The following is a 72,089-nucleotide window of genomic DNA, read 5'->3' as shown; positions in this document are numbered from 1 at the left end:
TCTTCATTTATTTGGATAAAAAAAAAGTTTGACTTGATTAAATGTACTACTCTACTGAACACACAAACTGAGATTTTTAATAAACCGTGTTAAAAAATGAAAAATTTCCCATAGTGTCAATATTTATTAGTGTTATAAGAATTTAGAAGTCCTAATATATAAATATTTTGAAAATTAGATAATTTAAATTTAATAAACCACATCTATAATGAGATATTTTTTGAGATTTGGGAGATTGACATAATTAAGAATAGTTTTATTTCAATGCTATTGGAAGACAATAAATATTTGGATCAATAAATGTTTATCAGCCTCAGGAAGTTCTTTCATATGTTGTGAGGACAGAAAAGAGCCCTAGAATATGAAGTTACTTGATTGTAGCAGTTTTACAGAAGAGCTGTTAATAATAATTGTAAGGGGACTTTCTAGAGATGTAGGAGGGATCAGTTGGGAGTATGTACTTTGCTGTGAATAGAAGTTCAAAAGAAATCTACAGATTTCAACCAAGTAACACAAATTCTATTTCTTCCCCCAGGCATGGGTAAAGGAGGAAATGCGTGACGGTGATTTAGTCACCAAGTCATGTCAGACTCTTTTGTGACCCCATGGGGGAGTTCCTGCCAGGCTGAGGAACTATAAGATAAATAACTGAAACTTAACTGAGTAGCAAGAATACTGAAGTGGTTTGCCATTCTCTTCTCCAATGGACCATGTTTTGTCAGAACTCTCCACCATGACACGTCCAATAGCACTCACTTCACACTGTAGCAAAGTAATGCTCAAAATTCTCCAAGCTAGGCTTCAACAGTATACGAACTGAGAACTTGCAGATGTTCAAGCTAGATTTAGAAAAGGCAGAGGAACCAGAGATCAAATTGCCAACATCCACTGGATCATAGAAAAAGAAAGAGAATTCCAGAAAAACATCGACTTCTGCTTCATTGACTATGCTAAATTCTTGGACTGTGTGGATTACAACAAACTGTGGAAAATTCTTCAAGAAATGGGAATACCAGACCACCTGACCTGCCTCCTGAGAAACCTGTATGCAAGTCAAGAAGCAACAGTGGGAACCAGACATGGAACAACAGATGGATTCCAAATTTTGAAAGGAGTATGTCAAGGCAGTATATTGTCACCCTGTTTATTTAACTTATATGCAGAGTACATCATGCAAAATGCTGGGCTGAATGATGCACAAGCTGGAATCAAGATTGCTGGGAGAAATGGAGGAACTAAAGAGCCTCTTGAAAGTGAAAGAGGAGAGTGAAAAAGCTGGCTTAAAACTCAACATTCAAAAAATGAAGATCATTGCATCTGGTGAATCACTTCATGGCAAACAGATGAGGAAACTGTGGAAACAGTGACAGACTTTATTTTCTTGGGCTCCAAAATCACTGCAGATGGTGATTACAGCCATGAAATTAAGATGCTTGCTCCTGGGAAGAAAAGCTATGACCAACCTAGACAGTGTATTAAAAAACAGAGACATTACTTTGCCGACGAAGGTCCATCTAGTCAAAGCTTTGGTTTTTCCAATAGTCATGTATGGATGTGAGAGTTGGGCCATAAAGAAACCTGATGCTTTTGAACTGTGGTGTTGGAGAAGACTCTTGGGTGTCCCTTGGACTGCAAGGAGATCCATTCTGTCAATCCTTAAAGGAAACCAGTCCTCAATATTCATTGAAAGGACTGATGCTGAAGCTGAAGCACCAATACTTTGGCCATCTGATGCAAAGAATTGACTCATTGGAGAAGACCCTGATGCTGAGAAAGATTGAAGGTAGGAGGAGAAGGGGACGACAGAGGATGGGATGGTTGGATGGCATCACCAACTCGATGGACCTGAATTTGAGCAAGCTCCAAGAATTGGTGTTGGACAGGGAAGCCTGGCATGCTGCAGTCCATGGAGTTGCAAACAGTCGGACAAGACTGAGCAACTGAACTGATACTGAACTGAATAGCCACTTTCTGTGAAAGGCTTCAGAGGTAATTTACACATATTGACTTATTTAAAATTTAAGTGTTGCTTAAATTGCTTTTTGAACTTGTAATCAAATCAAATGTTTGCATTCTCAAATGATTGTATCAGCAGAAACCCAATTTCTGTTTCTTGAGTTGAATAGCCCTTCTGTTAATAAAGAGTTGAGATCTTCAACTGCTTTGCTCCCTCTTACACAGCACATATAACCTTGTGCTTGGTGGCCTTTCATGTCAGCAGATTTGTCTAGAATCAACACAAAACATCAGTGAGTTTTTAATAAAGTTTGACCTCCAAAGGGGTGTTGCAAGAATTTCAGTCCTTTCCTCCTATGTGACTCATTGGCTCTCAGGCACATTTATCCATCTCCTCTCAGGAAACATGATCTGCAACCAAGGGATATTAAGAGGGGCCTTTGATGCTAGGGTAATTATACTACATCTTCCAAGGCTACAGGTGCCTCCTTTCTTCATATTTGCATAATTAAAATGGGACATGAAGAAAAAAAGGAAGGTAAAGAATGGGACAACAGAGGTCCATCTAGTCAGGACTATGGTTTTTCCTGTGGTCATGTATGGATGTGAGAGTTGGACTGTAAAGAAGGCTGAGTGCCAAAGAATTGATGCTTTTGAACTGTGATGTTGGAGAAGACTCTTGTGAGTCCCTTGGATGGCAAGGAGATCCAACCAGTCCATTCTAAAGGAGATCAGGGTCCTGGGTGTTCTTTGGAAGGACTGATGCTAAAGCTGAAACTCCAATACTTTGGTCACTTCATGCAAAGAGTTGACTCATTGGAAAAGACTCTGATACTGAGAGGTATTGGGGGCAGGAGGAGAAGGGGACGACAGAGGATAAGATGGCTGGATGGCATCACTGACCTGAGGGGCATGAGTTTGGGTGAGCCCCGGGAGTTGGTGATGGACAGGGAGGCCTGGAGTGCTGCAATTCATGAAGTCACAAAGAGTCGGACACAACGGAGCGACTGAACTGAACTGAACTAAAAGAATGGGAAGGTGAAGGAAAGAGATGAAGAAGGAAAAGAAGGACAAAGAACTCAAAGATGAATTGCTATATAGAAGAACTTTGCAGTTTTTTCTTTAAAAATACTCAGGTACACTTTAAATGTAACACAGCCCAGCAGGGTGGATCAAGTTCTGTCAGTTCCCAATATTCTTAAGGCTACATATAAGGGTATACAGTGAAGAAAAGTATTATGTTCCCTGACATTAGGCACTATGCACTTTTAGTAACAATAAAAGTGATATTTAGTGAATTCTTCTCAGAATCACTCAAATCACTACTCAGAATCACTATTTTCTCTACCTCTAAAAAATATGCTATTTTTTGTTTATATGCTATTGATTTAAAAATAGATGGCATGTGATGAACAAGAGAAAGATAAAGGAAATGGAAAAAAAAATTTTTTCTGTATCAATGGAAATACACGGAACCTATAAACATTTAAAAGGCAAAGATAAATGCTACAAGGAAACATGTATCAGTAATGATCACAAAACCAAAATACCTTCTATTCAAGTGAAAGTGAAAGTTGCTCAGTCTTGTTCGACTCTTTTTGACAACATGGACTATACAGTCAATGGAATTCTCCAGGCCAGAATACTGGAGTAGGTAGCCTTTCCCTTCTCCAGGGGATCTTCCCAACCCAGGGATCGAACCCACGTCTCCCACACTGCAGGCAGATTCTTTACCAGCTGAGCCACAAGGGAAGGCCTATTCAAGAGATAGAGGCTAATACAACCAATTGGAATGACTGATACAGTAAAGATGAAGAGGCAAAAATTTAGAGTTACTACCCCTGGAGTATAAATTGCAGAGAACACAGTCACTTATGCTATGCTCAATTGATTGATTTCAAGAGAAGAGTCAAATGATTTGGGACTATTTGACATGTCTGAGTGAACTCCGGGAGTTGGTGATGGACAGAGAGGCCTGGTGTGCTGCGATTCATGGGGTTGCAAAGAGTCGGACACAACTAAGCGACTGAACTGAACTGAACTGACATCTGCAAAATCTCTTCACTCCAACACCTAGATTAGTATTTTATTGAGAAACTTGGAGAAAGTGTGAATATGCCAGGGGATGAGAACCATGGAAAGATATCTTAGTATTCTATCACAATGCCTTTAGTCTATAGGTCAATAATTTTTCTCCTGGAGGAACTCTTACAAATATTCCAAAAAACCCATGTAGAAAATGTTCATAAAATGGACAAAATGGAAACAACCTTACTGTATATAATTATTAACAAGGTAATGGGTATAAGGAATGTGTTATTTTCATAAAATGTAAAAGGTAGAATTAAGCCAAATACTGAATCTCAGAAATACATTGAAGAAATTTGCCAGTTATAGCAGAATTTATGAAGTAGGATATCATGTACAACAGATACTGCATGCAAAACATATATATGTTAGGGGTATCAAAGCAAGTAACTCTTACAAATAGTTAACAAAAACCTAATACAAGTAAGGACACAGGCAGGAATTTCACAGAATAAGAAACTTGAATTTAATATAAAAATATATTCTTACTAGAAATTTGGAAAACACAAATTGATATAATTAGATACCATTTCACTCCCCTCTGAAGGCCCAAGACTATAAAGTGTGGAAGGCCTAGTATTGGTTGAGAACATTAATGGGCATGCATATTGATGCAACTACTTTGGTTCAACAGTTGAAAAATGAATGTAATCCATAGTTCAACAGGTTAAAGAATAAATATCATATCATGATATCAGTCAACACCTAAGGCATGTGACAAAATCCAACATCTATTCATGATGAAAAGTTTCAGCAGACTGAGAATAGAGTGGAACTTCTTCAATTAAAGAACATCTACAAAAAATCTAAGCTAAAATCACCTTTAATGGTGATAGACAGTATTTCCCCCTAATATGAAGAACCAGATAAGGATGCCCACTCTTACCATTCTTAATTGACATAGACCTGGGTATTCTGACCACTGACACAAGGCATCATAATGATGATGATAAGTAAGTAAGAAATAAAAGGCATATAGATTGGTTGGAAAGGAAGAAATAAAGTTTTCACTATTTGAAGATGACATTCTTGTCCATATGGCAAATACCAATGGATCTACAAGGAAATAAAAACTTAGAACTAATGAGTGAGATTAGCAATCTTATAGAATACAAAATTAACGCATGAAAATCAATTGCATATGTATATATTAGCTATCAACATGTAGAAAATTAAAATTTAAAAACAGTATCATTTACAGTTACAAAGTAAATGCAGTATTTAGATATAAATCTAGGAAATCACATACAGAATATGTATGCTGAAAATTTCTGTGAGAAGTCTGCATCTATCCTGATCAACAGCCCCAGAATGCCTGGGCAGATAAAATGCCAGTCTTTTTGTTACCGCTGTGATTCCTCCTTGTTAGGGTCTCCTTTGCTGAGTGAATGGAAGAGTATTTGTGTGTTTCATAATAGCCATGATCCCCTTGATAGGTGTTTGCATATTTCTTAGTGTAGCACGTGTGTGTGTGTGCGTGTGTATGAAGCTTAATGAAACATGTTATCTTTTTGAAGCTTAGCAACAGCCAACTATAGGTGCTGCTTCAGTTTTTAGTTAGCGTGGTGATTGCAGAGTGACCAGCATACCAGACATTAAGGTTGTTTAGATGAGACAGAGTGGAGAAATGCTCAATGTCTTCACAAAATAGTTACAATATCTTACTAATAAAACAAACCAAAGAAGACTTAAATAAATGGAGATACATACTGTCTTCAAGGATTAGAGGACTCAAATAGTGAAGATGTCAGTTCTCCCCAAATTGATCTACATGTTCAGTGTATTTTTTGTAGATATAGAAAAGCTTATGTTAAAATTTATGTGGAAAGGCATAAGCCTTTGAATAAGTAGAATAATTAAAAAGAATAAAATGAGATAAATCTTTCTACCCCAAATTAGTGCCTATCATATAACTACAGTAATCAAGACAGTGTTGTATTATCAGAGGGATAGAATAGAGAACCCAGGGGTAGTTCACATAATATACCCAACCAATTTTTTTTTCAAAGGTGCAAAATCAATTTCATGGAGGAAATATAACCTTTTCAGCAAACAGTGCTGTAGTAGATGGACATCCCAGGGCAAAAAAAAAAAAAAAACAACAAAGTATCTTGACGTAAACCTCACACCTTACAAAAAAATTTAACTTAAACACTGATACTGAAATGTTAAAGGAAAACTATAAAACTTTTTTAAATAGGGGAAAAAATCTTCAGAATCTAAGGCTATATAAGTGTTAGTTTAGACCAAAACCATGGTCCATAAAAGAAGACTGATAAATTGGATCTCATCAAAATTAAAAACTTTTGCTCTGTGAAAGATCCTATTCAGAGAATGAAAAGACAAGCTATCCAACAAAGGACTAATATCGAGAATACTATACATACTATATAAAGAGCTCGCAAAACTCAAGAGCAAAGAATCAGCAGATCCAATCAGAAAATGGGCAAAAAGATAACAAGTGACGTTTCACTGAGGAGGATATATGGATGGCACATAGTTACATGAAAAAACGTTCACCTCATTAACCATTAGGGGAATGCAAATCAAAACCACAATGAGCTATCACTACACAACTGTCAGAATGGCTAAAATAAAAAATAATGACAATATCAAATGCTGGTGAGGTTGTGGAGAAGCTACTGCTACTGCTAAGTCACTTCAGTCGTGTCCGACTCTGTGCGACCCCATAGACGGCAGCCCACCAGGCTCCCCCGTCCCTGGGATTCTCCAGGCAAGAACACTGGAGTGGGTTGCCATTTCCTTCTCCAAAGTGAAAGGGAAGTCGCTCAGTTGTATCTGACTCTTAGCAACCCCATGGTCTGCAGCCTACCAGGCTCCTTCGTTCATAGGATTTTCCAGGCAAGAGTACTGGAGTGGGGTGCCATTGCCTTCTCCATGTGGAGAAGCTAGATCACTCATAAATTGTTGGGTGGGGATGTGAAATTGGTACAGCTATTTTGAAAAACAGTTTGATAGTTCCTTACAAAATTAAACATGTGATTACTGTACAACCCAGCAGTATATCTCCCAGAGCAGTGAAAACATGTTTACATGAAAACCTGCGCACTGATTGACTGTCCATAGCAGCTTTATTTGTGATGGCCAAAAGTAGAAACAACCCAGATGTCCCTCAATGTTAAACAAACTGTGGTAATCCATATCATGGAACACTGCTACTGCTGCTGCTGCTAAGTCATCTCAGTCGTGTCCAACTCTGTGCGACCCCATAAACAGCAGCCTACCAGGCTCCGCCATCCCTGGGATTCTCCAGGCAAGAACACTGGAGTGGGTTGCCATTTCCTTCTCCAATGCATGAAAGTGAAAAATGAAAGTGCAAAGTGAAAGTGAAGTCGCTCAGTCGTGTCTGACTCTTAGCGACCCCATGGACTGTGGCCCACCAGGCTCCTCCGTCCATGGGATTTTCCAGGCAAGAGTACTGGAGTGGGGTGCCACTGCCTTCTCTGAGTGAAAAATAATGAAATATTGATATACAAAACAACTCCAGAGAATTATGCTGATTAACAAAAATCAATCCCCTAAAGATTACAAACTGTTTTATTCTATTTATGTAACATTCTGGAAATTGCCAAGTTATAGAAATGAGGATGACTAGACAGGCAGGTGGTAGCTATAAAAGTCATCATGAGGGATCCCTATGGTGATAAAATTATTCTAGACTGTATTAATTTCAGTATTTTGTTTGATAGAGCAGCAATGTTTCACAAGTTTTACCATTGAGGAAAACTGGGTAAAAAGTACACAGGATCTCTCTGTATTGTTTCTTATAGCTACAGATGAACCTATAATTATCTCAAAATAAAAATTTTAATGTAAAAAAATAAGTGTAATTAATAGTTAAAGTTTCATGCTCTAGATGCAGACTTATCTGGTTCAAATCTGGAAACTACATCCTATCATCTTGGGTAAGTTCATGTATCCTCTCTGTATCTTAATTTTCTCATGTTTAAAATAGAAATAATGGTGGTGAATTAGTTGAAGGGGATTAAGAAATATGAACTTCCAGTTATAAAATAAGTCATGAGAATGTAATGTACAGTATAGGGAATATAGTCAGTAACATGATATTTTGTGTGGTGACAGATAGGAACTAGACTCATAGTAGTGAACATTTTTTGGGGTGGTGTACATTTTGTAATGCATTAAAATATCAAATTACTATGTTGTACACCTGAAACTAATATAATACTGCAAGTTAATTATACTTCATTAAAAAAAAATAGGAAAAAAATTTCTTTTTGATGGAGCAAAGGTGTTTTATTCGACATTGTGTAGGTATTTATATTGTCTTACAAGATAGCTATTTTCAGCAGAGATAAAATCAAAACTTACAATTATCAAGGAAACATGAGGTCATCCATGTGAAAGAGAGAGGGTTTTAAATAATCACTTTTACCATATGGTTCATAAAAAGGAAGAGGGTGCTTATCACAGTGTAGATAAACTAACGAAGGAAATGCCTGGATTCTTCAGCCCCCAGGAGAGGCTTGGCTCAGGAATTAATAAGGAACAGAGAATTCCTGACAGATACAAAATAGCACACAGGAAGCCTCCTGTTAAATGCTTCCTGACAATTCCCCCTATTTTATTATATTTGTAAAAACAGGTTCTGACCAAATGAGTCTGGTTAGTATTAACCAACCTTACAGAAAGGTGACGGTATACAACACATATGTATGTATGTTCATGCTTATGAAAAATTTGAAAACTTGCATGGCTATTATAAACAGTGCTGTGATGAACATTGGGGTACATGTGTCTCTTTCTATTCTGGTTTCCTCGATGTGTATGCCCAGCAGTGGGATTGCTGGGTCTTATGGCAGTTTTATTTCCAGTCTTTTAAGGAATCTCCACACTGTTCTCCATAGTGGCTGTACTAGTTTGCACTGTTTATAATAGCCAGGACATGGAAACAACCTAGATGTCCATCAGCAGATGAATGGATAAGAAAGCTGTGGTACATATACACAATGGAGTATTACTCAGCCATTAAAAAGAACACATTTGAATCAGTTCTAATGAGATGGATGAAACTGGAGCCGATTATACAGAGTGAAGTAAGCCAGAAAGAAAAACACCAATACAGTATACTAACACATATATATGGAATTTAGAAAGATGGTAATGATGACCCTGTATGCAAGACAGCAAAAGAGACACAGATGTGTAGAGCAGACTTTTGGACTTTGAGGGAGAGGGAGAGGGAGAGGGTGGGATGATTTGGGAGAATGGCATTGAAACATGTATACTATGATGTAAGAAATGAATCGCCAGTCTATGTTTGATGCAGGATTCAGGATGCTTGGGGCTGGTGCATGGGGATGATCCAGAGAGATGATATGGGGTGGGAGGTGGGAGGGGGGTTCATGTTTGGGAACTCATGTACACCCATGGTGGATTCATGTCATTGTATGGCAAAACCAATACAGTATTGTAAAGTAAAATAAAGTAAAAAAAAAAAAACTTGCATGGGATGGATATATACCAACTGCAATATGAGGGCTACTGTTGGAGGTAAAAATGGTAAGGAGATGAAAGGTAAAACTTTAGTTGTGCATATTTTATGTCTTTAGAAAATAAAGCAGGTAAATATATTTTATCTTTGTCATATGTTTTATATCTATTTTAAACTATTCTATATTATACTTGTTTTAGAAGGACATTCTATTGTATAATTTAGAAATAACACATTTGGTGAGTTCATTACATAATTAAGTCTGCAACATTTTCTAGAAATAAACTCTTTTCAGTGCATTCTCTTGATTTTAAATTACTTTATAACAGGGTATACTAAACTAATTTTGCTTTTTATTAATGACTGAAGAAAATATTATGAAATTGATTTATTTTATTGTGCTAAAAGTTAATAATATTCCCTGGTATTATTAAATTTTTCAGAGTTTAAATTATTCTCTGAATTCTCCCAATTGTAATGTTTTGACACAGTTGTTGATATTTCTGGTTTCTTTATTCTTGTCAACTGTCACTCTCGATAAGAGTCTTCTCTCATTTCCCTTTCATCTACAGATATAATGTTCTCACTATCAGAGCAAGATATTAAAGTTGATAGGAAATGAGCAGATCAACAATCCTACTTAAGATTTTAGACATCATTCTAAGTTAATAACCTCATTACAACTGCATATATCTTTCATTTGCCCACCTTCACACCCCAGCGAAAAGTGTTGCATAGGATGAGTTACACTTACTCTCTCACTTCTTAGACACTGATGTCACTAACTACTATGTTTGTGACTCTGATCAATATTATTAAAATTTGTTCCAAGTCTAGCTAAGTTACAGTGTACCATTTATTAAAATATGTTTTAGTCTTTAGTGTTTGTTTTTTCAGATAATTGGATAAGAACTCAGGCCTTAAATAAATGATAATCTAGTCATATTAGCCCATATATAATGTGCTAATATATTAATGATATTATTGTCCTTTTTGACCCAATTCACTCTTGCATAAATGATATTTATGGAGCCTCTGATATAGGCTAGGCATTATCTAGTTATTGAATGTGCAAAAATGATTGACATAATCCCTGATATTCAGATGTTTCCCATTTTGGACATTAAGTATTATAAACTTTTTATTTTAAACTGATAATTTAAAAATGGAAAATTACAATTATGTTTATTGTTTGACTTAAAATGCTGAAATTGGTACAACATATCTCATAAGGACGTAAATCTTAGATGACAAATTCTGATTAACTCAGAATACTGTAAAAAGAAAGGACTATGTAAGAAAAATCTATTTAAGATCAAGCTATGCCTAATCTATTGTCTGAGGTACAAGAACCTCTCCTTATGCATAATAAGTAGTAAAAAGAAGAAAGATTTGTAAATATAACAGCTTATCCATGCAATCTTGTAAGTCATGTTTGTTACAGGAAATATTATTTACTTATTAAATATTTCTTTGAGAAATGTAAATTCATCCCTTAGGACTGACCTTATATTAATTTGATCCACCACTGTTTCTATTTAAATCTGTCTATTCTCTCTCTGTCTCTCATATAGCTCCTTCTAGAAAACCTCAGTATCCTGAGTCTCTTTGTTCCACTTGCAGACTTGCAAACCATAAGTAAATAAAGCATGCAACCAATAAACTTTTGCTCAAAACCAGTGTGAAGATGCATTCTTCCACACTGTCTTATTCAGTTTGTTCTGCTGTAACAAAAAATACCTTAAATTGGATGTCTTAAACAACACACATTTCTTTCTTACACTCTTGGAGGATGGAAGTCTGAGATCATGGTACCAGTATGGTTGGGTTCTGGGGAGCCTGACTTCTTTTTTTCTCACATGGTGGAAAGAGAGCTTAAAGAGTTCACTGGGGTCTCCATTATAAAAGTACACTAATCTCACTCATGAGAGCTCCACTCTCAAAACCTAATTACCTCCCAAAGGTCCCACAATGTAATACCATTACCTTGGGGGTTAGGACTTCAGCATATGAATTTTAGGAAGACACAGGCATTCAGTTCACTGCACATGTATACTAGTAGAAGAAACAGAAGAGGCTTGAAAAATTTTATTATAATGTGGTAAGTGCTATGCTAGAGGGATTTTTGTGTTTGAAGTAGTCCTATGGTGGCTCAGATGGTAAATAATCTGCTTGCAGTGCAAGAGACATGGGTTCAATCGCTGAGTTGGGAAGATCCCCTGGAGAAGAGAATGGCTACCCTCTCCAGAATTCTTGCATGGAGAATTCCATGGACAGAGGAGCCTGGTGGGCTATAGTCCATGGTGTCGCAAAGAGTTAGACACGACTGAGCAATAAAAAAGTTAGGTTAACAAAAGGAGTGTATTTAATCAGACCTCCAGGAGTCTTAGAAGTTTATCTGGAAGAAATGATTTTTGAGTTGGGTCTCAAAAGTTGATATAATGAATTAGTCAGGAAAAAGATTACAGAAAGGTTTGTAAGAAGAGGAAACATAGGAGAAATGACAGAGTTATGTAGCTGCTGCATATCAAGATCTAAAGCAGTCCAGTATTTATTTCTGTGGTACAAACTGAGTTCTGAAAAATAGTGAGAAATAAAGCTGGAGAGGTTACCTAAGACTTTTAGGTTACCTAAGACTTTTTAACATCTTGGCAAATGCTTTAATATCAGTGAAGAAGAACCACTGGAGACTTTTAAGCATAAAAGTGGATTGGCTAAGTTGAATTCTCTGTAAGTCACTTAGAAAGTAGAATGGGAAATGGATTTGAAAAGTATCAAGCTAGAAGAAGAGATCATTTTGTGAGCTAAATCCAATCTAGAGTTAATGAAGGTCTGACTAAGACAATAGCATTTGAAGATGAGAGGGTGGATTCAAAATATTTTTGTAATGATATTGACAGAATTTGGCAATTAGTAAGAAATAAGAGGGTACTTCCCAGGTGGTACAAGTGGTAAAGAACCTGCCAGCCTTTGCAAGAGAGATGCAAGAGATCCGGTTTGATCCCTGGGTCAGGAAGATCCCCTGGAGAAAGGCGTGGCAACCCACTCCAGTATGCTTGCCTGAATCCCATGGACAGAGGAGCCTGAAGGGCTATGGTTCATAGGATTGCAAAGGGTCAGACACAACTGAAGTGAGCTAGCATGCATGCACTCACTCATGGAGTAAGAGAGACAGAATAGTTGTATTGGTTATTCAGTGCCACACAACAAATTACACCCAAACCTAGCAGCTAGAAAGAATAATAACATTTATTATTTCACATAGTTCCTGTGGGTGAGGATTCTAGAGCTGCTTTACCTACATGGTTCTGGCTTGGGTCTTCTCATGTGGTTACCGTCATGATGTCAGCTAGTGCTGCGAATCAGCTGGCCTGTCCAAGATATCTCACTCAGATGTTGATGGCAGGAAGCCTGTGCCTTGCTGGCTCCTGGCGGGAGGACTAATTTCTTTGCCAATGAACATCTCCATAGGGTTACCTGAGTATCCTCATGAAATGGCAGTTGGCTTTCCCTAACAGCCAGTTATCCAAGAAAAGGGAAAACATATAAGCTGAAAGCCTTTTGTGTTTGAAGTCAAGCACAGTCATTTGTGCAATATCCTTTTGGTTGCATAGGTGCAAAATGACTACACATGGGCATGAATAACATGAGGCACGACTCATTGTAGACACAGCGGTCAGTTATAGACCCCACCTTTTTGTCTTCCATGTTTAGTTGGATTATAGTGACATCTACAAGAAAAACAATAGAAGAGGAGCAGAGTTATTGCGGTTGGTTGTTTTGTTTGGTGTGTGTGTGTATGTGTGTGTTTCCAGAGAGTTAAAAGGTAACAGGTTCATTTTTGGAAATTATCAGTAATGCTAGATAATATGCTTCTGAAGTACATTAATATGCTACTGATGGAGAAATAGATTTGAGAACCATCATCATTTATTTTTTACACTTTTTTTTTATATTGGAGCATACCCAATTAACAATGTTTTGGTAGTTTCAGGTGGACAGCAAAAGGACTCAGCCATAAATATACATGTATCCATTCTCCTGCAAACTACCCTCCCATCCAAGCTGCCACATAACATTGAACAAAGTTCCCTGTGCTGTACAAGAGGTTCTTGTTGGTTATCGATTTTAAATATAGCAATGTGTACATGTCCATCCCAAACTCCCTAACTATCTCTTCCCTCCATTCTGTCCTCCCTGCACCCGTAAGTTCAGAGAACAATCAGCATTTAAATGGCACTTTATATTTTGAGATTAGGAAAGTTCGTCCAAGCAGAGGATAAAAATGAGATGAAAGGAAGTAACTTCATTTTTAAATGAGCAAAGGAGTAGAAGGTCATGAAAGGGATTAAACAAGGTGATCAGAGAGGTAGAAATAATAAAGATTCGCACTGTAGAAATAAAGGAAACTAAGAAAGTGAATAGTCAGAAATGTCAAACAAAGCAGAAATATCCAGTGAACTAAAATATGCCCATTGTATTTAACAACATTTTTGCCACTCATTATGTTACCAGAGCAATTTCCTGTGGGAGCATGGAAGCAGAAAACATGTAACAGAGGGTTGTGCTGTGCTTAGTCACTCAGTAGTGTGTGACTCTTTGCAACCGCGTAGACTGTAGCCCGCCAAACTCCTCTGTTCATGGGGATTCTCCAGGCAAGAATATTGGAGTGGGTTGCCATGCCTTTCTCCAGGAGATTTTCCCAACCCTGGGACTGAACCCAGATCTCCCGCATTGCAGGTGGATTCTTTACTGCTGAGCCACTGGGGAAGCTCATAACAGTGTAAATTAAATTCTCTTTAATTATGTACAAGTTATATTCCATTCTGGTGGCTCAGAGGTTAAAGCGTCTGCCTGCAATGCTGGAGACCCGGGTTCGATCCCTGGGTGGGGAAGATCCCCTGGAGAAGGAAATGGCAACCCACTCCAGTATTCTTGCCTGGAGAATCCCATGGACGGAGGAGCCTGGTGGGCTACAGTCTTTGGAGTAGCAAAGAGTCGGACACGACTGAGCGACTTCACTTTCATTTTCACTTATATTCCATTCTGGAAACAGAAACCCTTCAAAATATTTAAGACAGAGGGAATTTAATATTGGAAGAGATTATGTAAGTGATGGAATCGCTGAAAAATCTAACAAGAGATGATGAGGCAACTCAGGGATTAGCAGTCTCAAAAGTTGTGGCAACGCCTTTGCTGAAGGAACAAAGGGAGGAGAAGCCTGAAACCAGGGGCTCCTGGTGAAAGTTGTAAACAATTCTTGTAAGAATGGGAGTCACAGAGAACGAGCAGCTGAGGCCAAAAATGCCCCATTGGCAAGCAGAGAGAGTGAGAAATATCCTTTTTTCTCCCTCCTTCTGATAATGCCTCCCATTGGCAGAGTACAGGTGACGTTAGCCGACCCAGGAAACTAGGAGAAATATTTTTCCTGGGGTTAGTTCAAATGATATAAAATGCAAAAAGGGAGAGGAATGTATTTAAGAACAAACAGAGGAAAAACTGACATTAAGAAAAACCTGCCAGCCTCATAAAGATAAATCAAATTTAAAGCTCCACCTAAGAAACTTTGGAGAACTTTAATGCATGCTTAAAAATCAACTTCACTTAAAATGTTTCAAAGACTGAGACCCATGCTATAAGTAAAATAGCCATGAATTGAAGAACTTTTGTCTCAGCACTTTTAATGCAGAAAGATTTAACCTGATCTGAAATAATTGAGCTTGATATTATCTCTCATAATTCAGGAAATCATCAAGAACTCCCTGCACAGAATGCAATCATGAAAGATTCAGAATACATTTTATTTCTATTTAAATATTTCCTTTTTTGAGGCAGAGAGCTTTTCAGTTCTTAAAAATGTGAAATAGTAATAGAATGAGATATGTTTAGAAACACCACTGCCATAAGACAAAATAACAAGTAAAACAATTTGATCATGCTATAGATACTCATCCATTAAAATGTTAAATATGATTGATCTGGTAAAAAATGCAGTAGTATACAGTTGTAGTGGGCATTGCTGAAACCTCCGCAACACACTTTACCTTCTTTTATGAATCCTAACAGTATCTTGATGTAGGTCAAACATTTAGTACTGTCATTTCGTGTACCTCAGAGGAATCTGACCCCACAAATCTCGTTGGTATGAGAGTCTGCTTGGCTTAAGCTAATTAGCACATCCTACCTCCTAGAAACTGGAAAGAAGTGGGCAAATTACATAAATGGGTAGTGAGGGAGTGATAAAAACATCTCTTGGAGTGCTGAAACACAAGAATTCTTTCTTCTTAAATTTTATTTGTGTTTAGCTGCACTGGCTGTTCATTGCTACACAGGCTTTCTCTAGTTGCAGTGAGCAGGAGCTCCTCTTCACTACGGTGCAAGCTTCTCATTGCCGTGGCTTCTCTGGTTACAGAGCGTGGGCTCCAGGGTGCACAGGCTTCAGTAGTTGTGGCACACAGGCTCGGTTGCCCTGCAGCACGTAGGATCTTCCTGGACCAGGGATCAAACCCATTTCCACTGCATTGGCATGTGGATTCTTAACCACTCGACCACTAGGGAAGTCCCCAGAGTTCTTTCTTATCCTCTGCAAATTGTTATATGCTGTTGTGGAGCCCAGAACTGCTATAGCTATCTTGTTAACAGACTAAAGAGGGAGAAGGGGGTTGGCTAGTGTCAAGATTATTTCAAGAAAATGAAGCAAAAGGTATTGGCATAAGCCAAACCTAAGCCTGACTTACAGTTTCACTGCCAGTTATATGGGCAAATAAAAGTCTTTATTATTTAGGTCAGTTTAAATTGTGTTTTCTTTCAGTGGCTGCCAGAAACATCTTAAATCAATGTACAAAGCATTGAGTGTATGTAAATATGCATATATACATATATATAGAGAGAGTAAGTTCCTAACTTTACTATATTTATACTTCATTCTTATATATATATTCTGTTCACTTACACATAATTTTAAACTTTTGAAATACTAATAAAAAATCCTCACATAATCTGTATGCTATGTCTATTTATCAGCTCAAGTAAAAATAATATCTGATGTTATTATTTTTTGAAATTAATAATTTTAACTCAATAAGAGTATTTGCCTTCTTTCACTTAATATTTTAATATCAAAAATCAAATGTTTCTTTACGCTTAACCCTTTCTGCCTCTTTATCAATTGTCCTAACTATATACAAATGTCAACTTCTGCTTACAGAGCCATTAACAAAGTAAAATTAATACATTTTAGAGTTTAACTTAAAATTCCAGTAGTATGAAAGCTACTAGAAAAGAAGTTCTCAACTATCTTGGAACCACTGACTCTTTTTAAAAAATAATGAAAGGCACTGAATTCCTCCCATGGAGGAACACTGTATAGTACATCAATATCTACAAAAACTTGCATACACTCTACTGGATTCTCCAACTGAATGATATCCATTCCTGCAATAGGGTATCATTTATTTAATAGCAAGATACAGTTTAAGGGGGAAAAAACCCACTAGTGTTAATAAGGAAAACAATACTAGTGTTAATGCACATGATTTACAAAATTTTAAATAGGTCTAACAGATATCCTTACTTCAGTGAGGGAGAATCTCTTTTCAGGTTCATGGTTTGAAAAATGTGATATACACATAAAATGCTATATTATTCAGGGTTTTTCAAAGATTTCTTTATTTATTTTCCTTTTTGTCCCTGGTGTCTCCTTGTTGCTATGCATGGGCTTCCTCTAGTTGCGGCAAGTGGGGGCTACTCTTTGCGGTGGTGTTCGGGCTTCTCATTGTGGTTTCCTCTCGTTGCAGAGCACGGGCTCTATGTGCGCAAGCTTCAGTAATGCACTGTGTGGGCTCAGTATTTGTGGCTCCTGGGCTCTAGAGCAGAGGCTTAATTGTCGTGGCACACAGGCTTAGTTGCTCTGCAGCATGTGGGATCTTCCCAGGCCAGGGATCAAACGTATGTCCACTGCATTGGCAGGTGGATTCTTTACCACTGAGCCACCAGGGAAGCCCCTATTCGGGTTTTCAAAAGAAGGAAATTCTACCATTTGTGACAACATGGATGGATCTGGGGGACATTATGCTAAGTTAAATAAGCCGGATATAGAAGACAAATACTACATGATACTGCTTATAAGAGGAATCTAATATAGTCAAACTCACTGCTGCTGCTGCTGCTAAGTCACTTCAGTCGTGTCCGACTCTGTGCGACCCCATAGACGGCAGCCCACCAGGCTCCCTGGTCCCTGGGATTCTCCAGGCAAGAACACTGGAGTGGGTTGCCATTTCCTTCTCCAATGCATGAAAGTGAAAAGTGAAAGTGAAGTCGCTCAGTCGTGTCCTACTCTTAGCGACCGCATGGACTGCAGCCTACCAGGCTCCTCTGTCCATGGGATTCTTCAGGCAAGAGTACTGGAATGGGGTGCCATTGTCTTCTCTGAGTCAAACTCACAGAAGCAGAGAAAAGAATGATGGCTGCCAGGGCCTGGAGGGAGAAGGAAACTGGGAGCTATTAGTCAGAGGGCACAAAGTTTTCTTTATATAAGATGAAAAGGACCTAGAGATCTGCTGTAAAGCATAGTTAAAAATATTGTATACTTGTAAATTTGCTAAAGGGTAAATCTTATGTTAACTGTTTTATCACAATAATTATTATAAATAAAAGGGCAGTAGGAAACTTTTGGAGGTGATGGATAGCTTTATGGCATAAATTGTGGTAATGGTTTCATGGATATATACTTATCTCTACACTTATTAAGCTTCCCTGGTAGCTCAGATGGTAAAGAATCCACCTGCAATGAGGGAGACCTGGGGTCAATCCCTGGGTTGGGAAGATCCCCTGGAGAAAGGAACAGCTACCCACTCCAATATTCTGGCCTGGAGAATTATACCCTTATTAAGTTGTATATATGAAGCATACACAGGTTTTTGTATGTCAGCCATACCACAATAAAATGCTTTAAAAAATTCCAGTTCTTGGTTTGAAACATAGGCTTGGAGAAATGAAATATTGGATCAGAGCTGAATATAAGTTCATTTATTCTACTTATCTTTGATAATGTGACTTGAATGTGTTTTGTTACTGGTCTTAATAACCATGAGTTGGACTATAAAGAAAGCTGAGTGCCAAAGAATTGATGCTTTTGAACTGTGGTGTTGGAGAAGATTCTTGAGAGTCCCTTGGACTGCAAGGAGATCCAACAAGTCCATCCTAAAGGAAATCAGTCCTGAATATTCATTGGAAGGACTGATGCTAAAGCTGAAACTCCAATACTTTGGCCACCTGATGTGAAGAACTGATTCATTGGAAAAGACCCTGATGCTGGGAAAGATTGAAGGCAGGAGGAGAAGGGGACGACAGAGGATGAGATGGTTGGATGGCATCACCAGCATGATAGACATGAGTTTGAGTAAACACCAGGAGTTGGTGATGGACAGGGAAGCCTGGTGTGCTGCAGTCCATGGGGTCGCAAAGAGTCAGACATGACTGAGCGACTGAACTGAACTCAACTGAACTGGTCTTAATGCTGGATTTATTTGGGGGATTTTCTTGGCAGGCCAGTGGTTAAAATTCTGTATTCCCACTGCAGGGGGCATGAATTTGGCATCTGGTCAGGAAATTAAGATCCCACATGCTACATGTGGTATGGCCAAAAAAAAAAAAATTTTGCTTTTGTTTATTTGAGGTTAGAACTTTTTAAGACTTTTGTCTGTATATTTTAATATGTAATTTATATAAAAGAATATGCATTTAGATACTGAGAGGGAGGGGAGAATGAATTTCTATTCATCATACCTACAATAAGTAGTTTGGGTTACTTTTGGAAATACGATATCATATATTTGTTTGTTTGATAATAAACCAACATATGGTATTCAACTGCCTCTTCAGAGGGAATGGAAAAGGGAGGATTTAACTCTTCCTGGGAAAGGCTGTATGAATAAAGATGTCAGTATTTTTTAGCACATGGAAACATTTAAAGGTGAATATGTACTTTAAAGAAGAACACATCAATTTTGCTATACATATTAAAATTCCTTATAGTTTTGCTGTTTATAATATAGTTAAACATATGCATCATATTGTCTCTTGACGGATAGAGCAAGATTAATCTCTAACTTTTAATAAATCTAAGTCATGAAGATAAATCTAAAAGCATGAATTTTCTACATTTCCATGTTATATGAAAAAATTAATTCTTATTTATATAAAGGGATTAAATGTCAGATGAGAGTTTAAGTCTGTAATTTTTTTTGGAAAGAATCACTGTGGAGTATTAAGAAGATATGTTTTGAAAGAGCTTAGTAACTGTGCTTCCATGGGCCTCCATTTTTAAAGGCTATTTTTCACAGATACTGTTTCACCATCTGATACTTTTTTGACATTCATGTAGCAAATATTTCAAATGGGAAATTAAATCTTGAGAGGATAGATAGCTTAAAAAAGAGTATGCAATCCTCTTCTCTTCTTTTCACAATAATCACAACTTGGCCTTTGATCTGACTTGAGACTCTTTATCCTTCTCTACAACACAGTGGGTGGAGGCTTATTCTGCTGGAATTAAGTAGGGCAAGATGCTGTGTGATAGTAATAACTACTTCTATCTCTCCTAATATGAAGTTTTAAGATACCAACTATTTGGTATAGACAGATGTGTAGTACATTTTCTGGATTTTATCTCCATTTCTTTTTCCTGCCAGTTAACATACTATTTTTTTCTTTAAAAGCTCTAAAAGTTTCATGTTAGTGAACAGAAACAGAATATTTTGCAGAAAATTTTCAGAGAGGTTTTATTTTTTTTTTTTCAGTAAAGATGCTCCCCTAGTGATGAAGTGTTTGCGCTGGGAATGATAAGGGTAGTTTCCCTATTGTTCACACAGCAGGCTGTCATCTTTTTCTTCTTAATAGGGAAAGGTCTTATCCTCAGCAATGCTGCCTGAGTTTTTCAGTTACTTGGCAACAGTAATAAAAAAAGACACAAGCGATAAAGGACCCGTTATCAATATCATGACAAGTAGTAGTTCCTCAGTTGGTTTTAATGGCCATATAGAGACATTAAATTTCTTGCTTTTAAGAATTAAGCCCAGTGCAGAAGATCAGGTTGAGTCCTGATATGTGCAGCAGTGTAAAATATTTTAACTGTTGTATGTGAATTAGTATGTGGAAAAAAAATGAATAAATATGAGGCATTTACCTGAATAAACCAAGTATCCCTGGAATGCACAAGACAAAGAGATTTTTCTAATTTAAATATTGGAATGAATATTTTTGGCACATCCTTATGATCATGGCCAGCTGATATGGATATTATGAAGCCATTGACTGTATGTGTGATTATATCTTTTGGTAAAGAATTAATAAATAGCAATAAATGCTTGGTTAAGAAATGCTGCCATTAATAAATGGATATTTAAAACCAATCAGGATGTGGGGGAAACGCAACATGATATACAAACACTAACAAATAAAACTACCTATGATAAAAATCAAAAACACAACTATACAGAAGGTAAGGGGAAAAGAATGAACCCAGGTAGCTTTAGAAAACAGTAACTTGACTGAATGCTAAAAGGATAAAAACAAAAAGAACTGTGCACAAATGTTATGTAGTCCGTAAATGTGTTTATCATAGAGGCATTGATAAGACATTCTGCAACTAATTTGTGTGAATAATAGACTTGAACAGATAAATAAGTTTTTAAAGATAAAACCAAGATTTATTACAATTGGAGAAAGAAATTATAGTTAAACTGGGGAGATTAAAATGATCCCTATGGTATTAAATTGGAATTTAAAGTATTAGTATAAACTCATTAAATAGACACAGGTATAGAGATAGATATGTATATATACATGAGTTAATGCACAAATATTCCCCAGTCCTGGCTGCTGAGAAGACCTACAGACAATGGCATTCCAGTAGTAATTAGCATACTTAGTGACAAGAATTTTTTTTTAAGCATCATTCTTCTATAAAAGGAACTAAGGATCCTTGGAGAGGTAGTTCTTTCAGGGCTGAGATGGAAAAAATCAAAATTAGCTTGGAATACCTTGTGGAAACAGGAAAACAAAGAAAATGTTCTCAAAAGATATGAGGAAACAATGAACTATTAGGAAAAGGACCTCTTAATGCCCAAATCTTTGAGCAACAAAATAAATAATTATAGTACTGGATTATAACCCAAAGAATAGAAAAAAATCCTGAGCCCATAACGATATAAGTAATTAAACAGATAAGTGGAAGAAACATGACTGCTCCTCCTCATAGTAGAGTTGCAATTAATAAGCATTTAAAAAAGGGAATGGAAGACACTATTAGCCATATATCACAGTTTTGATTATTTCATACTTAATGCCATGAACAGAGGTGTGGGCTACAGTCCATGGGGTCACAAGAGTCAGATAGGACTTAGTGACTAAACAACAACAATAAATCTACTAACGGGTGCTAGAATCAGTCCGTTGGAGAAGAGAACGTATTTGCACTGTCTCAAAGCATCTCCCTCCAACATATTTGTTGACTACAAGAGATATCATAGTAACTTTACAGTGGAAATGCCCAGCAAAGACCACCTTGACCAAGTGATCAAGGTCAGTGTCACCAGCAATAATATATATTGAAATCAGGAACCCTGTGATACGGTGTATTGTTGAAAGTAACGGCAGCATTTCTGTGGTTCTCTTTCCAAGGAATTATGACCTCAGTCTAGTAATGAGAAGATATCAAATAGGCCTAAAGTGATGGACATTCCATAAAATACTCTTCAGGGCTGACAGTGTCATGAAAAACTAGGAAAGACTGAAGAACTATTGCAGATTGTAGCAGTCTAGGGAGAAATAACAACTAAATGCAATATGGAACACTGATTAGGATTTTTAAAAGGATAATAGTGGAAAAATTATGAAGTTTAAACAGGGTAGTTAATTTGGTTCATGCTGTTAACACAATGTTAATTTTCTTGTTCTAGCACATGTATGATGTTCAGTTCAGTTCAGTTCAGTTGCTCAGTCGTGTCTGACTCTTTGCGACCCCATGAATCGCAGCACACCAGGCCTCCCTGTCCATCACCAACTCCCGGAGTTCACTCAGACTCACGACCATCGAGTCAGTGATGCCATCCAGCCATCTCATCCTCTGTCATCCCCTTCTCCTGCCCCCAATCCCTCCCAGCATCAGAGTCTTTTCCAATGAGTCAGCTCTTCGCATGAGGTGGCCAAAGTACTGGAGTTTCAGCTTTGGCATCATTCCTTCCAAAGAAATCGCAGGGTTGATCTCCTTCAGAATGGACTGGTTGGACCTCCTTGCAGTCCAAGGGACTCTCAAGAGTCTTCTCCAACACCACAGTTCAAAAGCATCAATTCGGTGCTCAGCCTTCTTCACAGTCCAACTCTCACATCCATACATGACCACAGGAAAAACCATAGCCTTGACTAGACGGACCTTAGTTGGCAAAGTAATGTCTCTGCTTTTGAATATACTATCTAGGTTGGTCATAACTTTTCTTCCAAGGAGTAAGCGTCTTTTAATTTCATGGCTGCAGTCACCATCTGCAGTGATTTTGGAGCCCCCAAAAATGAAGTCTGACACTGTTTCCACTGTTTCCCCATCTATTTCCCATGAAGTGATGGGACCAGATGCCATGATCTTTGTTTTCTGAATGTTGAGGGTTTTTTTTTTTAATTTCAATTTATTTATTTTAATTGGAGGCTAATTACTTTACAATACTGTATTGGTTTAAGCCAACTTTTTCACTCTTCTCTTTCACTTTCATCAAGAGGCTCTTTTAAAACATTTTTCAAAGTTGCCATTATAAAAACATTCAGGAGGACTTCCACATTAGTTGCTATAAACAACTTTTAAAATAGGCAGAATATATGAGGTAACTGTAAAACAGCACAGGATTATGATCCCCAAAAGTAGGAAAAGAGATGAGAAAGGCTCTCCAAATGACTTTGTATTTTGGCAGTGTCTAGACTGTAATACGAAGAGGATAAGCCACAACAGAGCACAGTGGACTGAACTAAGGACAGAGTGAGCAGAGTTTGGAAATAGGAAAACCGCTGAAATTTGCAGGGCAAGTTGTTGGAGAGAGAGAGTTGGGTGGAGTTAATGCTCCAGAAATCTGTAGAAGGTCCCCTTGGGTCTTTCACTGAACATTAATCTGCTCATGAAAAGGGAAGTACTCCATGTGGCTGGTCAAAGTGCAACTACCAGGGGAGTTAAAAAAAAAAAAAAATCCTGGAAAGCAGTGAGCTGAACAGCTACTGGAAGGCAAACATGGCTGGGAGACTCTTAAATCTTGAATAGCCAGAAGGGACAGTCCTCTCTGAACACACAAAGTGATTCAGTAGGGTTTCGGACAGGTCTAAGCTGTAGAAAGTGCATGAATGTAGTCCCATAATAATGGCTACCATATAACATTCTAACTGCCATCAAATCACGGACTGGATTTCTGAGGAAAGCTTAAGTTGGAACAAGAGGCCCCTTGTCTAAAATATTTACAGGCACTGTAGACAAGTTAAATACAGTTTGTGTCATGAAATCCTGGCCTCTTTGAACTTCATATTCCCTCTCATGGACTCTGATCACTGTTCTTTCTCTGGTTCTTTCTAATGTTCCTTACTAGCTGGAAGTGTTCTGTCCGAACTCATTCCCTGACACCTGGTCATTCCGATCCAATCCTTCTTTCTCAAAGTGAAGAGAAAAACTGTATTGACATTTCAGAATTCTAAAGCGTGCCCAGAGGAATTCTGGTAGTCAAGGCATCACTGAAGAAATCCCAGTTTCTATGGATGAGAGATTAAGTTAATTTTCTGCTCAACCTACTTAGAAAACAGGGAAATTAAAATAACTGTGAGACAATATATTTTCACCCAAAAGTTTGACCAAAATTTAAAGGTTGATAAAATAAAATTCCCATGAGAGTGCACACTGCATATATTAATATGTGAGAATATGAATCAGTATAGCTCTATTTGAACAGAGTATCAGGAATATTAATAAAAATTTACAATCATCATCTTCCTTCCAATTCAGTCTAGCTTGCACTTGGCTATGTATTTTCTATAAGAGAACATACATATTTGCCCAAGAATTCATGCAAGTTTTTTTAATCATAGCAACAAATGGGAAACGATTTTTGTGTCCATCAGGAGGAGAATGTCTAATGGCACATACAGACTTAAGAATAGTTGTGAGGAGTTAATAGGGTGAGATGGATCTGTATGTATAGGGAAAGGTCCCACATTCATTTTAGTAAGTGACAAGGGCAAGAGGCAGAACAATATGTATACTATTATCCATGTACATCAAATAACTTACAGTGTATTTTTATAACACATATGTAAGAAAAAGTCCAGTCAATTTTGAAGTAACACAAAATGTTTATTGTAGTTGCTTCTGAGGATAGGGGTGAATTTTAGGGGCATGTGATAAGGAAGGGGAATTGTGACTTATCCATACTTTTAGAATTTGGGGGCAATAAGAGCATTTGCACTATTACTTAAAACCAGAGTTTTCCTCTGGGCCAAGCAGAGACAAGAGGCAGTGCAAGAATATTTTCTTATCAAAGATGGCACCTCTGCCACAGAAGAATTTTCTACCTCCTAGAAGGACACCTGAGTTTTTAAAAATTCTATGTAAATATTTATTTACACCGTGATTATTGTCATCTTTTCTCATCTGCTTCTTATGGAGGAAGGTTTGGTTTTGACCACCAAGGTAAACTTACTTATTGGTGTGTGTGGTCAGCGGCCAATTTCAAATAATTCAGCCCATTAAAATTCTCCTGAAAATTCCAGGGTGGTTTCGAAAATCTCCTCTCTAACCTCAGGGTTATTACGCTAACGACCAGTAGCCTGCCTGACTGTTCAGTTGCTACAGTACTGTCCGACTCTTTGCGACCCAGTGGACCGTAGCCCACCAGGCTCCTCTGTCCATGGGATTCTCCAGGCAAGAATACTGGAGTGGGTTGCAATGCCCTCCTCCAGGGGATCTTCTGGACCCGGGGATAGAACCTCGTGTTTCCCACATTGCAGGCAGATTCTTTACTGCTGAGCCACCGAGGAAGCCCAAAGACCAATAGTTTCTGTGCCAAATCAGACTCTAGTCACCAGCAGATTTGAAAACACTGAGAACGTGGTGGGGGCAGCCAGTGGGGATGAGGAGGTGTCCGAACCTCCCTGCCGGAAGTGACCCCTCATGGAGAAAGGGCAGCTGCGGTCCTGGTGTCTCGGGTGAGGCACCTGCAGAAAGTCGGGATGCTCTGAGTCAGGCAGGGCGGGGTATCTGACTGGTCCATTCCTCTGCGTTCAGGCCCAGCGTTCAGGGGAGGATGCAGAGAACAGCTGGCTGGAAGTCAGGTTCCAGTCTGGAGACAAGGGCACAGGGCTCGCCGGAGAAGACCCAGGGAAGGGCGCTGTCACTGGGAAAGTTCTGGGACCGGACACCCATTCTGGGACCCAGGCAGTCAGCTCTCTAGGAACTCTGGGGCGAGGGGTGGGAGGATTCCAGGGAAACAAGCCCCCAGACAACCCCTAAATTGGGTTTCATTCTCATTTTCACCTTCTTTCTTCAGACTGCTTTTAGTACTTTGGCCATAGGGTCATTCTTTTCACTGCCAGAAAGATATTATGGAGAAATGTGAAAAGAAATGAGTTAATAGACACAAGGTCAGCCTCAGACTGGGGAGGAGTGGAACAATGTGAGCTCTGGAGGAATTCAGACCAGAGCTCCGGTTTCGCCCTGTCACTAGCAATGTGAACTAAATACATTACCAAATTCTGTGAGCCTCAGATTCTTCAGTGAAGTGCATTTGATAAGCTCTGTCTTTTAGGACTGTTGGAATGACTATAATGTATATAAACACCTGGCATAGTGACTAGTGTGCATTGGAACTGTAAAGAGTGACAATTTTTGCCATGATTTTTTTTGAGCCCAGATAATACCAACCCTCCTGATGAGATTTTCGTTTTGTTTTGCTGTTGTTTTAATCCAGGAGATGTCTGAAAATATGCAGTACTATGGGATGCTTATCACGTCAGTCAATAATTCTGCTCAATAAGAAAACATACCTTAGTAGATCATGCCCCATAGAGGTTCTATTATTTAATTTGGCTATTGGGGACTCTTCCCTATCTGGATGGAACTCAAAGCTCCTAAAATGTGTGTCAAGAACTAACTCTTTCTCTCCCTCCCATTGCCTTAGATCCAGATCACCCCATTTTCATTCATCTGCTGCTGCTGCTAAGTCGCTTCAGTCATGTCCAACTCTGTGCGACCCCATAGACGGCAGCCCACCAGGCTCCCCCGTCCCTGGGATTCTCCAGGCAAGAACACTGGAGTGGGTTGCCATTTCCTTCTCCAATGCATGAAAGTGAAAAGTGAAAAGTGAAAGTGAAGTCACTCGTCATGCCCAGCTCATAGAGACCCCATGGACTACAGCCCACCAGGCTCCTCCGTCCATGGGATTTTCCAGGCAAGAGTATTGGAGTGGGTTGCCATTGCCTTCTCCATTCATTCATCTAACCCCTACCAAAATCAAGCCTTGCTATGTACTAAATCGCGTCCTACTCTGCGACCCTATGGTCGCACCACCAGGCTCCTCTGTCCATGGGGATTCTCCAGGCAAGAATACTGGAATGGGTTGCCATTTCCTACTCCAGGGGATCTTTCTGACTCAGAGATTGAACCCGAATTTCTTACATCTCCTGCATTGGCAGGTGGGTTCTTTACCAGTAGTGCTACCTGGGAAACCCTCCCTTAGGGCTTGCCAAATTTTACTCAAATTAACCCAGTCAAAATACCTTATTAATGAGGCAGGCTCTGTTTCTTCCAGTCCAGGGCAGGAAGTGTGACATGGGCAGAGTGACTTCTTGGCATCCTACCTCAAGGAAGAATCACCCTGATTTATCAGAAACTCCTTGGTCATGATGTGGCTAAAACACCTAGTTTGTGCACTGTATTCTCCAGCACTGGAACAGGAGCACAGGATACCTTCCATTCCCTCCCTAGGTGGAGATTTCTCTCTAGTTAATCCATGATCCCAAAGTAACTGCTGAAAGCAGTTCCTCTTTGGAGGCTTAACTGCTCAACTCTGAGACACATGACCTAAGGGTCTGGTCTTTGCTCACCACCCTCACACACCCCCTCTGGCCCACCTCCACTTAAAATCACCTCCCATTGAAGAACTTGAGGTTTTTCCAAGGCTCCAGGTTGTATTGTCTCAGGACATTTACCCTTGAGTGCTCTCATCTGGCCCTCCCCTCAAACCTTCTTTTCACTTGTTTTTTTTTTTTTTTTTTGTCTTAGAGGCATCCCACCTCACGGTCTTTCTTATATGATAGTGGCTGCTAGACTCTAATCAAATGGGAAAAGGCTCAGCCTTCTTTTTCTTAACCCCCTCCCTCCATACATACTAACATGAAGCCTTCCAAAGAGCAACTGCTCAATTAATGTTTAAAGGGAAAAAACAGTGAACAATTTAGTATGATTTTATTTCTCTTACATTACTGAATAAACAAAGCAAGTTCAGGTATATAACTTTTATTTTACAGAACAAGAAAATATAAGGAATAAGGGAAAACAAGAATTCACCATCTTTTACTTGTTTCTTTTTTTTTTTTTTTTGATCCCAACTATTTTACCTCTAATTTCTTTTACATTTCTAAGGAAATGCCTATTCCAATGCTATCTTTTCTTATTCCAGATCACTAAAAAAGATGGAAGGTTGTTTGTTTAATTTGTTTAACAAAATAGCAAAACTATTACTCTTAAATTTCATAAACAACATTAAGTATGTAAGCAATATCATTCATACATTTAGATTCTGAACTAAAGTTTTTTTTTTTAAACAACATTTGAAACATTTTTTAAGCAACATTTAAAAACTTTCAACAACAAAACATAAACCTGTAAGTTATTCAAATATGCTATGCAGTGTGATCCCTTTAAGTGCCCACACTACTTAAGGACAATGCTTCAGATTTCACTACAGGTGAGGGAAGCTGCCTTGGCCACTGGCCCCAGAATGCACACTGGCCAGGGCACTGGTGCGAAGCATGGCTGCAAATCTGGCTCGGGCTCTCTCTTCTTCATCCCTCAAAGCCTCTTCATACCAGGATGGGAAGGCACTGGGGACCGTATCATGAATGTTGGCCAAGAATTCAAGAACTTTCATTTTGCTGGTTTCAGCATGGGCTCTCGGGCCCCACAGGAACTCATAGCGTGGAGGATCACTGTTGGGCACCTGGCGGTATTCCAGATACCTTTCCTGCACCAGATCTTTGGTGATGAGCTTCTTGGGTTCCCCATGGATGAAGTGCTTCCTTCCAGCATATATCCCCATCACATTGAGCACCTCCCAGACATCCTCCTCGGTGGCACAGTTGCCCTTCATGAAGATCACACAGAGGATGGTCATAAGGAGGCCGGTCTTGGGCATGATCTCCTCACCCCACAGTCTGCCATCACTGGTGCACTGAAATTTGCTGACAAGGGCATAGCAATGAGTGGTGGGGTTAACTTCCTTCACCTCAATGCCAAAGGCCAGCACCATCAGCTCAGAAGCTTTCTTGAGGATCACAGTGAAGTGCTTCTTGTACTTTTTGATGACATGCTTAATCATATCTTCTTTGGTAATGGACTCTCTCAGATTATACTTGTGCAGCAGAAATTGCACCAACAGAATTGCCTTCTCGTCTAGAGGCGTTCTACAGGAAAACTCAGTGCTGGGTAATGCCTGGGAGGTGCTTGGTTTTTCATCTTGGCTCTTAGCACCATCATCAGATCTGGTGCATGAAGCACCTGCAGAAGTAGTAGAAGGGGCTCTCCCAGACCCCTGGGATTTTCTATCTGACCCAGAAGCAGAGGAGCTCTGGACATTACCACCAAGCAGAGGGGTAGGGGAAAAGGGGAACTCTTCTTCCTCTACTGCAGAGGCCTGGGCATCTTGGAGATGCTGAGCCTCACTCCGGGCCTGTTGGCGTTTCTCACGGGCACGGAGCTTACTCTTTTGCCCCCGAGGCATGATGACACAGATCAGGGACAGCAGGCAGGAGTGTGGGCAGGAAGACAGACAATGAGGGCACCTGGAGGAGGGAGGAGATGCTGTGAGCGCCTTCAACAGGGAGATTCCTCCCTGGCTTTAACCAAGATCACCTTTGCAGGTTTGTGTGAGGTTACTGCTCTAGAACCCACAAGGCTCCCTGATCAGCTTGCCCCCTGAGACTCCTAAAGATAAGTCAGTGTGGCAGGCTGGCAGGTCTAGGCTCTGTGAGGTACGGTCTAAAATCTTCTCAGTTCACATTTAGAATCATCCTGTCAACTGTTGCAGGGCCCGGCCATCCTCCCCTCTGCTGCTCTGAAGCTAAACTGCTTTCAAAAATGCCCTTCCGTCCCTGAGACCCTCCCGTCCCTGAGGAGGAAATGTAGGAAAGTCTTAGTTGGCGACCCCTGCTGGGGCCTGCCAGAACTGGCAACAGGAGCAGGGTTTGATGGGACCCCCTTCGTCTTGGACTATTAGGGTCTTCAGTTGTCACTCATGTCTCCTCGTCCCGCCCCCCAACACACACACACACAGCACCCCCGCCCCGCCCCTCCCCTCCACCAGACCGAGACCCGTCCCTCCCGTAGTTTGACAGCCTGACCCGGGGCCTCCCAGGGGAGACCGCAGGGACAGTGAGTGTGTGTGCCCGGTTTAGCGTACCCTTGCTCAGGCTGCTCTCCTTAACTCCAAATAAAGGCTGGGATGTTTTCCGCTTTTGATCTGAGACCATTAGCCTCAGATCAAAGGCTTCGTTTCCTGAGACCTCAACGTAGAATTGAGGGGCTGTTGGGCCTAACGGCTATGCCATGGGCCTCTTAGCGCGCGGCAGATCAGAGCGGAGTTCTGTGATGTCACCTCTGTTCTAGGGAAGCGTATTTCCACAATTCTAAGCCTCGCCTCTCCCCTCCAGAGACCTAAGACCCTGGAGGTGGAAGTCAGCCCATACCTCCTGCTGACAGCTCTGCCCTGGGCTTCCCAGGAGTGAAAGCAGGGACGAGGCTGTGTGCGGGTCCCTCTATATGTGGGGGGAGATTGTTGCGTCATTCCTCAAGGTGGAGACAGGGAGTAGGGTGTCCTCTTAGCTGCTTCTTCAAAGGCTTCCTGGGTAATACTCTCTGAAAACTCTGAGCTGTTTCCCTACTGCAAACTTTACAGAAAATAACAAGTCCTAAACTAGATACCCTGGTGGTTCAGATGGTAAGGCGTCTGCCCGCAATGCGGGCGACCCGGGTTTGATCCCTGGGTTGGGAAGATCTCCTGGAGAAAAAAATGGCAACCCACTCCAGTATTCTTGCCTGGAGAATCCCACGGACAGAGGAGCCTGGTAGGCTACAGTCCATGGGGGCGCAAAGAGTCGGACTGAGCGACTTCACTTTCACTTTCACTTTCAGGCTAGCTACCAGACAGGAAAGTTGCAGTGCAAGGCAGGTTCCCAGGACGAACGGCAGGCTGTAAGAGAAAAAGCACATTGGCCCATAGCCATTTGTTCGCCAGCCATACGTAGACTTTGGGGAAACTTCTACTTTAAAAGTTCTACTTTCTAAGGAGAAAAGGCTAAGTTACAGAATTTTGTGAGACTCAGATCTTTTGTATTACTAACATTGCACAGTCCAGTGTGGCCACTTTATTTTTTGACTTTCATTCATACTAAGAAATATATTTACATCGCTAACAAGTGGGTGTGTGTATGCATTTTTTTCATGAAAGAATACCTATCCTTGTTAAGTGTGATTCATTCTTTCCATTCTTTATATTTGATCATAATAGTAACTTTAAAAAAAATATCAGTCCTCATCCTCTAAAGAGGTTTCAGGTGGTTACTGCGCAGCCTCTGGACTCACACTGTTAAAAACAATACCAAACTTTGGTTGCCATCCAGTCAGGTGGGCTCTGAGGAGATGCCTCAGGTTCCTTCAGTGAAGCAGTAGAAATCCATGGTCCCAAGTCACAGTGAAATAAACCACAGGCTGAACCTTAAAATCTTTCCTCCAACCAATCCTGTTGTCTGCCTCTCTTGCAGGCTACAGACCTGTCTCAACTTCAGGGCATGCCCCCGCCAGCCCACACTCAGGTTCTAGTTCAACACAGACTTAGTCTCTCCCAGGGGGTTCTCATTTATGTTGTTTTGTTGCTGGTATTGTTCTTTTCATTCTGGTTTTTATAGTTTCTCCAGGATTGAGTTTAGGAAACAGCAGCCCAAGTCTGCTTGCCATCTTGGCAGCTACATATGAGGCAGTGTATTAACATGCATAGGCTGCTGTAACAAAATACCACTGACTGAGTGTCTTAACAACATAAATTTATTTTCTCACAGTTCTGGAGGCTAGTAATTCCAGTAAGAGGTGCTGGCAGACTCAGTTTCTGTTAAGAGCTCTCCTCTTGACTTTTTGCTGTTCTCACAGGTTGGATGGCATCACCGACTCAATGGACATGAGTTTGTGTAAACTCCAGAAGTTGGTGATGGATAGGGAGGTCCATGGGGTCGCAAGAGTCGGACACGACTGAGTGACTGAACTGAACTGGAACTGAACACAGGGACTCTTCTCTGTAAATAAACAGAGGAAGAGTGATATCTAGTATCACTTCCTCTTCCTTTAAGAACAGCAGCCTAATTGGATTATTGCCCCATTGTTATGACCTCATTTAACTTTAATAATCTCCTTAAAGACCCTGTTTTCAAATACAATCACAAGGGTGGGTTAGGGCTTCAGCATATGAATTAGGGGTAGGGATGGGGGTGGGTCACAATTCAGTTCACTGCAAGTAGTAAATCTGTAGTTTAAGGGGAATTGGCATATTTACACTATTCTTTCCCCTATGAATAAACCTAGTGTTCTTCTTTATTTATTTGGGATTTCTTTCTCTATCAGTACATTTTTATAGTTGCCTCCAAAAAGACTGTACATTTTTGTTAAATTTCTTTTTAGGTTAAGTTTTGGATATTGCTGCTGTTATGGATAATGCTGCTGTTAAATTTTCTATTTACTTATTCTAATTAGCTATTGATTTTGTGTGGCCAGGCTCCTGATTTTGGTATAGTAATCTTATATACAACAGCTTTTGGAGTCTCTTACTCACTTGAGTATTTTGTGCACTGGTTCCTTTGGATTTTCTAATTAAAGGCTCATATTGTTGCCGTTTATTATCTCTGTCTTTTCAACACTGAGTGGCCAGTTAGCTCCCCATATGGTCCACAGAACGAACTCTGTTTTGGGGGATTTCCTGGTGGCTCAGACGGTAAAGAGTCTGCCTGCAATGTGGGACACCTGGGTTCGATCCATGGGTCAGGAAGATCCAGTGGAGAAGTAAATGGCAACCCACTTCAGTATTCTTACCTGGAAAACCCCATGGATGGAGGAGCCTGGCAAGCTAAATACTGTGGGGTTGCAAAGAATAGGCACAACTGAGTGACTTCATTTTTTTCAATATTCCTTCCTCTTATTTATTTTGATATTCTTATTCCTCTAGTTATATATTCCAGGCCATTTTTAAGCAGTAGAAATAGTACCATAACATCTGTGTCTTTGTTCTGACTTTGATGCTTCTAACATTTCACATTTATCTAAGTTTGCTGTAGATTTTAGGAAATGAAAATTCTCTTCAAATGTTATTTTACTAAAGGTTTTTTTTTTTTTTTTTTACTGTGGTGTTAAGTATTTTTCAAAGCTTTTTCTACACCCCTGGACATGATCCAATGCATTTTATCCTCTAATCTGTTAATGTCAAGAAATTCCAGTTGACAGTTTTTTGTAATGTTATAATAGCTTTGCATTTCTTGAACTCAGCCTCTCTATTCACTTCTATATTAGATATGCCATGAATTTATTTACTGTAGTCGATGCCTCTATGTAACTGAGATTAGCTCAAGTGAATTTTTTTTCCCTTGGGATGTCATTATCTGGTCTCTGTATCAAGGTCAGCACACCTGTTAAAATGAGTTTAGTAATTTCTCATCAACAGATTACTGGAGAAAGAAAATGTGGTATAAAGATATGATATTTAGAATGAACATTTTTGCCAGAGAAATTATTAATGGTATATAGCCACAGAGAGAAGAGTAAAATGGACCCAATATACCTGACACTCATAATCAACAATCATCAATAGTTAGAAGGTAAACACAATAGTTTAGTGGTAACTGTTGATCCAGTTAACATTTGTTAGGTTTTTACTTTATAGAATTTGAAATTTCCAGATAAGGAATTTAAATAACTTTGAATACTATTCTATTTAAAATAAAATCACATAAAATGCTCAGTTAATACCAGAGAAAACACACACACACACACACACACACAAAGGATATAGAAAATAGCAAATGCAACGAATAGAAAACAGTTACACAAATAGTAGGTTTTAGTAAAAGTATATCAATAATCACTTTAAATGTGAATACTCTAAATACACCAGTTAAAAGGCAGAAATTGTCAGATCAGATAAAAAAGACTCAATTGTATGCTGTCTCCAAGAAACCCATTTGTATATCAAGACTCTGATAGGAAAAAGCAAAGAATGAGGGATGTTAGGATAGTGAAACTCTTCTGTATGATACTGTAATGTTGGATACATATCATTGGTATCTGTCAAAATCTTTAAGGCCTATACAATACAGAGAGTGAATACTAATGTAAACTATTGACTTTAGTTAATAATATTATATTAATATTAGTTTATTAATTATAATATAGATACAGATGGACAGATATATAAATAATTATAGCTATATGTGCATAAATGGGCTAGTATTGCAGACATTTTCTAAGCTGTATCTTCTGAGAGGGCTTAGAAGCAAAAAGACTAATAGCAATGGAACAACATGAGCAGGAAAACAAACCTAATATTGGATTATAACCCAAAATATAAAATAAATATCCATGAGTTTATATCACCATAAATAAGTGACTGAATAAATAAATCAGAGAGAATAGAAACATCTTATGTAGAGAATAATACCAAACAATTTATATGGCTATTCCACTCTCAAGGAGAGGGGCATAACTCCCCACCCCTTAAGTGTCGGCTGAACATAGTCATTTCTTTTCAAAGAGTACTGTATGGAAAGGAGAGTGAAACAATAATTATACAGTAGAGAAATTTGACAAACACTACCTTAGGTAGGTGAACAAGGTGAGATCATCAGTTGTTAAGTCATGTTGATAATGTACCCTTGATATGATGAAAATGACAGTTTATTCCTGAGGCCTTCCTCATCAGGACCCATAATGCCAGTCTAATCATGAGAAAAATATCAAAGACATACCAAAAGTAGGACCTTCTTAAAAATACTTGACAAATACTCCTCCAAACTGTCAAGGTCATCAAAAATAAGGAAAATATGATAAACTGTCACATCTAGAGGAGCCTAGGAGAAGTGATGTCTAAATGCAATGTACTATTGTTGATGGGATGTTGGGCCAGAAAAAGGACATTAGGGGGAAAAATGAAGGAAAACTGAATGGTATGGACTTTTGCTACTAATAAAGTATCAATAGGTTCAGTGGGCTTCCCAGGTGTGTGTGTGTGCATGCCCCTGTCCATGTGCTCAGTTGTCTTCGACTCTTCGCAACCCCATGGACTGTAGTCCACCAGGCTCCTCTGTTCATGGAATTTTCCAGGCAAGAATACTGGAGTAAGTTGCCATTTCCTACTCTAGGGGATCTTCCCGACCCAGGGATCAAACTTGTGTCTCTTCCTACTCCTGTACTGGCAGGCCAGTTCTTTACCACTGAGCCACCTGGGAATCTGTCTGCCAATGCAGGAGATGCAGGTTCGATACCTGGGTTAAGAAGACCCCCTGGAGAAGGAAATGGCTACTTACTCTAGTATTTTTGCCTGCAAAATCCCATGGACAGAGGAGCCTGGTGGGCTACTGTCCATAGGGTCTCAAAGAATCAAACACGACTGAGCATGCACAGACATGTCAACCCCAAAGTCTCATTCTGCATTATTTGCAGTGATTCTCTCTACCCAATCTGTAAAATGTTTACACACCAAGGGCCATATGTCTACCCCAGAGAGTATCTGGTGGCAACAGACCACCAGATATCTGCCTTATGGCTGCAAAGAACTCAGGAACTCAGGGAAGCAGTCTAAGGTAGGGATAAGTAAGTAGGTAAGTGTTAGTCACTGAAATGTGTCCGACTCTTTGTGACCCTCCATGGACTGCAGCCTGCCAGGTTTCTCTCTCAATGGAATTCTCCAAGTAAGAATACTGGAGTGGGTAGCCATTCCCTTCTCCAGGGGATGTTCCCAACCCAGCGATCGAACTTGAGTCTCCTACATTGCAGGCAGCTTTTTTACTGTCTGACCACCAGGGAAGCCCAAGGTGGGGATAGCATCTAGATTATTTTTTAATGTTCTAGCTCTAGATTCAGTGCTGGAAGTGCTCTGTACACAGAGAAAATGGCTTTTGTCCTCAGGCATGAAGACAGCTATCAGTTCTGGTACACTGGCCAGGATGCACAGGACCACCAGAGGAGTGATAAGGGGTAGGTCTCTAAGTATCTCTCAATATTCATTAATGTTATCACTGAATGACACGGGAGCTAGCTGTACTCTGCCTGACAGTGAGCAAGGAGGATTCTAAGGTAGGGAGGGGTATCAGGCATATCTCTGGTCATTTCAACCAGTAGATCTACCCACTCAGATTGCTCTGCAACTTCAAGCTGATAATGATTCATAGATTTTCCAAGCCTTTTCGCAGAAGTTGTCCACGACCCTCCAAGGTTCCACATATTCTCTCCTTTTGTTCCCTTTACCACTATGTGCTGAAGTCCAAATTTAGAACTCTGACTGCCAGCCTGCCCTGGGCTATCAGGACTTGTTTTAGTATGTCGCCCTCCTCATGGACTCTGGAAATTTCTTTACCCACCATGCCTCCTTGTCATTACTAGTTGAAAATATCCTGTCTAGACTCTTCTCAGGGATCTAGTCATTCTAACCAAATCCTTGCTTCTTTTTTTTTTTTTTAATTTTTTTTTTATTTTTTTTTTAATTTTAAAATCTTTAATTCTTACATGCGTTCCCAAACATGACCCCCCCCTCCCACCTCCCTCCCCACAACATCTCTCTGGGTCATCCCCATGCACCAGCCCCAAGCATGCTGCACCCTACGTCAGACATGGACTGGCGATTCAATTCTTACATGATAGTATACATGTTAGAATTCCCATTCTCCCAAATCATCCCACCCTCTCCCTCTCCCTCTGAGTCCAAAAGTCCGTTATACACATCTGTGTCTTTTTTCCTGTCTTGCATACAGGGTCATCATTGCCATCTTCCTAAATTCCATATATATGTGTTAGTATATCCTTGCTTCTTAAAGTAATTGGAAAGAATCTTACTGACAGAGAATTTAAAAACACGCACCCAGAGATATACTTTGTACTCAATATACTTTGCAAAAATCCTGCTTTGTATGGATGAGGAATTTATTAATGAGTGATAGTTTTCAATAAAATAATTAGAAAATGGAAATACAAAATAACATTGAGGATATATATATATATATATTCACATAAAAGATTGATCTATGTTTAAAATTGATTGAATAAAATGCCTGAGTTTATGATACTCACATACATTAATATGTGAGAGTATAAATTGGTACATATTATTTAAACAGAATAGCAGTGATATTCATAAAAACTTACAATCAACACAGTATTTCTGCTTCAATCCAATGTTTATTTCTATGTCTTTCCTATAAGAAAATAGCCACATTTGCCCAATAACATGTTTAATGATGTTGGTATCAGTTCTATTAGTTATAGCAATAAATGGAAAACAACATATGTGCCCATCAGAAGGAGAATGGTTAATTGTGGCACATACACACTTTAGAATTTTTGGAAGTAGAAGAGTGAGATAGATCTATACCTGCTTTCATGGAAAGATCCTGCACTCATCTCATTAAGTGACAAGGACAAGTAGCAAAATAATACATACATTATTATCCATGCATGTTAAAACCTCACACTGAATATTCCTACTTTATATTATGTAAGAAAAAAGCCCAGAATATATTTTAATGTAAATACAACATTTAAAAATTAGGGTTACTTCTGCATAAGACTGAATTTTAGAGATTGAAATAAGGAATGAGATTCGGATTTATCCATATTTTTCAATAATTTTTAACATCAAGAACATATGCACTATTTCTATTGTAATCAGTATATTTAAATAAGACGGGCAACACAAATAGTAGTGTATGTTATTCATGTGGTATCTGCTAGCAGGAATGTAGGAAGTAGCCTGAAACCTGAATGACACTACAAAAGTTTCTCTGTCTTATACATAAAGCTTGCCTTGAGTTAGCCAGTGTCTCTGCTGTCAGGTAACCCAAGGATCTAGGCTGCTTCCACCATGAGGATCCATATCTCAACACAGACTTTGCACATTTGCTGCTGAATTGAACAGAAAGCATCGAGGTAGCACACTGTCAAATGCCTTGATCTGAAAAGAACAAACATCTTTCTGTTCATATTTCAGTGGCAAGGGTAATCACAAAATCCTTTCTAACACAAGTGGACTGGACAATTCAGTGTCCCTATGTGTCCAGGGAGCAGAGCAAGACAAATGTGATGAGCACGTGTAGTCTCTCCACAAACAGAGTAGGAGATTATCAGTAAAGTACACTTACAATGTGTATATAAAAGCCCTCTTCATTCTTGGAGAAGTTTCTGAGAAAGCAAAAATTACCTTGAAACACTCCAACTTTTTCTAGTGCCCACTATGTGACAGGTGTTTTCAGATACAGTTCAGTTCAGTTCAGTCTCTCAGTCATGTCTGACTCTTTATGACCCCATGGACTGCAGCACTCCAGGCTTCCCTGTCCATCACTACTTCCCGGAGTTTATGCAAACTCATGTCCATCGAGTCGATGATGCCATCCAACCATCTCATCCTCTGTCATCCCCTTCTCCAAATTTTCTAAATGACACTGTAAATCTTAGCAGGGAAGGGTCATCTTTGGTCACTAAATAGTACCGTTCTGCACTTACCTTTAGAGTAGTCTCAATCCGAGACTTTTCTTCTTCCTTTGGTACATGGTCAAAAATCACAACTAGTGAGCCTCTGCTGCCCATCACTTGATGAACATGCCTGAACGCTTGTACAGGTGTCTTTAGGCACACTGGAAAACCAGGGTTTTCCTCTGAGGCAGATACAGACGAAAGTCAGGAAAATGATGGTTTTTTTTTTTTTCTGTTTTCTTCTGAAAGGTGGCATGTCTCCCGGAGAGACATTTTCGGTAGACTGAATAATTGCTCCATGAAGATGCCCATACCCTTATCCCTGAAACCTGTGAATATGTTATGTTACATGGCCAAAGGCACTTTGCAGATTTGGTAAGGTTATGCAACCAACTTTCAAATAAAGATACTGGATTACCTGGGCAGACCAAATCTAATAACATGACACCTAACAAGCAGAGAACTTTCTCTGGCTTGCTGCAGAAGAGAGATGCAGCAGACAGGAAAGTTAGAGAAATGCCAAGCATGAGAAGGATTCAGTTAAACTGCTGACTCAAAATATACGGGCCCACATGTGAGGACTGGGGAGAGGCCTGGAGAAACTATGGCAGGTCCAGCTAACAGTCAGCAAGGAAATAGGGCCTTGGTATTATTATCACAAAGAACTAGATTCTGCCAAAACTTGAATAGTTTTGGAAGGAAATTCTTCCCAGAACACTTAAGGAGAGGTCTGGCAGCTGAAAGCTTAACTTCGGCCTTGTGAAACCCAGAACAGAGAAACCAGCAGAAGCAACTTGGATTTCTCACTCACAGACATGTGAGATCATAAATGTGTCTTGTTGTTGACTGCTAAATCTGTGGCGATTTGTGGAATACTAGCATAACCTCCTGGAAGGGCTACAGGGTCTGTTAGAATCCAGTCTCTGCAGATTGTTGTGACACAATGACTTCCTTGGTCCTTCATCCACCACTTACAAAGGAGGCTTTGGTTCTTGGTCACTTAGTTAAACTTACTCATCAGTGTGCAGATTCAGTGGCCAGTCTCAAATGAGTCAGTTGATTAATTTTTTTTTTCTAACCTCATCTGCCTTCTAAAACCTTATTTTTGTTGTTTAGTCTAAGTTGTGTCTAACTCTTTGCAACCCCATGGACTGCAGTGCACCAGGCTTTTGTCCTTCACTGTCTCTGGAAGAACCAGTAGATTCTGTGCCTAATCTACTAGTAAGCCAATTAAGAGAAAAAACTTTTGAGTATGGTGGAAGCACCCAGAGCAGATGAGCAGACTTCTAAACTTCAACTCCACGCTTAACAATAGTGCTTGGGGCTGCTGCTTTCGGAGAGATTCCATGCTGAGGATGGGACAGATAGGGGATGTCTGCAGGGAGTTGGAATGCTCTAAATCAGGGGAAAGGTGGGTGATTCTGGGCTTTCTGTTCTACTGGGAGCAGAGTACAGCCTTACCAAAGGAAGCAGGGGAGAGCTAGACAGTAGGTCAGGATCCAGATATGGACATATGGGTACACTGAGGAAAACTCAGGGGAAGCGCCATGTCATTTGGAAAGGGCTGGATCTGGTACCATGTACCAGCGCTGGGTAGAGTCAGCTCTAAAAGAACCCTGTGGATAGGGGCAGGAGAACCTTAGGCAAATATAGGCCATAGAGAGTCCCCACTCAGTGTTTAGTTCTCATTTTCACCTTGTTAATAAACCTGGGTTTAGTCCACTGGCTGCAGATGCCTTCTTTTTGTATTTCCCAGGAGATATCATACAGTAATGAGGAGACATGAATTAAAAGATAGAAAGTTGGCCTCAAGTTGCGAGTGGTGGAACAGTGTAGGCTGTAGAGGAATTCAGATCAGGGTGCTAGTCCCAGTTCTGTCACTTACATGCCAGGTGAACTGAAGAAAATAGCAGAATTCTGTGAGCCTCAGATTCTTCATCTGTGAAATGGATTTGATAAGTAGTCTTCTTGCTCTTGGTTCACATATATTCACGTAAATAGGAATATTGGAATGTGACTTATATAAGACACTGCCATAGTATCTGGCATGCATTGATTGGATATTGCTAAGTTTTAGTTATTATTATAATTATTTTCCCCCTAAAACCTACAGACCTCCCCCGTTTTTTTCCTTAAATCCAGGAAATAGCATAGAATTTGCAGCTCTCTAGGATATGGCGCAAGAAATCAGCCAATATGTTGTCTAGCATGTTAAACTAAGTTACTTGCTATATATTTTTTTTTAGGATATTTATTTCTGGTGTGGGTGATTCTACCCAGTTTGATGCAACTCAAAACTCCTGGAATTTGTGTCAGAGTTTATTTCCATCCCTCCCTTATATCTTCCCTTCCATCCCAGATGCTTGTGTTTGCAATTATTTTACCTCCCTCACAAATCTAGTTCTTAAGAGTTTACCAAATTACATTCCAGAGAACCTAATTAAAATGTCCATTTATTGGATGGACTGTGTCTCTCCCAGCCCAGGGCAACGACTGCCAGCACAGTGGCTTCAGAGCATCCCACCTCATATAAAACCACTAAACCCACTATGCATCCCTGCTCAGTCACTAAGTCATATCTGACTCTTTGTGACCCCAGGGACTATAGCCCACCAGGCTCCTCTGCCCATGGGATTCTCCAAGCAAGGATACTGGAGCAGGTAGCCATGCCCTTCTCCAGGGAATCTTCCTCACCCAGGGATCAAACCCCAGTCTCCTGCATTGCAGGCGGATTCTTTACCATCTGAGTCAACAGGGAAGCCCCACCTCATATAAGGAACACCCTTATTTCTCAGACACTCCCTTGTTATAATAAACACAAATCACCTATTTTGTGGACTGTGTTCTCCTACACTGGAAAAAGAGCACAGGACCTCTTCCATTCCTGCCCCAGGTGAAGATTGCTCTGCTTTGTACATGATCTTGAAGTAAGTGCTAAAAGCAGCTTTCTATTCCAGGCTTTAGTCTCTTAATCTGAGACAGAGCATCTGAGATTTTAGTCTCTGCCTACCACTTGAACTCACGTGACCTACCACCCAGCTTAATTAAAATTACCTCCCACTGAAGGACTTGCAATTTCCCAAGGTCTCAAACCCCTTTGCCACAGGGTATTTAGACTACTCATGATTAAATACCCCAAGTTCTCACACCATCTTTTGACTTGTCCTTTTAGTTGTAGGGGATATCTTACAATATTCCTTACATCATAGCTGCTCAACACTTTAAAATTCTATAAGAAGGAATGGTTCTTGTTCACCTTAGTATTCCCCATAGTAACAGGTAGCTTTGCAAAGATTAGATGTCTAATTATTGTTGGAGAAAAAAATGGGCCACTGAAAAATAAGTCTAATTTATGACAATATTATTTCTCCTACATTCTTGAATAAGCTAAATATATCCAGATTTATTTCTCTGTGTGTGTGTGTGTGTGTATATATATATATATATAATCTTATAAAACAACAGACTAAAAGTAATAAATGAAACCAAGAATTTTTATCTTTAATTTATCCATTTCTTGACCACAACTATTACAACGCTGAGTTTTTCACATTTCCAAAGTAATGCCTCATCCATTGCCATGTTATCTTATTCCAAATTACTAAGTAAGGTGGAACTTTTCCAGTTATACAAAATAATAAAACTCTTACTCTTAGATCTCACCCATAGCATCAGTGTTTGAACAATATCACTCAGAAATCTGGATTACAAAGCTACTTAAATCTTCTATTAAAAGGAACAATATTTTTAAAATTTTCCAAGATATTGCATAGAACACAAAAACACAAGTATGTTATGCACAGTATTGTCTGCAGCCCCGCCCCAACCTTCTACTACTTAGAACGTGAACTTCTTTTTAACAACAAAGTAAGGAATCTGCCTCAGACTCTTTTGGAGTGGGAGGAACTGCTGGCTATGGCACTGGAGCGGGCCTTGGCCAGGGCTGCAGTACGAGCCTTGGCTGAAGCTCTAGCTTGGGCTCTCTCTTCCTCATCTCTCAAAGCCTCCTCATACAAGGACGGGAAGGCAGTGGGGACCATATTATGGATCTTAGCCATAAACTCTAGCACTTTCATCTTGGTGGTTTCGGCGTGGGCTCTTAAGCCCCACAGGAACTCATAGCACGGAGGATCACTATTGGCCACCTGGCGGTACTCTAGGTACTTCTGCTGCACTAAATCTTTGGTAATGAGCTTCTTAGGCTCCCCAAAAATGAAGTGCTTCCTCCCGTTAAATAACCCCATCACATTCAGGGTTTGCCAGACTCGCTCCTCACTAGCACAATTGCCCTGCATGAAGATTACACCCAGAATAGCCATCAGCAGGCCCGTCTTGGGAATCTCGATCCGATTTATCAGCCTTGCATCGCAGCTTACTTCCATTTTGTTGACAAGGATGTAGATGTGCCGGTAGGGATCCACTTCCTTTAGGTCAAGGCCAAAGATCATCTCCATGTGCTCAGCAGCTCTCTGGAGTATCTCAAGGTAGTGACTCCTATACATCTGGATTACTTCTCTCAGCATTTCCGCCTTCCTAATAGGCTCTTTCAAGTTATACTTATACAGCAGGTAATACACCATTATAACCACCTTCTCATCTATATGGCCTCTTTGGATGGACTCAGTATTTGTGGCTCTCTGAAGACCCTGTGGATTGCAATATGACCAAGCAATAAGTGAGCTTTAGGAAATAGCTTTGCAAGAGGAGAAAGAGGAAGGGAACTCTTCTCCCACTCCCACAATGGCCTGAGCACCTACCGGATTCTGGGGCTCAACTTGGGCCTGGTGGCGTCTCTCACGGGCACGAAGCTTACTCTTCTGACCCCGAGGCATGATGACTTCCAACAAAGGCAGCAGGCAAGTGGGCAGGTGACTGAGTGACCTAAAGGAAAGAAGATGAGATTGTTGGGCCATGTCAACAGGTAGATAAATACCGCCTAGGCCTCTACTGAAGGCTGGGTCTACAGGTTTCCTTGAGGGCAATGTCCTACGAGCCCTTATTCTCTGATTTGCCTCTGCCCTGAGGACTCTGTGGAAATAACCAGGGTGTGCTTTAGCTACTACTTCCCAGATCTGCCTGGGGCTCACTGTGGCTTAGAACAGTGGCTCTGTTCTGAGTTAGGGAACAGAAGGTCATCACTTCACTTTTCGCAAGACCTGGTGTTCCTGTGCTCTACTGGTGTGATGTTGTCCCCTTATTTCAAAGTCCTTACCACTCTGAGACCCCAGAAGTGGAAATGAGCAGAACTTCATCAGACTACACTTGCCTGGGGATGCACAAGGAAGAAAGTGCCTGCAGAGCTTTGTGGGACCCTCTCCATCTTTGGGTGATTAGGGGTCTCAGTCACAGCTCAGTGCCCTCACTTTGGATTCTGGCAGGGCCTGAGACTCCTCCGTCTGCTGACATGAGACCAATACTCTCAGAGGCAAACCCTCAAATCCCTGAAAGGCCTGAGGAGGAGGTTAGGGATGCCCCAGTCTAACCCATCTATCCCAGGTACCATCGGGGATAATGGCCTGGATAGGATTCTCTGTGACCCCCACTGTTCAGAGGCAGGTAGTTCGTTCAGTCCTTACTTGGGGCCCTCACAGAGACCGTTGGAAAAGCTTGGATTGCCTCCCTTGAAAGGACCACATGGCTGCCATCTTAGACCAGGCTCTGCCTTGTAGAGACCGCCCGAGGAGCACGTGAGGGTATGCCTCGGCCTCACCCTCCTTACCCGAGGTGGCCCTGGGCTGACAGCAGTGGAGCGGTTTGGTGAGGCCCCCTTCGTCGCGGGGCAGGTGTTCCGGAGACCTCACCCGGCACCTGCACTGTAAAATGCCGAAGGGCCTGGAAGTTCCTCCCTTTCCTGCCCCAGGTACCGTCGGGGATAATGGCCTGGATAGGATTCTCCGTGACCCCCACTGTTCAGAGGCAGGTGGTTCCTTCAGTCCTAACTCGGGGCCCTCACAGAGACCGTTGGAAAAGCTTGGATTGCCTCCCTTGAAAGGACCACATGGCTGCCATCTTAGACCAGGCTCTGCCTTGTAGAGACCGCCCGAGGAGCACGTGAGGGTATGCCTCGGCCTCACCCTCCTTACCCGAGGTGGCCCTGGGCTGACAGCAGTGGAGGGGCTTGGTGAGGCCTCCTTCGTCGCGGGGCAGGTGTTCCGGAGACCTCACCCGGCACCTGCACTGTAAAATGCCGAAGGGCCTGGAAGTTCCTCCCTTTCCTGCCCCAGGTACCGTCGGGGATAATGGCCTGGATAGGATTCTCCGTGACCCCCACTGTTCAGAGGCAGGTGGTTCCTTCAGTCCTAACTCGGGGCCCTCACAGAGACTGTTGGAACAGTTTGGATTGCCTCCCTTGAAAGGTCCACATGGCTGCCATCTTAGACCAGGCTCTGCCTTGTAGAGACCGCCCGAGGAGCACGTGAGGGTATGCCTCGGCCTCACCCTCCTTACCCGAGGTGGCCCCAGGCTGACCGCAGTAGAGGGGCTTGGTGAGGCCCGCTTCGTCGTGGGGCAGGTGTTCCGGAGACCTCACCCGGCACCTGCACTGTAAAATGCCGGAGGGTCCGGAAGCCCCTCCCTTTCCTGCCTTGCAGCTGCCTTCCTTCCTTTCTTACGCATTCACTTCCCCCGGACACCGGAAACACGCCCCCCGGCACCTCATAACCGGAAGCCGCAGCCTCTCAGGCCTAAAGTGCCAGAGAGGCGCAGGCTCTAGTAGGACGCCTACTGTGGTCTGGCGGGTAGTTCGCTCAGACCTCGCTCAGTTTTGGCGCCATTACCCCCTGACCCTCCCACCTCCCCGCCCACCTCCTCCATCCCCACCTTCCCTTCCCCCCACCTCCCCGCCCGCCCACTTCCCCCCACTCCCCACCCCCCACCCCACCTCCTTAGTTAGGGCCTGGGACTGGTCCAGCTGTTGTTTCTGAACCAAAGCCAAAACCCTGCTCAGTGCCTTCGTCCCCCACTGCCCCCTTGGGAAATTTCAAAGCTATTCAGAGGTCCCTCTGCTAGATGATTCCTGTCCCGTGTTCTCCCAGGGTGGGCCGAGAACAGGGCAGAACTCTTTGAAAACACATTTAACTTAGACTGATCGGTCCCCTCACTCCCAACGGCTTTACCGTAATCCCTGGCAGAGCCTGGATCGTCTCCCTGGACTCTTAACGAATAGGCCCCTCAGACAACAGGGGCGGAAGTGGTCCTGGGTCAAATCGTTGCCCCACCTGGGCTCCCACCAGCCACCGACAGAAGGGACCGGGCTCTGTGAGGTCCCCTAAGTTCCGGACTGGTGGTTCCCTCAGACCTTGCCCAGGGTCCTCGCCTTTACTTTCCCGTCCCTCTGCTGGTTTGAGTAGATACCCTGGTCCCACCGCCCTCACCCACCTCAGTCCCCTCAGAGGGAATTTTAAGGTTCTTGGAGGTTGCTACATTAGATGATTCCTGCTTGAATCCTTTCAGGGCCGATGGCAGGAATGGGGCTCTCCAGGAGCCTCTCCAGTCTGTGATGGGTGATACCCTCACATCTAACTCAGGATCTTTGCTGTAATTCCAGGCAGAGCCCAGGGTGCCTCCTTCAGCGTTCAAGAGACTGCTCCCCTCAGATCAATGTCTTCATTTCGCTGAAACCCCCAGGGAAGATATAGGAGTGTACCACTTCCGGCCAGATTTGCCTGGGGTCTCCCAGGACTGATGGGGGGAAGGGGTAGGAGGAGGGGAGTTCTATGAGGTGGATCCATAGCGGCTTCTTCATCTTTTTTTTTTTTTAACTACTGTCTGATACTGTGTATCCTTCCTCTGGTTCAGTTCAGTTCAGTTCAGTCACTCAGTCGTGTCCGACTCTTTGCGACCCCAAGAATCGCAGCACGCCAGGCCTCCCTGTGCATCACCAACTCCCGGAGTTCACTCACACTCATGTCCACCGAGTCGGTGATGCCATTCAGCCATCTTATCCTCTGCCGTTCCCTTCTCCTCCTGCCCCCAATCCCTCCCAGCATCAGAGTCTTTTCCAATGAGTCAACTCTTCGCATGAGGTGGCCAAAGTACCGGAGTTTCAGCTTTAGCATCATTCCTTCCAAAGAAATCCCAGGGCTGATCTCCTTCAGAATGGACTGGTTGGATCTCCTTGCAGGCCAAGGGACTCTCAAGAGTCTTCTCCAACACCACAGTTCAAAAGCATCGATTCTTCAGTGCTCAGCCTTCTTCACAGTCCAACTTTCACATCCATACATGACCACTGGAAAAACCATAGCCTTGACTAGACCGACCTTAGTTGGCAAAGTAATGTCTCTGCTTTTGAATATACTATCTAGGTTGGTCATAACTTTTCTTCCAAGGAGTAAGTGTCTTTTAATTTCATGGCTGCAGTCACCATCTGCAGTGATTTTGGAGCCCCCCGAAATAAGTCTGACACTGTTTCCACTGTTTTCCCATCTATTTCCCATGAAGTGATAGGACCAGATGCCATAATCTTCGTTGTTACTTAGCCTTAAACCAAGACTACCCACACATGGCTCTTTAGATTTCAAAGGGTGAAATGAAGGGACTTCTGAGCCTCATAGCCATACTGGAGCCTTCCAGAGCTGACAGCAGGAGCAGACCACTGTGCTGCCCACATGTTCTGGGGTCCCCCCAGAAATCAAACAAAATTATCATCTTTACTTATGTTGGTGACTGGGACCTGCTCTCCCTTTCCCTGAGCTGCCCAGGTGCAATTCCCTCAACCTTCTGAGTCCCCAAAGAGGAAACTCAGAAGGGACTACTTTAGGAAATCCCTGCACAGAAGTTGACAGGAAAGAAAGCAGGGGTGAGGCTCTAGGGTCCACTCTCTTCTGGGATGTGGGGTCCCCTCAGACTCTATCAGAGGCCTTTCCTAAACTCCAAGCAGATGCGGGAACTCTTCCCTTTGCTGACCTGATGCTGCCCACTTCAGATCAAAATGTTCACATCCCTTAAACACCAGAGACAGAATGCAAGGGAAGCCATTTCCAGTCACCCTTTCTGGAGATCCCCAAATCGGACAACAGAGATGGGCCTCTGTATGGTGGCACCTCCTGTTCTGAAATGGCTGGTCCCTTTGACCTCATTCAGAGCCCTCACCTTTAACTTTGTTAAAACCTGAGATTCCTCCATCTGCCAGCCTGAAACTGACAGGCTGGTCACTGTTCTCACTGCAAAGTTTGATTTTACTATATTTACTGCAGATCATGTGATGATTTCAGGAATGGCTGGCTTAGAATCTTTTTATTATTATTTTAATTCTGTTAGATTGGGATTATTACCATGAGAGAGATATAGCTTTGGACTCCACATATATTTGTCATCCCCAGTGCATTTAACAAGAAACTACATCAACTACAATGGTTATCCATCTGTCTTCTAAATGTTTGCACTGTGGACCAGCCCCCCACTCCAGTCAGTAGCTGGTAGCTACACAGACCACCAAACACAGCCAGAGTGCTTCTGCCCTCCGGTGTGCAAAGAAATCAGGAACCGTGGAGGCAGATTGAGCTGGAAATAACACCAGAGTTGTTTTTCAAGGCATGTCTACACTCAGTCTTAATTCCCAGTCACTGAGGTAATTATCTTTAAGGAATTCCTTCTCCATTTTCCCCCTTCCTTGTAGCTGCATACCCTTTTTCACTATGCATTGGTAATACTTGCCCTATTTTAACTGATCTGGATCACCAGCAAATCCCATCCACTGCACAGCCTCAGCCTCAGCAGCAGGAGGGCCACGTACACAGGGGAGAAATAGCTGTCTGTGTCAGGCATCAAGACAGCTCTCAGTCTGGGACACTGGCAAGACTGCACAGAACCACCAGGATAGTGAAGAGATGTACTTTCCCACATTCTGTCAATAACATCACTTGGTGAGTGATACAGGAGAGCTAGCTATACTCTGCTTAATAGTGGGTAGGGGCATTCTAAGGGAGGGTGAGGTATCAGGCATGCCTGCCTGCTGAGAAACTTGTATGCAGGTCAAGAAGCAACAGTTAAAACTGGACATGGAACAATGGACAGGTTCCAAATTGGGAAAGGAGTACCTCAAGGCTGTATATTGTCACCCTGCTTATTTAACTTATATGCAGAGTACATCATGTGAAATGCCAGGCTGAATGAAGCACAAGCTGGAATCAAGATTACCAGGAGAAATATCAATAACCTCAGGCATGCAGATGACACCACCGTTATGGCAGAAAGAAAAGAGAAACTAAAGAGCCTCTTGATTAAAGTTAAAGAGGAGAGTGAAAAAGCTGGCTTAAAACTCAACATTCAAAAAACCAAAGATCTTGGTGTCCAGTCCCATCACTTCATGGCAAATAGAAGGGGAAATAATGGAAACCATGACAGACTTTATTTTCTTGGGCTCCAAAATCACGGCAGATGGTGAGTGCAGCCATGAAATTAAAAGATGCTTGCTCCTTGGAAGAAAAGTTATAACCAACCTAGACAGTATATTAAAAAACAGAGACATTACTTTGCTGACAAAGGTCAGTCTAGTCAAACTATGGTTTTTCCAGTGGTCATGTATGGATGTGAGAGTTGGACCATAAAGAAAACTGAGTGTCAAAGAATTGATGGTTTTGAACTGTGGTGTTGGAGGAGACTCTTGAGAGTCCCTTGGACTGTAAGGAGATCCAACCACTCAATTCTAAAGGAAATCAGTCCTGAATATTCATTGGAAGGACTGATGCTGAAGCTGAAGATCCAATACTTTGGCCACCTAATGGGAAGAACTGACTGAATTGAAAAGACCCTGATGCTGGGAAAGATTGAAGGCAGGAGGAGAAGGGGACAACAGAGGATGAGATGGTTGGATGGCATCACTAACTCAAAGGACATGAATTTGAGCAAGCTCTGGGAGATGGTGAAGGGCAGGGAAGCCTGGTGTGCAGCAGTCCATGGGGTCACAAAGAGGCGGACGTGACTGAGCAACTAAACAACTGGTCCTTTAATCCAGTAGATCTACCCACTCAGAACACTCTACAACTTCAAGGTGACAATGATGATGGAGAGATTCCCTAGCCTTTCCATGTAAACTGTCCAGTACCTTCCACCAGATTCTCTACCTTCTCTCCTTCTTATATGTTTTCTACCTTTTGATGACAGCTCCCTGACTGTATACAGCTCTCTAACTTTCAGCTGCCCTAGGCTCTCTGGACTTGTTTCAATACTTGATCTCTCTCAGACTCTGGAAATTACTCCTCTGATCCCACCATCACCTGTCCCAGCATCCTCCTGATGTCCTTCACTAATTTAGTGATGTTTTTTTCTGTCCAGGCTCATTTCCTGGTACATGGTCATTCTGATAAATCCTTGCTTCTCAAAGTAAAGGGAACATTTACTTGGTATATCAGAGTTTGTAAAGCATGCACCTAGGGGAATCCTGGTACTTAAGATATCACTGAAGAAATCTTGCTTTATATGGGTGTGTGAAGGAAAAAAAATAATTTCTGCTCAACCTATTTAGAAAAAAACTATTTAGAAAAATATACAAATTACAGTAATGTGAGATGATGTATTTTCAATCAAAAGTTTGCCCCAAGTTTAAAAGCTTGATGAAATAAAATTCCATTGAGTGCTTAATTTATTCACATACATAAATATGTGAGAAGATAATTTGGTATAGCATTATTGGAACAGAATATCAGCAATATTCATAAAAATTTACTATCATCACACTCAAAGGAAGCACTTTGATCTTATTGTACTTTTGTACATCTTTCATATGGCAAATCATGCACATTTACCCAAGAATTGATGTCCAATTATGTGGATATCAGTTCTATTAATCAAAACAGCAAATGAGAGACAACTTGTGTGTATATCAGGAAGAAGATGATTAGATTAATCATGACACATGCATACTTTGTAATTCCAGGGAGTAGGTAAAGAGTAACGTGATCTATATATACTCTCACAGAAAGATCCCACCTTCATTTTATTCAGTGACAAGGACAAGTCAGAACCATAGTGAGATATTTATGATAATACTATCTATGATAGTGTTACATATGTATTTTTAAAACCCACAGTGTGTATTTCTAGCACAGGTATGTAAGACTGGCCTGGAATAAATGTTAAAATACTACACAGAATTTTTATTGCAATTACCTCTGGCCAGGGATGAATCTTTGAGGAATGTGGTAAGGAAGAGTAATTGTGATTTCTTCCTATTGTTAGAATGTTTTGGAAGCAAGAATATATGTCCTATTTCCTTTGTAGTTAAGATACTTAAATAAACATAACAGAAATAGTAGGTGTGTATTACTCAGATAAAGTTTTTATGAGATATGATAAGTGATTTCTGAATGGCTTAACATAAAATTTTTATTTCTTGTGCACATAAAATCTGCTGGGTACTGGCAGTGGAGGAGAGGGTCTATGTTGTCAGGTAATTCAGGGATCCGGGCTACTTCCATCATGAGCTACCACATCTCAACACAGGCTCTCCACATTTGTGGCTGAATGAAGTAAGAAGCATGGAGTTGTCGTGTGTGTGTGTGTGTGTGTGTGTGTGTATTAATTGCTCAGTCATGTCTGACTCTTTGTGACCCCATGGATTGTAGCCTGCCAGGCTCCTCTCCTCTGTCCATGGAATTCTCCAAGCAAGAATACTGGAGTGGGTTGCCATGCCCTTCTCCAGGGGATCTTCCCAACCCAGGGATCGGACCCAGGTCTCCTGCATTGCAGGCAGATTCTTTACCGTCTGAGCCACCAAGTCCTGGAGTTGGCCTCCTGGTTCTCAAATACCTGGGTCTGGAGGTGACAAGTATGTTTCCACTCATGTGTGTCAAGGATAGTCACATGACCATTCTTAACTATAAGTGATTGAGCATGTAGTCTTCATATGAACCAAGGATGGAGAGCAGGACACAAAGTGAATGAGCACTTACAGATGTTCCCATTAACTGTTATACAGTAGCTGCTCAAAAGAGAGCCACTATTAAAATTTGTTATGACTGTAGCCCTCGTCATTCCTGGAGGATTTTCTGAGATCAAGTTCCCTTGCAATTCAATAACTTTTTCTAGTGCCAGTATGTGACTGATGTTCTCAAATATAGGTTCACAGCTGCTTTCAAAAGGATCTTGTAAATCTCAGCAGGGAGGTGCACCCTTCTTCATTCTTAGCACCTTTCTGCACTGACCTTTTCAGTAATCTCTGTAATCTCAATACACTATTTTTCTTCTTCCTTCTGCTGCATGAAAAAAATAATACTTGAGTCCCTGCTATTCACCACCTGTTGAACATGCTTGGATCGTGTACAGGGGTCTTTGACACACTAGAAAATCAGAGTTTCCCTCTGGGGCAGCTACGGACAAGAGGTAGAAGTATGATGGTCATTTTTTTTTTCTTATTAAAGCTGGTATCTCCGCCAAGAAGACATTTTCTACCTCTGTGTTAGACTCAATAGTTGTTCCACATAATGCCCATAACCTTACCCTGAGATTTGTAAATATGTCATGTTACACAGCCAAAGGTAGCTAGTGTGTGTAATAAAAATTATGGAATGAACCTTAAAAATGGGAGGTTATATTGAATTATCTGGGTGGACCCAACTCAACTACATGAGCCACAAGAGACAGATTCAATGTGCTGTTTCAGAAGCAGGGGCCCATTTGCAAGGACTGAAGAAAGGCCTAGAGGAACTATGGCATCTCCAACTGATAGTCTGCAAGGAGACAGCCTCGTTCTTATAACTACAAATAAGTGAATTCTTCTTAGAACTGGATTCTGAGAGCAACCTGAGTCAGTGTGGAATGTGATTCTTCTCAGCACCTCCCAGTGAGAACCCATGCTCTGACAGCTTGATTTGGGCTTGCATAACCCTGAACAGTGACAACAGCACAGCCAACCCATATTTCTCATCTATAGAAATGTGAGATAAATGTGTGTTGTTGTAAGTTCCTTAACTTATGGCAATCTGTTGGCAATAGAAACATACTAAATGTTCCTAAAAATCTGAGTTTGGGGTAATGCAGTTCCTACAGGTGGTTGCTACACAGTGATTTCCTTGGTCCTTCCTCATCTTGCCACTTAGGAAAGAAGCTTTGGTTCTTGGCCACTTAGTTAAGCTCACTCTTCAGCGTAAGGATTCAGTGGTCAGTCTCAAATAAATCCAAGGTTAAATTCTCCTTTCTTACTAACCTCATCCACTCTCTAAAATCTCTTCCCTAACTTTAGGGTTATCTTTCAGTAACCTATAGATCCTGTGTCAAACCAGACTCTACTCACAAGTCAGTCTGGAAAAAACAAACAAACAAACAAACAAACAAACTTTTAGTGGAAGTGCCTAAAGCAGATGTGCGTGTGTGTGTTAGTCGCTCAGTCGCGTCCAACTCTGTGAGTCCATGGATTCTAGCCCACTGGATTCTTCTGTGCATGTGATTCTCCAGGCAAGAATACTGGAGTGGGCAGCCAGTTCCTTCTCCAACGGATCTTCCTGACCCAGGGAGTGAACCTGGGTCTCACACATTGTAGGCAGATTCTTTACTGTCTGAGCCACCAGGGAAACCCACGTCTAAACCTCACTGGCGAAGTAGCCACATGAACGGGGCTATTGTTATCAGAGAGGTTCATAGTCAGGGATGGGACAGACATGGGACATCTAAATCAGGGAAAAGGCAAGTGATTCTGGGCTTTTTGTTCCACTGGGAGCAGAGACCAGCCTTATGAAAGGATACTAGACAGCAGGTCAGGATCCAGACTGTGACAGGAGAAAGATGCAGGGCAAGAGGGATGTTATTTCTGAAAGTGCTTGATTAGGGCAGAGTCAGCTCCCAAGGAATTCTGGGGGAAGGGGCAGGAGAAGCTTAGGTGAGTTAAGTTCACAGCCTAGACTGTATTAATTCTCATTTTCATTTATTATACGTGGGGTAGTACATTGGCAATAGGGTCCTTCATTTCATCGCCTGAGAGACACTGTGGAGTGTTGAGATTAGAAATGAACTAAAAGACAGAACAACTGCTTCATTCAAGGAGTGGAACAGTGAGGGCCCTAAATGAATTCAGACCAGAGATGGAATCCCAGTTCTGACACTCATGAGCCATGTGAAGTCAGGAAAATTGCGAAGTTCTGTGAGGCTTTTCTATGAAGTGAGTTTGATAGGTCTTGCTGTGTAGGATTCCTGGGATATATGTAATACATGAAAGCACCAGCCATGGTGTCTGGCAAGTATTGGGTCTTTCGCAGTTTTTGCTATTATTATTTTGATCCCAGATCCTACCAAAATCTGCTCTATGGTCTATTTAATCCACGAAATGACCGAGAATATGCAGCACCCTATGATATGGCACAATAAATCAGCTAATATGAGGCTTAACAAGTAAAACTTAATATATAAGTTGTTGAGGTTATTTATTGTGTGTGTAAGGGAGTTTTCCAGGCCTCCCAGGCAGCGCAGTGGTAAAGAATCTGCCTGCCAATGCAGGAGGCACAAGAGATGTGGGTTTGATGCCTGGGTGGGGAAGATGCCCTGAAACAGGAAATGGCAACCTGCTCCAGCATTCTTGCCTGGAGAATTCCATGGACAGAGGAGCCCAGTGGGCTACAGTTCATGAGGTCTCAGAGTTGTAAATGACTGAGCATACACACTCGAGCCCATATGTGCATGTGCACACACACACACACACACACGGGAGTCTTCCCCAGTTAGATGAAACTTAAGGATTCCAGAATTTGTGTCAAGTACCAATTCCTTCCATCCCTTCCAACCCTCTTTCCATTCAAACCACCTCTATTTTCATTTATTTCAATCCCATTAGAAATCTAGCCCTAACCTGGAGTTTGCCAAATTGCATACAAGACAACCTAATGAAATGAACTTCAAATGTAGTGGACTCTATCTCCCAAGCCAGAGCAAAGATGGCTAGCACAGTGGCTTCTGACCACACGCATGTCATATAGAGTATCACCCCTGTTTCTCAGAAATTCCCTGGGTATGATGGGCATAAAACACATAGTTCATGTGCTGTGCTCAACTGCTCTGACAAAAGGACACTGGAAAGCATGCAGGTCACCTTCCATTCTTATTCCAGGTGGAGAATTCTCTCCGGTTTATCCATGACTCAAATGTAACTGCAAGGAGTTTTCCATTTCAGGCTTTAGTCTCTCAACTCTGGACACACTTTCTGAAGGTCTGACCCTTGCCCAACACTCTCACACCCTCATTTGATCCACCTCTTAGCTTACCACAGCCTGACTCCCATTGAAAGATTTGCCATTTCTCAAACTCACTTGCCTCAGAGCGTTTACACTTGACTGCTCAATTCTGGATCCTCCAATGTTCTCTCTTCCTTTTGATCTGTCCTTAGGTCTGAGTCTCTCACCATCTTTAATTTACAGCTGTTGCCAGACTCAAAAATTCTATGGGCATGCTTGTTTATCCTGATGTTCCCAGTAGTAGCCTAGAGCCTGTCAAAGAGCAAGCTCATGGAATGTTTGAGAAACAGATGAGACAGTGTGAAAGAGATCTTATTTATTATGATGTAATTAAAGTAAACGCATTCAAGTATATATCTCTTAATTTTACAGAACAGACTAAATGTGATAAGGCACGTAAAACTTTATCACCTTTTACTTTTTTTCCTATTTTTTGATCTGAGCCATTTTACTGCTGATTTCTTTTCACATTTCCTTGGAAATGCCTAATCCAGTCACATGTTATCTTGTTGTCAATAAGTAAATAGGACTTAAAGTTTCCCAATTTGTTCTATAAAATAGTAAAACTCTTACTTTTAAACCTCATAAACATCAATACATGTCTGATTTATATTATTCATAAACGCAGATTCTGAAGCTAGTTAAACTTTCTACTAAAAGGAGCAATATTCATGCAAATTAATCTACACAGAACAGGAACACAAACATGTTATATACTCTGTTTTCTCCAGCCCTGCCCCAACCTTCCACTAGTGAGAACATTAGCTGTTCTCTTCAAATTTTCCTCAGCCTTCATTTGGTGCAGGAAAAGCCGCGGGCTGTGGCCCAGGAGCGGGCACTGGCCAAAGCAGCAGTATGAGCCCTGGCTGAAGCTCTAGCTTGGGCTCTCTCTTCCTCATCTCTCAAAGCCTCCTTATACAAGGATGGGAAGGCAGCGGGGACCGTATCATGGATCTTAGCTACAAACTCCAGCACTTTCATCTTGGTGGTTTCAGTGTAGGCTCTCGGGCCCCACAGAAACTCATAGCGTGGAGGATCACTATTGGCCACCTGGCGGTACTCCAGATACTTTTCCTGCACTAAATCTTTGGTGATGAGCTGCTTCACATCCCCATAGATGGCGTCCTTCTTCTCCTCATATAACTCCATCATATTCAGCACTTCCCACACTTGCTCCTCAGTGGCGCAGTTGCCCTTCGTGAGGATCACACCCAGGACAATCATCAGCAGACCAGTCTTGGGAATCTCTCTGTCATCACCCAGCTTTTCGTCAGAGCCCAGTTCCATTTTATTGACAAGGACATAAGTACCCTTGTTGGGATCCGTTTCTTTCACGTCGAGGCCAAACAGCAGCTCCAGATGCTCAGAGGCTTTCCTGAGGATCTCACTGAAGTGATTCTTGTACTTGTGGATTACATTTCTCAGCATATCTCTCTTGGTCACAGGCTCTTTCATTTGATACTTGATCAGAAGGTAATTCACCAACAAAGCAACCTTCTTGTCTACAGGATCTTTGGGACAGCGCTTAGTGGTATCTTGACTCTGAGAGACTTTTGGCTTTTCCTCTCCTTGATCAGTGGCACCTTCACTAAATTTTGCATCTGAAACAGAGGCAGCAACAGTGGTGGAGCAGATTTTGCCAGGCACTTGAAGACTGCTGGATGTTCCAGTGGCAGCTGAGCTCTGGGGAACATCTTCAAAAGAAGGAGATGGGGAAGAAGGGAATTCTTCTTCCTTTGGTTCAGTGGGCTGAGCTTCCACCCGATCACTGGACTCTTGTCGAGCCTGGCGGCGTTTTTCACGGGCGCGAAGCTTACTCTTCTGACCCCGAGGCATGATGACTGATAGTACGTGATAAAGAAGGTAAATGACTCTATCACCTGGAGGAAAGAGGACGAAATGCTGTGAGTCTTCAGTGGGGATGACAGCCTCCTCTGCAGGTTTCCTTGCAGGCACTGCTCTAGAAACCCATAAGGCTCCTCTTCCCTCATCAGCCTTTCCCCTGAAGACTCTGTAGAAGTAACTAGAGTTCTTCTAGAAGAACCTAGAAGTAAACTTTAGGCTGCAGCTCTCCAGCCCTATCTGGGTCCTACTGGAGCAGATATAGAGTCTGGCCAGTCTGGGCCCTCTGGAGCCTCCCCTGTTCTGGAGTAGCAGGTGTTTCTGTCAGTTCACACTCAGGGCCGTTACCTTGACTTCTGGCAGGACCCGAGGTCCTGTGCTTAACTGCTCTCATGCTGACTCATCACTCCAAAGCCCTCACATCCCTGACATCATGGAGGAGGAACTGAAAGGGGACATCACTCGGATGGCAGCAATGACAGAGCTCTCTGGGACCGTCTCCACCCTAGGAGAATCAGGATTCTCACCCTTCACTCAGAGGCCTTACCTTGGTTTCTTGCAGGACCTAAGACTTCTCCCTTAGCTGACCTTAGACCTACCCCTTTGGAGCAAGGCCTTCACATCTCTGAAAGTCCTAGGAGGAGTTTAGGGAGGTCTCACTTTAACATACCTTCACCAGGAACCTTTGCCAGGGATGACATCACATGTAGGGCTCTGTGAAACACCCTCTGTTCTGTGATGAGCTGTCCCCTCAACCCTCAGGTTCCTGATAGTAATTCTTCCCCTTGACTAACTGGTGTCTTTCCTTCTTCAGATCTGAGGCCTATAATAATCAAACCAAGGCCCTCATCTCCTGGTATCTTGGAATATGCAGTGGGGGTGGGGGGCAGACTCAGTATGACAGATCTCTGAAGGGCTTCCCAGGGCTGGTCACAGAGGAAGGGCCTGACTTGGTGCACTACCCTTCAGTCCTCACTATGACTTCTAGAAGGGCCTGGCTGGATTAATTCCTTGTAATAGGACCCTCTTCTCTCTGTGACCACTGAGGATAAAGTGAGACATGTCTTAGCTTGACAGCCTTGCTTAGCTTGACACCAGGGCTTATAACAGGGTGGCGCTCTGTGGGGCCCCTCTTTGTCTTAAAGGAGGAGTTCCTACAGTCCTTGCTCAAGGTTCTGAACTTAAAGCCACCCCAAGGACTCCTCCCTCTGCTAACCTGAATTATCTAGCATTAGACCAAGGCTCTTATACATCTCCCTTCCTTCTCCCTCTGCTCCCCACTTCTTCACCCCCGCCCACTCCCCAAACATCCCGCCCCCGCCTCTTCACACCCCCGCCCCTCTTGAAACACCCCCTTCACCCAACCCCCCTTGTCCCCTCCCCCAACACCCCCATCCCTACCGCCCCCCCCCCCCGCATATCCCCACTAACTCCCCCACACACACTCCCCTCCCCATAGGAAGGTGAGGCGAGGGGACACGTGGACCTTATGGCCCTGCCAGGAACCCCCAGAGCTGACCACATGAGCGGGGCTCTGTAGGCTCGGCTCTGGGGAGGCCATTTCCCCTAGAATGCAAACAGGGGCATTTATTGACTCTGGCCAGGCCTGGTATTCCATCCTCTATTGGCTTGAGACAGACATCCCCCTGGTCAAGTAGCTCAACCTCCTGGAGGGGCCAGACGGGCCATTAGGTGTGCCCAGTCCAGTCACCCATGCGTGGGGTCTGACGGGGCCAACTGCCGCGACAGGGAGCCCAGGGGACGCCTCTATTATGGGAAAGGGGACGTTCCGCCGAACTCACAAAGGGTTCTTCGTTGATCCTGAGAGGCCCTGCATTCCGCTGCTGGCTTGACGCCAACACCCTGGTCCAATGTTACTATTTTCCTAAGTTCCTAGAATATGTCGGCAATATGTCGGACAATCCCTAACCAGAATCTTCCAGGACCCAAGATGGGGCAGAACTATAGTGCATACTGCCTTTTGAGTTAGAGAGTGCCTCAAACCTTACCTTACCCCTGGTAAAACTCGGATGCGTCTCTCGGCCGACTGGACGCCATGCTTCTTCAACCACACAGTCTCACCACCTAACCTCTGGAGACGGAAGTCAGAGTGCCACACATCCGGGGACCTCTACCCACGCACCCTGTGCTCTCCACGCCCACCGCCCTGCCTCCCAGGCTAGACAGCAGAGATAGGGCGTGAGTTTGCAGTGCCTGCTCTCTTCCGTTATGCTGCTGCTGTTGCTAAGTCACTTCAGTCGTGTCCGACTCTGTGCGACCGCATAGACGGCAGCCCACCAGGCTCCTCCATCTCCGGGATTCTCCAGGCAAGAACACTGGAGTGGGTTGCCATTTCCTTCTCCAATGCATGAAAGTGAAAAGTGAAAGGGAAGTCGCTCAGTCATGTCTGACTCTTAGCGACCCCATGGACTGCAGCCTACCGGGCTCCTCCGTCCATGGGATTTTCCAGGCAAGAGTACTGGAGTGGGGTGCCATTGCCTTCCATTATGGGTGGTACCCAAAGCCCTCTCTGCGAAGTTAGGGCCTCATTTTGGCTCCTGATGGATTGATTAAAGGCTCCTTGGGAAATGCCACCTCCGTGTAAGCTCTGGAAAGTTTCTCAAACTCTTGCAGACAGTGGGTACAAGTGCCAAGGTGATGTGAGATGAAGATGCTGCCGCGCGCATGAGGTAGGGGGACTAGAACGGGTTCTGGGCTGTTAAGAGAAAATGCATAGCAATGATGGATCTCGTCGCTTGTAAATACACTCTCGTGAGTTTTTCTGTTAGAAAAATTCTACTTTCTACAGGGAAGAGTCAGATCTGCATAATTTTAGGAACCCAGATCTTTTTATCTTACCTAACTAACATTGCACAGGATAGTGAAATTGATTGCAATTTTAACTCATTTATGACGAATATATTATATATCTATTCTAATAATTGCTGCTTTGTACGCAAGGCTCTTGGTTTTGCTACAATTGTCTGTATACCAGGTTTTTGAAGTCACTTATTCATTTGAATTATCCATGGCCTTTTCCTTTCTATTTCTGTAAACTGATCATCAGATTTACAATGAATAATTTCTGTTTCTCTTTAATAGTTCTAGCATTTATTTATTTTTGTATTCTTATTCTTTGGTTATGCATTCCAGTCCAATTTTAAACAGTAGAGTTGGTAGCGTGCTGCTTGCTGTGTCTTGTTCCTTACCTTAACAGTAATGCTGACATTTCGCATTTAACATTTCCTTTACTGTAGATTTTAGGAAATGCAAATTCTCTTCTAATGTTAGTTTGCTACATAGTATTATTATGAATTCATGTTTAATTCTTTTCAAAAGCTTTTTCTGCATTTCAGTACATGGTCAAATTAATTTTAAAATTTTATCTGTTAATGTAATGTTTTAGGCAGTTTTTTCCTAATGTTATATCATCATTACATTTATTGGATTCAGCTTCATTTTTTTTCCATTTAATTCACTGCTGTATTGAAACTTCTATGCATTTATTTAGGATCACTTCCTGAGTGGGGGTGAGTTTGGCTCAAATATTCTGTTTTCAGGGTGTCCTCAGCTGGTTTTCTTATCAAGGGGAGCTAGCCAGGGAAAATAAGTTAAAAGATTCCCCCCCCTTTTTTTTTTAATGCTTTTGATGTGTTTACATAAGATGGTGGTTAATTTTTTGCTTATTATATAATTTGATAGACCTCCCTTGTCCTGAAACATTTGAAAGTGTTGAGGAGAGTTTCAGTTTGTATTTCTCAACTAGAGCTTTCTATTTCTGTTTGGACCACTTGGATAAGCAATATTTTTTCTAAATACTGGTCTGTTTTCACTGGGGTTTCAAATTTAATGGCAACATGTATGTTCTTTTTATTGGAGAAATTCTCAAACATACACAATGGTAAAGAAACTAGTGTAGTAAAATTAATACACCCGATGTCAGAATCAACAATCATCGATACATACTCAATCTCATTCCCATTTATACCCATACGTACCACAATCTCTGCCATTGAAATAATGAGAAACAAATCCTAGATATTATAATATCATTGCATCTTTAAATATGTCAAAACCTGTTTCCAAAAGATAGATATTCTTTATGAAGCACAAACCAATTACACATATCCTACCTTAAAAACTATAATATCAACAAATGTCCAATTATTTTTCACATTTACCTGATATTTTTTAAGTGTTTTGCCCTTGAATTAGGGTCAAATGAAGTCTATGCAATGTCAATGCTTTTTATGTCATTATGCTTTCTTTTATGCTTTATATTTTTATGCTTTTAACTTACAGATCTTATCCTCCCCTCCCCCCATAGATACATTACTTCTTTTTCTTTGTCATTTATTTGGTTGTTGTTGCGGAGGGGGGCGGGAAACTCATCATATGTTCAGTCCAGTTTCCTATGGCTTGGATTTTGCTGATTCCAACATTGATGTCCTTCTCCCCCTGTATTTCTCTAAATCAGTTGAAGTTGGATCAGATTAAGGTTTAAGTTTTTATCTCTATTTTTTTTTCCTATGGAAAGACCACTGCATGGGTGGTACTGTGAACTTTCATTACTAGGAACCGAATGTATGTCTCTGTTTGTATTGATGTTTGCAGTCTTTGAAGAGTAGCATTTTGTTCATTTGATAAGTCCTGCCTGACTCTTTGCAATCCCGTGGACTGCAGCACACCAAGCTTCCCTATCCTTCACTGTCTCCCAGAGTTTGCTCAAATTCATGTCCATTGAGTCAGTGATGCTATCTAATCATCTCATCCTCTGCCTCCCTCTTCTTTTGCCTTCAATCTTTTCCAGCATCAGGGTCTCTTCCAATGCTGTGGCTCTTTGCATCAGGTGGCCAAAGTATTGGAGTTTCAGCTTCAGCATCAGTCCTTCCAATGAATATTCAGGGTTGATTTCCTTTAGGAGTCACTGATTTGATCTCCTTGCAGTCCAATGGACTCTCAAGAGTCTTCTCCAGCACCACAATTCAAATGCATCAGTCCTTTGTTGCTCAGCCTTCTTTATGGTCCAAAATTTCATAGACACGTATGTGACTACTGGAAAAACCATAGCTTTGACTATATGGACCTTTGTCAATAAAGTAATATCTCTGCTTTTTAATATGCTGTCTAGGTTTGTCTGGGCTTCCACTGGGGCTTTCCTGGTGGCTCAGTGGTAAAGAATCTACCTGCCAATGCAGGAGACAAGAGACATGGGTTCGATCCTGAGTCAGGAAGATTCCCTGGAGGAGGGCATGGCAACTCACTCCAGCTTTCTTTCCTGGAGAATCCCATGGACAAAGGAGCCTGGAGGGCTACGGTTCATAGAGTCGCAGAGTCAGACATGACTGAAGCGACTGAACACTAGGTGTGTCATAGCTTCCCTTCCAAGGAGCAAGCGTCTTTTAATTTCATGCTGCACTCACCATCTGCAGTGATTTTGGAGCCCAAGAAAATAAAATCTGTCACTGCTTCTACTTTTTTCCCTTCTATTTGCCATGAGGTGATGGGACTGGATGCCATGATATTAGATTTCTGACTGTTGATTTTTAAGCCAGCCTTTTCACTCTCCTCTTTCACTCTCATCAAGAGGTTCTTGGTTCCTCTTCACTTTATGCCATTAGAGTGGTATCTGCATGTCTGAGGTTGTGATATTTCTCCCGGTAATCTTTATTCCAGGTTGTGATACATCCATCCTGGCATTTTGCATGATGTTCTCTGCATTTACGTTAAATAAACAGGGTGACAATATACAGTGTTGTCATACTCCTTTCTCAGTTTTGAAGAAGTCTGTTGCCCCATGTCTGGTTCTAACTGTTGCTTCTTGAACTGCATACAGGTTTTTCAGCAGTCAGGGAAGATGATCTGTTATTCCCATCTCTTTAAGAATTTTCCACAGTTTGTTGTGATCCACACAGTCAAAGGCTTTAGCATACTCAATGAAACAGAAGCAGACGTTTTTCTGAAGTTCCCTTGCTTTTTCTATGATCCAACAGATGTTGGCAATTTGATCTCTGGCTCCTCTGCCTTTTCTAAACCCAGCTTGAATGTCTGGAAGTTCTCCGTTCACATACTGTTAAAGCCTAGCTTGAAGGACTTTGAGCATTACCTTGCTAGCATGTGAAAAGAGCACAATTGTACAGTAGTTTGAACATTCTTTGACACTGCCCTTCTTTGGGGTTGAAATGAAAACTGACCTTTTCCAGTCCTTGTGGCTACTGCTGAGTTTTCCACATTTGCTGACATATTGAGTGCAGCACTTTCACAGCATCATCTTTTAGGATTTGAAATGGCTCAGCTGGAATTCCATCACCTCCACTAGCTTTGTTCGTAGTGATGCTTCCTAAGGCCCACTTGACTTCACATTGCAGGATGTCTGGCTCTAGGTGAGTGATCACACCATCATAGTTACCTGGGTCACGAAGATCGTTTTTGTATAGTTTTGTGTATTCTTGCCAGCTCTTCGTAATCTCTTCTGCCTTCATTTCTGTCCTTTATCATGCCCATCCTTGCATGAAATATTCCCTTAATACCTTCAATTTTCTTGAATAGGTCTCTAGTCATTCCCATTCTATTGTTTTCCTTTATTTCTTTGCATTGTTCGTTTCAAAAGGCCGCCTCTCTCCTTGCTATTCTTTGGAACTCTGCATTCAAATGGGTATATCTTTCCTTTTCTCCCTTGCTTTTCATTTCTCTTCTTTCCTCAGCGATTTGTAAAGCCTCCTCAGACAACTACTTTGGTTCTTGCATTTCTTTTTCATTGGGATGATTTTGGTCACTACCTCCTGTACAGTGTTACGAACCTCTGTCATAGTTCTTCAGGCACTCTGACTACCACATCTAATACCTTGAATCTATTCATCACCTCTACTGTATAATCGTCAGGGCTTTGATTTACATCATACCTGAATTGCCTAGTGATTTTCCCTGTTGTTTTCAACTTAAGCCTGAATTTTGCAATAAGGAGCTCATGATCTGAGCCACAGTCAGCTCTGAGTGAGTGAAGTCGCTCAGTTGTGTCCGACTCTTTGCGACCCCATGGACTGTAGTCTATCAGGCTCCTCCGTCCACAGGATTTTCCAGGCAATAGTACTGGAGTGGGTTGCCATCTCCTTCTCCAGGGTATCTTCCTGACCCAGGGATCGAACCTGGATCTCCCTTATTGTAGACAAACGCTTTACCGTCTAAGCCACCAGGGAAGTCCTACAGTCAGCTCTAGGTCTTGTTTTTGCTGACTGTAGAGCTTCTCCATCTTAGGATGTGGAGAATATAATAATTTTGATTTCAGTATTTACCATCTGGTGATGTCCATGTGTAGAGTTGTCTCTTGTGTTGTTGGAAAAGGGTGTTTGATATCACCAGTGTGTTCTCTTGGCAACACTCTATTAACTTTTGCCCTCCTTCATTTTGTACTCCAAGGCCAGACTTGCTTGTTACTCCAGTTATCTCCTGACTTACTACTTTTGTTTTCCAATCCCCTATGATGAAAAGGACATATTGTTTTTTTGTTAATTCTAGAAGGTCTTGTAAGTCTTCATAGAACCAGTCAACTTCAGCTTCTTTAGCACCAGTGGTTGGGGCATAGACTTGGATTATGGTTATGTTGAGTGGTTTGCCTTGGAAACAAACCAAGATCATTCTGTTGTTTTGGAGGTTGCACCCAAGTACTGCATTTGACTATGAGGGCTACTCCATTTCTTCTAAGGGATTCTTGCCCACAGTGGTAGATATAATGGTCATCTGAATTAAATTTGCCATTTCCATGCATTCTTGTTCACTGATTCTTAAGATGTCGACGGTCATTCTTGCCATCTCCTTCTTGACCATGTCCAATTTGCCTTGATTCATGGACCTAACAGTCCAGGTTCCTATGCAATATTGAGCTATTCGTAATTGCCCTCTGCTCTTCCCCAGTAGCATTTTGGACACCTTCCGACCTGGGAGGGCTCATCTTCTGGTGTCATATCTTTTTGCTTTTTCATACTGTTCATGGGATTTTCATGGCAGTAATACTGGAGTGGTTTGCCATTCCCTCCTCCAGTGGATCATGTTTTGTTAGAACTGTCTATTATGACCCATCTGTCTTGGGTAGCCCTGCACAACATGGCTCATAGCTTCATTGAGTTATGCAAGCTCCTTTGCCATGACAAAGCTGTGATCCATGAAGGGGGAAGATTAGCATATTTATCCATAAATTAATTGAGAGTTGCATAATATTAATTTTCTCTATTATTTCTTCTAAGTTTGCTAGATGACATATCTATCTATGTAGAAACCTATCCTTGTCCTCCATTTGGTAATGATATTTATACTATTCTCTTAGAATATTTAAGTTCTTTTTGCATCTATGTTTTGTACAGTATTATTTAATTAATATAACTTCTGTTTCTTTCCTTTTTAATTGATGATAACTATAAAACTGTCAGTTGTATCAATCTTTTCAAATAATAGGCTTTTGTTAGTTGACTTCATTATCTTTTAATTAATCATTGCTGCATTTTTCTTCATTATTTCCTGCATTTTATTTTGAGAGGTTGAATATGATGCTCTTTCTCTAGTTTCTTGAATTTTTTGCATGTTTTAAATATTTCTAATTTTTTACCATTATGATTTTAGTTTCAAATAACTGTATTTTTATTTCCAGATATTGTTTTACTTCTTTTTCAAATTAGCCTGTTCTCTTCCCTAATTTCTTATTCTTATGGTCTCTATGCTTTCTATTGTCTTTAATGGATTTTATTTTTATATATTAGTTTCAGGTATACAACATAATTCAATTTTTATATATTGTGAAACAATCACCACATTAATTCTAGCTTATACCCATCACCACATATAATTACATTTTTTCCCATGTGGTGAGAACTTTTAAGTTCTACTCTCTTAGAATCTTTCAGATATACACATACAGTATTATCAACCATGTTGCCATGCTGTACATTATATTCCCAGGACTTATTTATTTTATAACTGCTAGTTTATACCTTTGGACCACCTTTACCCATTTCATCTTCTCTCCACCCTCCAGTAATGGCAACAGCTAGTAGGTTCTCTGTATCATTGTTTCTCTGTCAGACTTATTTCATTTAGCATAATTCTTTCAAGATCTATCCTTGTTGTTGCAAATGGCAAGATTTCCTTCTTTTTATGACTGAAAACATTACATTATATATATATATATGCATGTGTGTGTTATATATATATACACACACGTATATAGATATGTGATATTTGCTTTATCCATTCATCAGTTGGTAGACACCTAGGTGGTTTCCATATCTTGGCTATGTGAAAATGGGGTTGCATATCTTTTCAAGTTAGGATTTTCATTTTCTTCCAAGAAATATCCAGAAGTGAATTGCCTGGATCTTATGGTAGTTATATTTCTGGTTTCTTGAGGAACTTCTGTACTGTTTCCATAGTGGCCGCACTATCTATAAATTTATTTAAGGCTATAAATATCCATCTGAGTACCACTTGGGCTGTTTCCTGAAAGTAATGCTAATAGAACGTAACGTGTTCAGTTCAATTCAGTCACTCAGTCATGCCCGACACTTTGTGACCCCATGGACTGTAGCATGCCAGGCTTCCATGTCCATTACCAACTCCCAGAGCTTGCTCAAACTCATGTCCATCAAGTTAGTGATGCCATCCAACCATCTCATCCTCTGTCATCCCCTTCTCCTCCTGCCTTCAATTTTCCCCAGCATCAGGGTCTTTTCCAGTGAGTCAGTTCTTCTCATCAGGTGGCCAAAGTATTGGAGTTTCAGCTTCAGCATCTGTCCTTCCAAAGAACACCCAGGACTGATTTCCTTTAGGATTGACTGGTTGGATCTCCTTGCAGTCCAAAGGACGCTCAAGAGTCTTCTCCAACACCACAGTTCAAAAGCATCAATTCTTCAACACTCAGTTTTCTATATGGTCCAATTCTCACATTCATAGATGACTACTGGAAAAAACAGAGCTTTGACTAGGTGGACTTTTGTCAGCAAAGTAATGTTTCTGCTTTATAATATCCTGTCTAGGTTGATCCTAGCTTTTCTTCCAAGGAGGAGGCATCCTTTAATTTATGGCTACAGTCACCATCTGCAGTGATTTTGGAACCCAGGAAAATAAAGTCTGTCATGGTTTCCATTGTTTCCCCATCTATTTGCCATGAAGTGATGGGACCAGATACCATGATCTGAATTTTTTGAATGTTGAGTTTTAAGCCAGGTTTTTCACTCTCCTCTTTCACTTTCATCAAGAGGCTCTTTAGATCTTCTTTGCTTTCTGCCATAAGGGTGGTGTCATCTGCATATCTGAGGTTATTGATATTTCTCCTGGCAATCTTGATTCCAGCTTGTGCTTCATTCAGCCTGGCATTTCACATGATGTACTCTGCATATAAGTTAAATAAGCAGGGTGACAATATACAGCCTTGATGTACTCCTTTTCTAATTTGGAACCAGTCCTTTGTTCCATGTCCAGTTCTAACTGTTGCTTCTTGAGTTGCATACAGATTTCTCAGGAGGCAGGTAAGGGGGTTTGGTATTCTCATCCCTTTAAGAGTATCCAGTTTGTTGTGATCCACACAGTCAAAGCCTTCGGAGTAACCAATAAAGGAAAAGTAATTTTTTTTAAATCTCTCTTCCTTTTTCTATGATTGAACAGGTGTTAGCAATTTGATCTCAGTTTCCTCTGCCTTTTCTAAATCCAGCTTGAACATCTGGAAGTTCTTGGCTCATGTACTGTTGAAGCCTAGCTTGGAAAATTTTGAGCATCACTTTGCTAGTGTGTGAGATGAGTGCAATTGTGCAGTAGTTTGAACATTCTTTGGCATTGCCTTTCTTTGGGATTGAAATGAAAAGTGACCTTTTCAAGTCCTGTGGCCACTGCTGAGTTAGTTTTCTAAATTTGCTGGCGTATTGAGTGCAGCACTTTTACAACATCATCTTTTAGGACTTGAAGTAGCTCAACTGGAATTCTGTCACGTCCACTAGCTTTGTTCATAGTGATGCTTCCTAAGGCCCACTTGACTTCGCATTCCGAGATGCTTGGCTCTAGGTGAGTGATCACACCATCATGGTTATCTGGGTCATGAAGATCTTTTTGTGTAGTTTTTCTGTGTATATTTGCCACCACTTCTTAATATCTTCTGCTTCTGTTAGGTCTATACCATTTCTGTCCTTTATTGTGCCTATCTTTGCTTGAAGTGTTCCCTTGGTATCTCTAATTTTCAAGATATCTCTAGTCTTTCTCATTCTATTGTTTTCCTCCACTTCTTTACATTGACCATTTAAGAAGGCTTTCTTCTTATCTCTCCTTGCTATTCTTTGGAACTCTGCATTCAGGTGGATATATCTTTCCTTTTCTCCTTTGCCTTCCACTTACCTTCTTTTCTCAGCTATTTGTAAAGCCTCCTCAGACAACCATTTTGCCCTTTTGCATTTATTTTTCTTGGGGATGGTTTTGATCACTGCCTCCTGTACAGAGTCACAAACCACCGTCCATAGTTCTTCAAGCACTCTGTCTATCAGATCTAATCCCTTGAATCTATTTGTAACTTCCACTGTATAATTTTAAAGGATTTGATTTAGGTCATATCTGAATGGTCCAGTGGTTTTCCCTACTTTATTCACTTAAACCTGAATTTTGCAATAATGAGTTCATGATCTGAGCCAGTCAGCACCTGGTCTCATTTCTTCTGACTGTATAAAGCTTCTCCATCATCAGCTGCAAAGAATATAATCAATCTGATATTGGTATTGACCATCTGGTGATGTCCATGTGTAGAGTCATCTCTTGTGTTGTTGGAAGAGGGTATTTGCTATGACCAGTGCATTTCCTTGGAAAAAGTCTGTTAGCCTTTGTCCTGCTTCATTTTGTACTCCAAGGCCAACTTTGCCTGTTACTCCAGGTGTTTCTTGACTTCCTATTTTTGCATTCCAGTCCCCTATGATGAAAAGGACATTTCTTTTTTTTCGTGTTAGTTCTAGGTTTTGTAACTCATCATTGAATCATTCAACTTCAGCTTCTTCAGCATTAGTGGTTGGGGCATAGACTTGGATTACTGTGATATTAAATGGCTTGCCTTGAAAACAAACAGATCATTCTGTCATTTTTGAGATTGCACCCATTACTGCATTTCAGACTCTTGTTGATTATGAGGGCTACTCCATTTCTACAAAGGAATTCTTGCCCACAGTAGTAGATATAATGGTCATCTGAATTAAATTCTCCCATTCTAGTCCATTTTAGTTCACTGATGCCTAAAATGTCAGTGTTTACTTTTACCATCTCCTGTTTGATCACTTCCAATTTGCCTTGATTCATGGACCTAACATTCCAGGTTCCAATGCAATATTGTTCTTTACTGCATCGGACTTTACTTCCATCACCAGTCACATCCACAACTGGGTGTTGTTTTTACTTTGTTGACTTATATGGGTTCGTTCCTAAGCATGGCATCATGCTGATATTATCTCTGAAGAAGATTCAATAGTATTCAGAGTCTACCGAGCTAGTAAAGTTTCTTGAAGTGAAGTGAAGTCTCTCAGTCATATCCGACTCTTTGCAACCCCGTGGACTGTAGCCCACCAGGCTCCTTGGTCCATGGGATTCTCCAGGCAAGAATACTGGAGTGGGTTGCCATTTCCTTCTCCAGGGGATCTTCCCGACCCAGGGATCAAACCCAGGCCTCCCACATTGCAGGCAGACGCTTTAACCTCTGAGCCACTAGGGAAAGTTTCTTAAGGGATCAAAAATGTCCCCTAATTCTAGCTTCCAAATTTCCCATAATGACATCAAGTGCAACTGCTAAAAATGATTGACTAAAACTAGGCCTCTTCTTTAGAGTAGTCTTTGTTGGTCGGTGATAGAAACAGCTTTGTGATGTTGTCCAAATCTCTAATGCCACCAGCACCAGTATCCTGGTTCAACACTGGGGCCAGGAAATTAATCCTGAAGCTGATGAAATCCAGGGAGAAGATATCTAAACTACTGATTACTGTAGCCAATATCATAGTAGTATAGATAACTGTGACATGGAATTAGTAGCATTGCTGCCCACAAGAATACAGAACTCAATGATGATACCTGCTGCATCACACCTGGGTATAAAACTACATTCCCCCCTCCTCCATAAACACACTTGAAATTGTGCAGTACTTTAAGAAAGAACATGAGGAAGGGGATAAGACAAGAGCCTATGACAGAAAGTCATGTAATTTTTCAGTAGTTAAATACCTTTGTTACCCCATATTCTTGCACATAATACTATGAAAACATTATGTACAGCTATCTAGATAAATTATATAAGATAATTGATGCAAGTTATGGGTAGAATGAATTTGTTGCCTACAATTTTAAATTGTTTATTCTGCTTCAATACAGAAGAAATTCAGATTTAGGCACATAATTAGCAAAGGAGCTTATAGTGATGTAGCTTAAATATTCACATATATTCCTCAAATGTGTGTGAATAAAAATATATAAATTTATATATACCATAAATATAGAAATAATATACATTTAGATAAATATAAATAATATATATAAATTTAGATCCAATGGCTATATAAATATGTAATATGTACACATACATATTCTTACAGTTCTGACAACATTTAAAGTAAAAAATATGGACATAAGTAAAAATAATGTATATGTAAGAATAGAGGGTTCATTTTTATCATTATTTAACCTCAATGAATTTGTTGTTCTGTTAAAAACAAACAAAAAACCACTTGTGCTATAAGTAGACAAGTTAAAATGGTTGTAGAATTGCTTTGATAAATGACTGGTATGAAAAGTATAATATTACTTGCTGTACACTTTTACGCTTCACCATGTTACATATCTCACTTTTTAATGATATATTTGAAGCTAGTTAAACGATTTGAAGATGTTCAAACTTATGATACATATTAAAACAAAAATAGAAGCAAAATGAAAAATTTAAATGGTATTTTAAAGGCTGATTTTGTTTGTTTGTTGTTTGCAAACAAAAAAAATAGAGATATATGGTTGCTGTCAAGAACTGTGAAGAGGGTAAAATTTTTATTCTTCTTACAATATAACAAGTTAGCCTGTCACAGTTTCATGGATGCTGGCAGAAAACACAAGACTCTTGGGTAAGAGACAAAGAACATTATTACTCATAGCAGTGGTAGTGGCTAGAGTATTGGCATTTTCTTACACTGGTTACCTAAGTCCTAGTAACCAGAGTGACACGAAGAGGTCTAGGTAACACCAGAGCGTACAGCGAGGTGCATTGCAGGAGAGGATCTCTGTGCTTAGGAAACCTGAATCTTGTATAATGGGCAGAAATCATGTCTTCTCCCTGCTCTGGAGATACTATTTATTATCTTCCAAGGCTGTTTGGCACACAGACTTTGTTGAAAAATCATCTGGAACAAAAGGCAACCAATGTCTCACAGGATACGCAGAAATGCAAGCGACCCATAGAGGATTGTCCCTAATCATTACATGTTTTATTTAATAGTCATTTGAATAGTTGAGTCTCTCCTTAGACCTAAACTTTTGATGAAGTAATATGAATGGATTATTTGTGGAAAAATAACCTTTGCAAAAATGTATTGTCTTAATCCTTTTTCTTAACAACCATCTAGTGCACCTTTTATTGAGAGACTATAAACAGTAGGACATAAATAAAAAATCCACGTAAACAAATTGGTTTCAGGAATTATATGTTTAAGTCAATACTCACAAAATGCACTCACTATTGAAATGCTTACTCCAGGTGAGTTTCTTCAATTGGAAGTTAAAGGTTAAGCAAAATGAAAAAAGATCCTTTGTTTTTCCATTTTGTGTATCAAAATAAGCTGTCATGAAAACATCTGCTGCTGCTGCTAAGTCGCTTCAGTCGTGTCTGACTCTATGCGACCCCATGGACTGCAGCCCACCAGGCTCCTCCGTCCATGGGACTTTCCAGGCAAGAGTACTGGAGTGGGGTGCCATTGCCTTCTCCCATGAAAACATCTATGTTCCCGTAAATGGAATTAATCAAAGATATAAAGGTCAGATAGGTGAATATAATGAAAGCTGTATGGTTAGGAAAAACCTTTTTCTTGTATTTTGCACACACTGACCATTAGTATGTGACAGGTAGATGTTCTTGATTGCTCTGACCACAAACTTCTAAACTTTTCAATGGCGCAATAATAAGCATTCATTTCCTTCTCTAATGAGACATCATATGTTCTCTTATAACTTGTAAATAAGGAATCATTGAGATATAATAACACATTAATCCTTACCAGCGTTTTAGTGGGAGTAGCCTTTGGCTATAGAGAGATTTTTATAATATTAAATGTAAAATTAAATTTCGAAATTTAACATTTAGCATTCTAAGCACTATGATCATCTCCTTACAACAACCTAAGGAGTGATCGTCATTACCTTGGAATTCAAAAGAAAATGCCTCTACTTGCATTTTTGAAACCACTAGTATATTAACTGATGAAATTTGTTGTCAAGGAGGATGGGGGTACTTTTGGATCAAATAGTCTTTAAATCAGCTCAAATCACAGATACATACAAAACTGCTAAAAATCTCCTG

General features: G+C 41.0%; 3 protein-coding genes across 3 annotated transcripts; all 3 read right to left on the bottom strand.

Annotated features, from left to right (window-relative positions):
* Window positions 1-28,500: 28,500 nt before the first annotated feature.
* Window positions 28,501-29,538, bottom strand: LOC138930670 (melanoma-associated antigen B10-like). Its single transcript, XM_070291164.1, has one exon. It carries the CDS (start codon window positions 29,536-29,538, stop codon window positions 28,501-28,503), a length of 1,038 nt encoding a protein of 345 aa, XP_070147265.1.
* A 12,874-nt stretch (window positions 29,539-42,412) lies between these two features.
* On the bottom strand, window positions 42,413-43,363 carry LOC138930669 (melanoma-associated antigen B10-like). The gene is made up of 2 exons (XM_070291163.1): window positions 43,289-43,363; window positions 42,413-43,177 (listed from the first exon to the last, which is right to left on the bottom strand). The coding sequence occupies exons 1-2, from the start codon at window positions 43,361-43,363 to the stop codon at window positions 42,413-42,415; spliced, it is 840 nt and encodes a 279-aa protein (XP_070147264.1).
* Window positions 43,364-55,480: 12,117 nt separating this feature from the next.
* On the bottom strand, window positions 55,481-56,524 carry LOC138930668 (melanoma-associated antigen B10-like). Its single transcript, XM_070291162.1, has one exon. The coding sequence runs from the start codon at window positions 56,522-56,524 to the stop codon at window positions 55,481-55,483; it is 1,044 nt and encodes a 347-aa protein (XP_070147263.1).
* Window positions 56,525-72,089: the final 15,565 nt, after the last annotated feature.

The sequence above is a fragment of the Ovis canadensis genome, chromosome X (genome assembly GCF_042477335.2).
Source record: "Ovis canadensis isolate MfBH-ARS-UI-01 breed Bighorn chromosome X, ARS-UI_OviCan_v2, whole genome shotgun sequence".
NCBI classification, from domain to species: Eukaryota; Metazoa; Chordata; class Mammalia; order Artiodactyla; family Bovidae; genus Ovis; species Ovis canadensis.
The sequence above is the reverse complement of the archived record's forward strand: the minus strand, read 5'-3'. Positions and strand labels throughout refer to the sequence as shown.

Coding starts and splice junctions, on each gene's coding strand:
- LOC138930670 (XM_070291164.1), bottom strand. CDS start 29,538: ATGCCTCGGGGGCAAAAGAGTAAGCTCCGTGCCCGTGAGAAACGCCAA.
- LOC138930669 (XM_070291163.1), bottom strand. CDS start 43,363: ATGCCTCGGGGTCAGAAGAGTAAGCTTCGTGCCCGTGAGAGACGCCAC. Junction 43,178..43,288: donor AAGTTGAGCCCCAGAATCCG/GTAGGTGCTCAG, acceptor TGCAATCCACAG/GGTCTTCAGAGAGCCACAAA.
- LOC138930668 (XM_070291162.1), bottom strand. CDS start 56,524: ATGCCTCGGGGTCAGAAGAGTAAGCTTCGCGCCCGTGAAAAACGCCGC.